General features: G+C 40.4%; 1 protein-coding gene across 1 annotated transcript; it reads left to right on the forward strand.

Moving 5' to 3' along the window:
- The first annotated feature begins 868 nt into the window (after positions 1-868).
- Positions 869-28,554, forward strand: LOC132395368 (uncharacterized protein K02A2.6-like). The gene is made up of 4 exons (XM_059971863.1): positions 869-907; positions 1,630-1,780; positions 15,623-15,693; positions 26,164-28,554. Exons 2-4 carry the CDS (start codon positions 1,647-1,649, stop codon positions 26,550-26,552), a joined length of 594 nt encoding a protein of 197 aa, XP_059827846.1. The 5' UTR covers positions 869-907; positions 1,630-1,646; the 3' UTR covers positions 26,553-28,554.
- Positions 28,555-72,089: the final 43,535 nt, after the last annotated feature.

Consider the following 72,089-nt stretch of genomic DNA (forward strand, 5'->3'; position numbering starts at 1 on the left):
ATAATATTAAAATTGTTGGTCTTATGGAAGGTACAGAGGGAGAAAATCCAATAAAATTCTTCCAAGAATGGATTCCGGAAATTTTGGAAATGAAAGAAGGAAGTCAAGTAATTGAAATTGAAAGAGCACACAGAGCTTTAAGACCACGACTTCAACAAGATCAAAATCCAAGATCAATTTTGATAAAATGTTTAAGATATCAAGATAAAGAAATGATCTTGAAGGCAGCTACTCAAGGTGCTAAAAAGAGAAATGGGCCATTGATAGTAGAAGGGAAAAGAGTTTTTTTTTATCCAGACATAAGCTACGATCTGTTGAAGAGGCGGAAGGAATTTAATCCAGTGAAAAAATCTTTATGGGAAAAGGACTATAAATTTTTATTGAGCTATCCAGCAAAATTGATAATTTTCCTGGATAATGGAGAAAGAAGATTCTTTGTTGACTGCCGGAAAGTGGAGGAATTTGTACAAGAATTACCTGATGCCCATGAAGAGGACTAAAGAATTATAGAAATGAAATGGACTAATGATGAAGACTGAAATAAGGTTAGACCTGATGGACATTTATAAGAAAAAAAACGGCCGAGGAGTATTAATTGAGAGTACAGACATTATTTTTTTTTTCTTTTCTTTATTGATATATTTTTCTTTTTTTTTTTGCGGGGGAGCTGGGGGAGCTCCTGATCGATAGCTGCGAGTTTCACATGTACAATCATGGCAATTGCCATGACCCGTAAAATGGGGGGCGGGTAATGTTGTGTTCTTTTTATTCGCAACATTAGTGGGAGGTATTTTGTTTTGTTTTTTTTCTCATATATTAGTTAACTTTTTTCTATTTTTCTTCTTCTTTGCCTGGATGATTGGGGAGAGACTCATAGCAACATGGGGAATTTTAAAGAATTCCCAAGGTACTATGAATGATTAATTTACTTAATTTTTAAAGTTTTAATGTTAATAGAATTAATGGACCTGTGAAAAGAAAAAGAGTTTTAATATATATTAAGAAAATGAAAGGAGATATAGCTTTTTCTTACAAGAAACACATTTAACAGAAACAGAACATAAGAAATTAAAGAGAGATTGGGTTACAAAAGATAGGATTAAATACATAGGTCCTTTGAAGATAAAATTATAGTAATTGGGGAAAGTAAAAAATAAATATCAAAATTATTTTGAACTCCATGGAGCATGTGGGGGTCCTCCAATATCCAGGCAATCTTTCTCTTCTTTCTTTTTTCTTTCTTTAGATAAGGGTTAAGGGGGGGGGAAGGGTTAAGGGGAGGGGGGAGGGTTAATATTATCTTTCTTACTATTTTACTATTACATTTATTCTTTGTAAATTCTAAAATTTAATAAATAAATATTTTAAAAAAATACTGAATTGATTCCACATCCTAAGGGATCAATTTAAAGGACTATAAATTCATGTTCTCAGTATTTATTGCTTATTTATTTATAATAATTATTAATTTTTCTTTTCTATCTCTGCCATGTGTGTTTTTTCATTGATTCTTTGCATTTCTTTCTACTTGCTATGAATTCCCACAAAAAAAGAATCTCAGGGTTAAATATGGTGGCATACATGTACTCTGATAATAAATTTACTTTGAACTTTGATTCTGATCCTTAGAAAATGCAATAGGGTTGATGGTTCAGACAACAGACTTTGAGGGCAAGAAGCCTGGAGACAGTGCACGAGTCCATGATTGCTTCCGCTTCTCAAGAACCTCACTGATTAAAGCACGGAGGAAGACTGAAATCATCGAGGCAAGTATAGAGGGGTGAGTGGTTGTTCAGCGCCATCTAACAGCTTCTCGCTCGCTGCTGCCAGAGGAAGGCATTTGTGTATGACAGTCTCTCTCTCTCTCTCTCTCTCTCCCTCTTGCTCGCTGCTGCCAGAGGAAGGCATTTGTGTATGACAGTCTCTCTCTCTCTCTCTCTCCCTCTTGCTCGCTGCTGCCAGAGGAAGGCATTTGTTTATGACAGTCTCTCTCTCTCTCTCTCTCCCTCTTGCTCACTGCTGCCAGAGGAAGGCATTTGTGTATGACAGTCTCTCTCTCTCTGTCTCTTGCTCACTGCTGCCAGAGGAAGGCATTTGTTTATGACAGTCTCTCTCTCTCTCTCTCTCTTTCTCTCCCTCTTGCTCGCTGCTGCCAGAGGAAGGCATTTGTGTATGACAGTCTCTCTCTCTCTGTCTCTCGCTCACTGCTGCCAGAGGAAGGCATTTGTTTATGACAGTCTCTCTCTCTCTCTCTCTCCCTCTTGCTCACTGCTGCCAGAGGAAGGCATTTGTTTATGACAGTCTCTCTCTCTCTCTCTCTCCCTCTTGCTCACTGCTGCCAGAGGAAGGCATTTGTGTATGACAGTCTCTCTCTCTCTCTCTCTTTCTCTCCCTCTCGCTCACTGCTGCCAGAGGAAGGCATTTGTGTATGACAGTCTCTCTCTCTCTCTCTCTCTCTCTCCCTCTTGCTCGCTGCTGCCAGAGGAAGGCATTTGTGTATGACAGTCTCTCTCTCTCTGTCTCTCTTGCTCGCTGCTCCCAGAGGAAGGTCCTGCACTCAAATGATCTCCCTCAATACTGTCAGAGGATGGTGCCAGAGTCCTTGGGTCTTGGGCAAAGTTTAATCGACATAGTTTGTGGATTGGACTCAGCAGTTCATGTTATAGTGAGTTTCTGGTTTCTGGTCACTCCATTTTTGTTGTTATTTTGGGCAACTGTGAATTGGGGCTGCTGCAGATAATGAACATTGAGTTGAACTGAATATGCCTGGACTCTTTTGGTTTTGTGTTTTTATATCTGTGCTTTTGGCTCATTTCTTTGTTGCTATTTGTGGGATCTGTTTTTTTAGTGAGGGGTTTGGGGTAGGGTTGATGCTTCTCTTTACATGGATTCCACGGACTATTTTTGTTTCATGACTGTCTGTAGGGAAGATGAATCTCAGGATCGTATACTGCATAAATTCCTTTATAAAAAAATTTACTTTGAAGCTTTGAATGAAAGACCCTTTATCAGAACAGCAATTGTTATGTAAATAAGGTTATAATTGTGATGGAGCAAGGGTTCAGCAGAATAATTCCTGGATTGTTCCATGAGAAGAGACTAAGGGAATAGAGTTGTACTGTACTGAGAAAAGAAGAAGGACCAGAGACATGGGGCCATGCAGTGGTAGAGATGTTGCTCATTGCTTCAGTGACCAGGTTCAACCCTGACCTCAGGTGATGTTACTATGACTATCTCCCCATAAACAGGTGAGGTATCTTTGGGTTTCCTTCATTTAATTCCTTTGGAATTAAATGCAGCATCTCCAAGTTTGCGGATGACACAAAGCTGGGCGGCGGTTCTAGCTGTGAGGAGGATGCTAAGAGGATGCAGGGTGACTTGGATAGGTTAGGTGAGTGGGCAAATTCATGGCAGATGCAATTTAATGTTGATAAATGTGAGGTTATCCACTTTGGTTGCAAGAACAGGAAAACAGATTATTATCTGAATGGTGGCCGATTAGGAAAAGGGGAGATGCAACGAGACTTGGGTGTCATTGTACACCAGTCATTGAAGGTGGGCATGCAGGTACAGCAAGTGGTGAAAAAGGCAAATGGTATGTTGGCATTCATAGCAAAAGGATTTGAGTACAGGAGCACGGAGGTTCTAATGCAGTTGTACAAGGCCTTGGTGAGACCACACCTAGAGTATTGTGTGCAGTTTTGGTCCCCTAATCTGAGGAAAGACATTCTTGCCATAGAGGGAGTACAGAGAAGGTTCACCAGATTGATTCCTGGGATGGCAGGACTTTCTTATGAAGAAAGACTGGATCGACTAGTCTTATACTCACTGGAATTTAGAAGATTGAGGTGGGATCTTATTGAAACATATAAAATTCTAAAGGGATTGGACAGGCTAGATGAAGGAAGATTGTTTCCGATGTTGGGGAAGTCCAGAATGAGGGGTCAAAGTTTAAAGATAAAGGGGAAGCCTTTTAGGACCGAGATGAGGAAAAACTTCTTCACACAGAGAGTGGTGAATTTGTGGAATTCTCTGCCACAGGAAACAGTTGAGGCTGGTTCATTGGCTATATTTAAGAGGAAGTTAGATATGGCCCTTGTGGCTAAAGGGATCGGGGGTATGGAGAGAAAGCAGGTACAGGGTTCTGAGTTGGATGATCAGCCATGATCATACTGAATGGAGGTGCAGGCTCGTAGGGCCAAATGGCCTCCTCCTGCACCTATTTTCTATGTTTCTCTGTTTCTCTCATCCCAGAATCGTGGGGTTGGTAGGTTAATTATTCATTATGTTGCCCCTAGGATATAGGTGAGTGGTGGAATCTTTGCACACACCACCAGCATCGAGAACGGTTATTACCCTTCAACCATCAGGTGCCTGAACAGTGTGAATAATTGCACTCTCCTCAACACTGAACTGATTCCACATCCTACGGACTCACTTTCAAGGACTCTGAAACTCATGTTCCCAGTATTATTTATTTACTTGATGCTTATGAGGAGACAGTGGATTGCTTGGAGGGAGAAAGAGTTTTAAAGAATTTACTACAGGGGAGTGGGCACGTTCCCAAAGAGACAACAATTGTGCATAACTAGGCACCTGGCAAAGGCCAATAAAAAAAAAAGTTTGGTTTAAGCGGAGTGGCCATTGCGTGAGAAGGCCCGTGTTGAGTGGGGAATTGAGACTTTAGTGAGAAGGGGCTAAGCTGCAGGCAGATTATTTTATTATTTATTCTTTCTTTCTTTTTTTATTGCACATTTAAAGCAGCGGGAATGCCAGTCAGGATACTGGAATGCTCCTCTTATGGGATGCGGGAAGGCAAAGGGACCTCCCCTGTCCCTGACGACTACATCTGAAAGAAGTGCAGCTTCTAACAGATGTTGTTAATGAGCTGGAGCTAGAAATGATTGAACCCCAGAACATTTGAAATGCTGAAGGGTTGACAAACAGGACACACACAGAGGCTGGACACAGGTAACTGGGTGACAGTCATGAGGAGGGAAGGGGATAGGCAGCCAAAGTCGAATACCCCGTGGCCATTTCCCGTATTATCAGTTATACTGCTTTGGATGCTGTTGGGTGGAATGACGGAGCAGAGGAAAGCCACGATGGTCAGGTCTCTAACACTGAGTCTGGCTCTGGGGCTCAGAAGGGAAGTGAGGGAAGAGGTGAGCTGTCGTAATATGGGATTCATTGGTTAGGGGAACAGAAAAGAGGATCTGTGAAAGAAACTGAGATTCCTTAATGGTTTGTTGACTCCTGGGCACCGGAGTCTTGGACATCTCAGATCAAATTCACAGCATTCTTAAGTGGCAAGTTGAGAAGCCAGAGGTAATGGTCCACATCAGTGCCGATGACATAGGTAAGAGGGGTGAAAGGTTCTGCAAAGTGAGTTCATGGGGTTTGTTGCTAAATTAAAGGTCAGGACCTCCAGGGTTGTGATTTCAGAATTGCTACTTATGCCACATGCTAGTGAGGCCAGAAATAGGGATATCGTATAGTTTAACACATGGCTAAAGAGTTGGTACAGGTGGGAGGTCTTCAGATTTTCGAATTATTGGACTCTCTTCCAGGGATGCAGGGACATGAACAGATGGGAAGGTTTGCATCAGAACTGGAGGGGTCTAATATCCTAACTGGAAGGTTTTCTAGTGCTGCTTTGTGTGGTTTAAACTAGAGTTGCAAGGGGAAGCTAACTGAAATGCCAGAACAGACAGTAGAGTGGTTGTGGAGAAAGATGTAAGCCTACATACAAAAACTGGAATTGAAAAGTTAAGCATGGTGGGACTGATGTTCTGAGCTGCATATATTTCAATGCAAAGAAGATTATTGGAAAGGTGGATGAGCTTAGGGCATGGATCAGCACATTGATTTATGACAGTGTAGCCATTAGCGAGACTTGGTTGCAGCAGGGGCAATTCAGGGAACATGTCATGGCGGTGCTCAGGCAGGACAGACAGTGAGACTTTTTGGTTAGAATTGCGGAATAAGAAAGGTATGACTACATTAATGGGATTATATTATAGATCACCCAACATTTAGAGGATTTAGAGGGGCAAATTCATGGAGAGATTGCAGACTGTTGCAAAAAATATGAAGTTGTGTTAGTAGGTGATTTTAACTTTCCATATATTGACTGGGACTACCACACTGTAAAAGGGCTGGATGGGAAAGAGTTTTTCAAATGTGTTCAGGAAAGTTTCCTAATCAGTACAGAGAAGTCCCAACTAGAGAGAGTGTGATAGTGGATATTGAATTAGGGAATGAGTCAGGGTAGGTGACAAGTCTGTGTAGGAGAACTCTTTGCTTCTCGTGATCATAATGCCACTTGTTTCAAGGTAATTATGGAATAAGACAGGTTTGGACCTTGAGTTGAGATTCCAAATTGGAGAAAGATCTTTTTTGAAGGTATCAGAAAAGATCTGGCAAATGTGGATTGGGACAGGTAGTTTTCTTGGTAAGTGGGAGGCCTTCAAAAGTGAAATTCTGAGAGTGTTGAGTTTGTATGTTCCCAAGGATAACAGGCTTAGGGAGCCTCGTTTTTTGAGAGATATTGAGGCCCTAGTAGAGAAAAAGAAGGAGGTGCATAGCAGGTATTGGCAGGCAGGAACAAATGAGATACTTGAGGAGTATAAGAAATGTAAGAGAACATTTAAGGAAGAAATCAGGAGGGCTTAAAGAAGACATGAGGTTGCTCTTGCAGACAAGGTGAAAGAGAATCCAAAGGCTTCTACAGATACTTTCAAATCAAAAAGATAGCAATGGACACAATTAGTCCTCTGGAAGATCAGAGTGGTAGCTGAAAGAGATGCAGGTCTTAAATGGGGTTTTGCATCTATATTTACTTGGGAGGCAAACTCTGAATCTACAGATAAGAGGCAATACAGCAGTGAGGTCATGGACCCCATGCAGATTACAGAGGAAGAGGTGATTGCTGTCTTGAGGTAAATCAGGATGGATTGATCTCCAAGCCCTGAGAATGTGTTTCATCAGCCCCTGTGGGAGACTAGTGCAGAAATTGCTGGGACCATTCAAGGATATTTGATACATCCTCAGCCACAGGTGAGGTGCTGGATGATTGGGGGATAGCTAGTGTTGTTCCATTGTTTAAGAAAGGCTCTAAGAAAAAAAACTGGAAATAATAGGCCGGTGAACCTGACATCAGTAGTGGGAAAGTTATTGCAAAGTATTATTATGGAATAGATGGCTTTGTAGATAAGTTTGCTGATGATACAAAGATAGGTAGAGGGGCCGGTAGTGCTGAGGAAACAGAGAGTCTGCAGAGAGACTTGGATAGATTGAGGGAAAGGGCAAAGAAGTGGCAAATGAATTACAATGTCGGAAAGTGTACGGTCATGCACTTTGGTAGAAGAAATAAACAGGCAGACTATTATTTAGATGGGGAGAGGATTCAAAGTTCTGAGATGCAATGGGACTTGGGAGTCCTCGTGCAGGATACCCTTAAAGTTAACCTCCAGGTTGAGTCGGTGGTGAAGAAGGCGAATGCACTGTTGGCATTCAGTTCTAGAGGAATAGAGTATAGGAGCAGGGATGTGACGTTGAGGCTCTATAAGGCACTGGTAAGACCTCACTTGGAATAATGTGTGCAGTTTTGGGCTCCTTATTTAAGAAAGGATGTGCTGACATTGGAGAGGGTTCAGAGAAGATTCACGAAAATGATTCCGGGAACGAGAGGGTTAACATATGAGGAACGTTTGACCGCTCTTGGACTGTAATCCTTGGAGTTTAGAAGAATGAGGGGGGAACCTCATAGAAACATTTCGAATGTTGAAAGGCACGGCCAGAGTGGATGTGGCAAAGTTGTTTCCCATGGTGGGGGAGTCCAGTACGAGAGGACATGACTTGAGGATTGCAGGGCGCCCATTCAGAATGGAGATGCGAAAAATTTTTTTTAGCCAGAGGGTGGTGAATCTATGAAATTTGTTGCCACGGGCAGCAGTGGAGGCTAAGTCATTGGGTGTATTTAAGGCAGAGATTGATAGGTATCTGAGTAGTCAGGGCATCAAAGGTTATGGTGAGAAGGCAGGGGAAAGGGACTAAATGGGAGATTGGATCAGCTCATGATGAAATGGTGGAGCAGACTCGATGGGCCGAATGGCCGACTTCTGCTCCTTTGTCTTATGGTCTTATGGTGGTATCCTAAGGGACTGGATATATAAATATTTGGATAAATGGGGACTGATTAGAGAAATCACATGGCTTTGTACATGATAAGTTGTGACTAACCAATCTGATAGAGTTGGTTTATAGATTCAGATTCAGTTTATTGTCATTTAGAAATCACAAATGCAATGCAGTTAAAAAATGAGACAACGTTCCCACAGAATGATATCACAAAAGCATATGATGAAACAGACTACACCAGAAAATCCATGTAACATTTGGCAATCCCCAATCCAGAGTCCGGAGAGGCTGCTGCGTATTAATATCACGCTACCGTCTTAGCGCGTTCCCTGGAAAGGAGCTCCAAATCCACTGGACAAAAACAAGACCAAAAATTAAATCTACAAGACCTGCACAAAACCACATAATTACAACATATAGTTACAACAATGCAAACAATAGCATATTTGATAAAAAACAGACTATGGGCACATTAAAAATAGTCCAAGATGTTAAAGGACTGTAAGTTCAAAAGAAATCACCACAGTTTCCACAAGTCCCCAGGGTCCTGACAGACTCACCATCCCACGCTGGCGGCAGAAGGGAATACCCCCGCTATGGACTTCCATGGCGCCGCCCGAGTCAGCCTCGCAGATGCAGACACAATGAAAGTGACCTGAGTCTGTCGAAAGGACTCCAAATCCGTCGAACCTCCGAGCCGATGACCATCCCCTCCGGCACAGCTTCTCCAAGCACCATCCTCTGCGGAGCGTATTAATACACCAACGGCCATCAGCAACGCGACCCCGAGGACTGGGGGCCTGTTCTTCCCAGCAGAATCCCAGACCTCACAGCAGCAGCAGCAACAAAGAAGGTCTTCCTGGAATTTCCCGATGTTTCTCCGTGCTCCCACGTCTGTTTTCAATCAATTATAATTGCGCACGGCACCCTACTTCACAAATAACAGATAATCAGTTCCGGAGTGGCCGCTGCAAGCTGCGTCGTGCAGCCATCTTGGATAATATATAGACCTTATAGAGGTAGGAGGAATGTTTTGGACCTTTGACAAGGTTCCACATGGGAGGTTGGTCAAGAAGTTTCAATCAGTTGACACTCAAGATGAGGTATAAAACTGGATTAGACATTGGCTTTGTGGGAGAAGCCGGAGTGTAGTTGTAGGTGGTGGTCTCTCTGACTGGAGGCCTGTAACTGGTGGTGTGCCGCAGGAATTGATGTCAGCTCTGTTGTTGTTTATCATTGATATCAATGATCTGGATGATAACGTGGTAAACTAGATCAGTAAATTTGCAGATGACACCAAGATTGGGGGTGTAGTTAACATCAAAGAAAACTATCAAACTTGGCAGTGGGATCTGGACCAGGGGGTGAAATGGGCTGAAAAATGGCAGATGGAAGTTAATACAAACTTGTGTGAGGTGCTGCACTTGGATAGGACCAAACAGGTTAGTCTTACACATGAGCATTAGGGCACTGAGGAGTACGGTAGCATAGAGGGATCTGAGAATATAGATCCATGATTCTTTGAAAGTGGCATCACAGGATGTTAGGGTCGTAAAGGAAGTTTTTTGGCATGTTGGCCTTCATGAATCACCATATTGTGTACAGGAGTTGGGATGATGGTAAGGCCTAATTTGGAGCATTGTGTCCAGTTTTGGTCTGCTACCTACAGGAAAGATGTAAATAAGATCGAAAGATTGCAGAGAAAAGTTACAAGGACGTTGCTGGGACTTGGGGACCTGAGTTACAGGGAAAGGTTGAATAGGTTAGGACTTTATTCCCTGGAGCATAGAAGATTGAGGAGAGATTGGATAGAGGTATATAAAATTATGACTAATATAGATAGGGTAAATGCAAGCAGGTTTTTTCTACTGAAGTTGGATGTGACGAACTAGAGGTCATGGATTAAGGGAGAAAGGTGAAATAATTAAGGGGAACATGAGGGGGAACTACTTCACTCAGAGGGTGATGAGAGTGTGGAATGAGTAGCCAGTGCAAGTGGTGGATGCAGGGTCAATTTCAATATTTTAGAGATATTTGGATAGGCATATGGAGGGGAGGGATAAGGAGGCCTATGGTCCTTGTGCAGGTCAATGGGACGAGGCAAATGAATGCCTTGGCAACAACACAATTTTTGTTTCTGTGCTGTAGTGTTAAATGACTAAATAACACTATTATTCTTATCTTTTTTGTATTCACACACTTTGTCTTTTTTTACACATTGGTCATTTGTCAGCTCTGGTGTGTAGATTTTCCTTGATTCTGTTGTATTTCTTTGTTTTACTGTTAATGCCTGCAAGACAATGAATCTCAGGGCAGTACATGGTGACATATACAAAAGACTCAGTGTCTGACAGTGCCTTGTTAATGAGCGAAGGCAGAAGAGAATGGCTAGACTAGTACAAGCTGACAGGAAGGTGACAAGATCTCAAATAACCACACATTACAGCAGAGGAGTGCGGAAGAGCATCTCAGAATGCACAACCTGTCCAAACTTGAAGTGGATAGGCTGCAGCAGCAGAAGACCGCGCATATATACCAAGTGGCCACTTTATTAGATACAGGAGGCCACAGAGTATACATACTTTGATAGTAAATTTACATTGAACTTTGAACTCTGGCAGTCAGGAGAATCAAATGAGATTAGTATAGGGTCAGTGCAATAGGCATTTTATAATTAGTGGAAACACTGCGTTGAAGGGTTTATTTCCACGCTGCATGAGTCCACAACCTTCACATTCTGATCAGTCTTGAGAAGGAGTGAAGTTGATACTCCCCTTGGCTGAGATGCTAGAACTATGGGTACATGTCTGAAAAGAGTGGTGATTCTTTGGAATTGATTGCTCAAGAAAGCTGCAGAGGTTCAATCACTGCATATATTGAAGGCGGACCCAAAAGACGTTATTAAAGCAAATCAAGGGACGTGGAGTCAGTGTAGTAATAGGCGAAGTGAGATAAGATTGAATGAGGAACCAGGAGCCAGAAATAATTTTCATGTTGAATTATTTCCTTTCTAGAGCTCGAATCCCTTTTCCCCCCTTAAAATGAAACAAAATAATAACAGAACCTAGTTTGCACTGTTGAAATGTTCAAAGAATCTCATCTGATTTTTTTTTTTGGCACATTTCTCTATATAAAGTCAATTCTTAACTTTGTACTTAAAACCAGCCACTTGGATTTGTGCAGCATTGCAAGTTGTCCAGTGCATTTTCTCATGAGTGTTATCCAAACATTAGGGAGGGAACGGCAAAGCTTAATGCTCCAAGGTGGAAAGGTTAGAACCAACTACATGTGAGACCCAGGCCATGGGGCTCACTTGCCCTTGCAGGGTAATTAGGGTATAGGAGAGTACAGAGGTAGGAGGACTGAGACCAGTGCAGCAGTTGCTGGGTCCTCATGTGATGGACTAATATAATTAAGAAATGGGCTGCAGAGTTTTGAAAAATACTCGTTACCATAGGTGTGAAAATCCTGGCAGAGAGCACCAGATAAGTCAAGTCTAAAGATCATGAGACCATAAGAAATGAGAGTAAAATTTAGCCTTTCAGTCCATTGAGTCATCTTCGCTGTTCAATTTTTTAACCCAACTCTCCTTCCTTCTACCAATTAAGGAACTATCAATATCTGCCTTAAATGAACCCGAAGATTTGGTCTTCACTTCTATTCGTAGTGACAAATTACACAGATCCATCAGTCTTTGCCTGAAGAAGTTTATTTTGGATTTATATTTATATATTAATCACATGTACATTGAAGTGTACAGTGAAAAGAATCATCTGCGCGAACAACCGGCACAGTCAGAGGATGCTTTGGGGCGCCACACACTCGAGTGCCAAAGTTCACCAGATCAACACAGAGCTAGCAATGACAACTGAACAAATCCCTTACCACCAACCAACACACACAGACAGTCCTCTAATTCCAGGACAGGATGTCTCTGGGCCTCTGACCTCCAGAATGTGGCCTCAGATTCTCAAATATTGGGCCGGGCCCCCATCTTCTGGACTTGCTAACTTAGGGGTTCAAATCTTCATTTCAGTTTTAAAGGGACTTCCCTTTATTCATGGCTGTATGCTCAGATCCATGACTCTCCTACTAATGGAAATATTTTCTCCATGTCCAGGCCTTCCAGTATCCAATAGTTTTCAATGCCACCAACCATCCACTTCCCCGACTGTTTGAATTCCATTGTCTACAGGTCCAAAGCTAAAAAATGCTTCTAGTATGTTAAGCTTTTCATCCCTGGAAGCATTCTTGTGAACTTGCTCTGGACCCTCTTCAGGGCCAGCACATTTTCCCTTGTGTTTGGGGCTCAAATTGCTGACAATATTCTCAATGCAGTTGGATTAGCACAGCAGGACGTTAGCAGCTCTTGCTAGACTTTAATTGCGCAGTGGGGAACATAAAAAACAGTGGCAGGAATCAGCCATTTTGCTTCTCATGCCTGTTCTGCTATTCAACAAATACACATCTGGTAACTTACCTCAGTACCAATACATAAAAAGCTATCCAATGCTGACCATAGTTTGCCTAACTCAAAGTTCAAAGGTCAAAATAAATTTATTATTGAAGTACATATATGTCACCATTTACTATCCTGAGATTCATTTTCTTGCGGGCATTCACAGCAAATACAAAGAAACACAATGGAATCAATAAAAAAAGCTGCACACAACAATGATGGACAAATACCAATGTGCAAAAGGCATCAAACTGTGTGAATACAAAAAAAGATAAATAAACAACAAATGTCAAGAACATTAGTTGAAGAATTCTTGAAAGTCAGTCCAGAGCTTGTGGGAACAGTTCTGTAATGGAGTGAGTGATGTTGAGTGAAGTTATCCCCTCTGGTTCAAAAGCCTGATGGTTGAGGAGTAATAACCTGGTGGTGTGAGTTCTGAACCTGGTGGTGTGAGTTCTGAAGTCCCTGCACCCTCTTCACAATAGCAGCAGCAAGAGTAGAGCTGTTTGGTCAAACCCTTTTTACTTTAAAATAAATTTAGCAGTGATTTAGTGAGAAGGGAGATCTCATTGAAACCCATTGAAAATTGAAAGGTCTCGATAGAATGGACATGGAGGGGATGTTTTCTAGAGGAGGGGAGTCCAGGAAAAGAGGGCTCAGCCTCAGAATACAAGGACATCCCTTTAGAACGGAAAGTAAGAAGAATTTCTTAACCTAAAGGGTGGTGAATCTATGGAATTCATCTGTGGATGGCTGTGTAGGCCGTCATTGGGTATATTTAAAGCAGAGGTTGATAGGTTTTTGATTAGTAAGGGTGTTAAGGGTTATGGGAAAAGGCAGGAGAATAGGATTGAAAGGGATAATAAATTTAGGATTGAATGGCTAATCATATGAAGAGCATTTGATGGCTTTGGGCATGTATTCACTGGAATGAACAATTATGAGGGGTGACCTCATTGAAAGCTATTGAATGGGGAAAGGCCTTGATAGAGCAGATGTGGAAAGGCTGTTTCCTATGAAGGGAAAGTCTAAGATCAAAGGACACAACTTCAGTATAGTAGGATGTCCTTTTAGAATGGAGATGAGGAGGAATTTCTTTAGCCAGAGAGTAGTGAATATGAAGCATTTTCTGCCACAGGCAGCTGTGGAGGCCATGTCTTTATGTGTATTTAAGACAGAAGTTGATAGATTTTTGATTGGTCAGAGCATGAAGGGATAGGAGGAGAAGGCAAGAGATTGGGGCTGAGAGGTAAATTGGGTCAGTCATGTCGAAAAAGCATAGCAGCTTCAATGGCCAAATGGCCTGATTCTGCTTCCATATCTTATGGTCTTATGGTCTAAATCAGTCAAAATGGGATTGCAGATCAGACTGGATGGGCCAAATTCTACTACTATGTCTTATAGTCCAGAAAAGTGACTGCTATTTTTATAGTTCATAGGTCTTGTCAATAAAAATCTTCCAAGCAATTAATAAAAATCTTAATAAAAATCTTCCAACCAATCTTTGAATGTTTCATTCCACTTTAAATAGTGCTGATAGAAGCCTCAATCCAGGCTGACTTAGAAGGCAATTGGATGTCCTCGTGAAAAACTTGCAAAACCCATGTTTAGTGGAATTCCTCATGCGATGCTAATACAGTGTTTAGTTGAAGTCTTGCTGCCATAATTGTAGTCTTGAATTTCTGACAGGTAAAGTCAGTATAATCCACACTAATCCCCTCCTTCAGCTTTCTCAGGCACCAATAGGGTTTAATCATTAACTCAAAGGTAAGTATTTGTAAGAATTTTATGATTACTTTAGGAATTTTCACTGGCCATTCCAAAAAAGACAAGAATGTAAACCCACTTGTAAATGATTAATTAAACTGTGCTGCTGTGCTTTGCAACTCCCCATTGTACCATTAGTTTGCTTTTAACCTGAAATCACTTATCAGAGTTGGAATGGGGCAAAATAGTCCATTCTGTTATGACATGCTCTGATAACACAATTAGGGCAGTGTTAGGTTTAAGGGATTTCCAGTGTTAAGTAACTTCTTGTTATCTAGATGTGAAACATTAGTGTAATGAATTTACCAAATACGCAGAATTTAATAAAAAGTTTAACCTCTTGAGCATTCATTTTGATTTTTTTTGGATCTGATGTAAGGTCGCAAGCTAGAATTTTGACTGTTCTACAAGTGCTGTCTCTTCTACAACGTTTCCACCATATACTGTTTCTTTTATTTTTGATTTTCAGCATCTATAGGCTTTATTTCTCAAATTCTGACCATGATACCATTTTCCCTGAAGCCCTGCACTTGCTTCAGATTAAGTAGGTAAATTGTAATTGTTTGTTTCAAACTACTGGGAATTACCAACAAAATCTGGCTAATTTGATTATTACTCTCAAAAGTGATGATGCATTTTTGTTCCACTTCTCTATGTTATAGTTCAGTAGCTGGGAATACACCATACGGACGACTGTATAGTTTTGGGCTCCTTAACTAACAAAATAAGTTGTCTCCCTGGCAGTTCTGCAGGGAAGGTTCCATAACTGGATTCAAGATTTTCGGGTGGTTATCTTATGAGAAAAGATTGAGGGGATTGTGTACATATTTAGAAAAATGAAAAGACCATAAAACTGTAAGACATAGGAGCAGAATTCGGCCATTTGGCCAATCAAATCTGCTCCACCATTATCCTTACCTGCTCATCACCTCCCACTGGTGCACCTTCCCCCTTCCCTCTTTTCCATGGTCTTCTACTCTCTCCTGTCAGATTCCCAGTTTTCCAGCCGTTTATCTCTTTCTCCTATCAAAGTCCCAGCTCTTTACTTCACTGCTCCTTCTCTCCTGGTTTCACCTATCACCTACCGACTTGTACTTCCTCCTCCCCTTCCCCCATCTTCTTGCTATAATTGCTAACCTTTTATTTCAGTCCCAATAAAGGGTTTTGAAATGTCGACTGTTTATTCATTTCTATAGATGCTGCCTGGCCTGCTAGGTTCCTCCAGTATTTTGTGTGTGTTTCTTTGATTTCTAGCAACTGCAGATTTTCTCATCTTTGGACCTCATTCTCCTGCCTTCTTCCTGTAACCTTGACACCCGTAACAGGTAAGAACCTCAAAAAGTGATCATATTGAAGAATAAATGCTTAGTGAATGTTCCCTCTGATGGAGGACTATAACTTGGAATGGGATATTGCTGAATTCTTCCAGAATTTTGTGTGTGTTGCTTGGATTTCCAGCATTTGCAGATTTTCTCTTGTTTGAATGGGATATAATGCTTGGATAAGGAGTCACCAATTTAAGAGGGAGTGAGGAAGATTTTTTCTCTTTCAGTGGATTAGGAATCATTTGAATTCTCCATGCTATTCTCATGTTTCTTGTATTCTAACTGCTTGCTGATAGCAAGGGTGTGAGGTGTGATCCTATAATTAAATAGAGAAAAGCCTATGCACCCCTTTGCTAACACAGAATTAAAATGAATCACAATGTTAAGTAAAGCAACTTATCTGAGAGCAAATTCTGAAGGAAGGGCAACTCTCTTTACCTGTCATCGCTTCCATTCAAAACTTCCTCTTTAGGACTCAAAAGGAAGCCAATAGATTGATTCCCGTTTACCAAACCCCTGTTAATATGGCTAACAGATAACATATGCTAGAATGGTTATAGTTATGTTATTTCTCAGTTTTACTCACTTAACTGAAGAAGTGATTTTTTTTCCGCTCCAAAGCATGATGTACTGTAGGTAAAGGTGAGGCACTGGAAATCCTACCGATGAAAACTGAAGATCAAGCACTTGTTCATCATGTGACAGGTTCATTCAATAGAATCAAAATCAGGTTTAATATCAGTGCCATTTGTTGTGAAATTTGTTGACTTTGTTGTAGCAGTAAAATGCAATCTGTGATAATGTAGAAAAAAGCTGAATTATTTATAGTAAGTATATATATATATAATAGTTAAATTAAATAAGTAGTGCAAAAACAGAAATAATAAAAGAGTGAAGTAGTGTTCATGGGTTCAATGATCATTCAGAAATCAGACAGCAGAGGGGAAGAAGCTGTTCCTGAATTGTTGAGTGTGTGCCTTCAGGCTTCTGTACCCTCTTCCCAATGGTAACAATGAGAAGAGGGCATGTCCTGGATGGTGGGGGTCATTAATGATGGGCACCTTAACTGTAAATTTAATTTTTTAACCTCTATTGTCTTGAAAGTTGCTACTGTGGATTTGGAGTATTAATGCACTCAGTTTAAATCAATTACACTGAACTGTTCAGAAATCAGACATAGAGCATAATATGCATGGGCTTGGGCCACAGAGAGTTCAGATGGCATTACACACCATAAGAAGCAGAATTAGGTCATTCAGCCCATTGAGTCTGCTTCGCTATTCCATCATGGAATGGAACATGGCCAGCTAAAATTTTCTGACATTGAATTCTCATTAGAGCTTTCTTGCATCTTTGTACATTTATATTTTATGAATATAATATCGTTCTTTGAATATAAGAATGGTATGGTAGGATAGCGGTTAGCATAATGCTTTACAGCAGGGTTCAATACCCACCACTTTCTGCAAGGAGTTTGTGTGTTCTTCCTGTGACTGTGTGTGTTTCCTCTGGCTGCTCCAGTTCCCTTACAAATTCCAAAAAGACGTATGGGTTAAGGTTCGCAAGTCGTGGGCATGTTATGCTGGTGCCAGAAACATGGCAACAAACACAGGCTGGCTTCAGCATAGTGCAAGTGATGATCCAAATGGTGCACTTCACTGTATGTTTCAATGCACATGTGAAAAATATGGCTAAATTTTAATCTTTGAATAATACCATATTTGGAAATTATTTGCAACTTTTTTTTCTAAAATCGTGCAAGTAAAAGAAGACTAAATTCTTTCAGCTAATAAATTGAAATAGCTAAATTAATTGTTACCGATAATATCAGAATGTGTAGAATTACAAAATAACACTCATTTTAAAAATATGTTCAGAGAGTCTGTGCTACTTTATGTGCATCAATTACATAATGCAAAAAAATCTTCAAGGATTCGTAATTAATGTCAGTATCAATTTTTTTGTTTATTTTAGTCTTTTTTTTGTTTAAACAGTATGTTGAATATTTTGGCAAAAATTCAACTCAGAGCAGTTACTGACCTATCCTAAATGAGAAAGTTGAATTAGTACCTGTGGAAATAAATAATTAACTCTGAGTACATTTCCAAATTTGTTGTTTTAACTAAGCACATTAATTTATTTCAATAACTCAGCATGGAATATTTAAATAAAAAATTTCCACCAGATTTGGAAGATTTTCCATTATGAATATGCTTTCATACTTATTATAAAGAAAAGACCTTTCATGGTATCTGAATGTCCCAACTTGCAACCAAAGTTCAGAAGTTCAAAGTAAATTTATTATCAAAGTATGTCACCATATACTACCCCGAGATTCATTTCCTTACAGCCATTCACAGTAGAACACCAAATACAACAGAATCAATTAAACTGCACACAAACACGGCTGACAACTAATGTGTAAAAGGAGACAATATGTGCAAATAGAAAATACATAAATAAATAAATAGAGAAAGATAGATAGGTTGATAAATAATACTGAGAACATGAGAGGTAGAGTCGTTGAAAGTAGGTACATAGTTTGTGGAACAGTTCAGTGTTGAGGTGAGAGGATCCACGCTGCAGCCTGATAGTTGAAGCATAACTTTTCCTGAACCTGGTGGTGTGGGACTGAAGGTTCCTATACCATCTTCCCAGATGGCATCAGTAAGAAGAGAGCAAGGCCTGATGGTGGGTACCTTGATGATGGATGCTGCTTTCTTGTGACAGTGTTCCTTATTGATGTGAGGAGGACTTTGACTGAACCTATTTTAGCTACTCTAATTTTTAATTACTTTAACTGTTGAATATTTTAATTTTTAATGATATAATGCAGAAAGCAACACTTCAAGATCTCAGAAACAGTAAAGGAGTCAACGTCTGCAAGTCCGCTTTTGTGCATTTTCTTGTCGAATAAATATTAACTAGGACACCATAAGATTTTCTCTGGTTTTTTTTGTATAGCACTGAGGAATCTTTCATACCAACTCTGGCAGAGCAGCAGTTGCTTGATTCCTCACTGAAGTGTCAAACTCCAGAGGATTGGATACCCACTGATCATGCATTACATCACCAACACAATGGGGGTTAGCGTTTGTTGTCTGTGTCTGACTCGGGATTTGGACACAGTTCTAACCTTGAGCATAACTTTGACTAGAAACTGACTACTTCTAAAGCCAATCCATGAGTATTCCATATTTAGGAACTAAACAGGGACTTTATTCTAACAAAACTGACATTTTCCCCAGCATATTTTAAAACAATAACTTCAAAATAGTGTTGAATATGCAAATAAGAAACCTAGATGTAAATGAATTCTAGTTTAAATACAAGTATTGTATGACACAATTTAGTTTTATTTCATGTCCTCATTCCTTTGGCCTTTAAGCTGTGCGATGTCCCCTGTAAAAACCTACAAGAACCACAACTTCATTTATATGCTGTCCTTAACATAGGAAAAGAGATTTCAAGCCATTTCACAGGAGCGTTATCAGATAGAAAATTAATGCTACCATGTTAGATAGCCAAATACTTGTTCAAAGTGGTAAATTTTGCAGAGTGCCTGAAATGTTATTAGGAAGAGAGGTTTAGATAGGGAATTCTGAAGCTAACAACTAAGCGATGGTATTTATCAATGGTTTAACCACTTGTGATGGACTTCAATCAGAACAGGATGGGCTCCCTACTTCCATGGCAGAATGCTTTAACATTTGGAGAATTAGAAAGTGCCTTTGATCAGCTCTTTGCACATGTTGATATTGTGATCCACCACCAAGTGCCTTAAGTATTTGACTTCCTGCTTTTATTTCTTGTTTTTGTTTAGTTTGTTTTGCTTTTGCCATGGATTCAGATTAATTCTGTCCACTGGGACTTTTTCTCCTGCACTAATCCTTTCTATCCAGGTAATGCCAGGTGACTGAATCAACTTCCACCTAATTCATTACTACAGCTGTTTGAAGGGAAAGGAAGCCACATTTTTCAGTCATCCTCCTTTTTAAGAACTCAGAGGTCTTATCTCCTGCTGAAGAATGAGACAGTTGCACAAATATACTGAAGATTGCTTCCTGACCTCATGTCAAATGTCAATGCTGGGCTCTAGGCGAGGCTTTGACACACAATCAAGTGACAGATCCAAAGATGTTGTCATAGCCAGCAACTGATTGGCAGCTGTTGTGTAAGTTTTTAAAATAACTGAACTTAACTTGATGTAAATGTAAGAGCACTCTTAAGGTAATAGATTTATTCAGCATGCCCTTCGAAGCAGCTTGTCCATGCCAACCCAAGGATCTAGTTGAAGGGGCTTGACCCAAGATGTTGACTATCCATTTTCCTTCATAGATGCTGCCTGACCCACTCAGTTCTTCCAGTAGTTCGTTTTATCTCCAGATTCCAGGATCTAATCTGTTGTATCTCCATTAAAATGAACACTGTTAGTTTATCAGGTTGGTATGTCACCAAATACTTTAGCAAATTTCCACAGATGAACTGTGGAGGGCATACCGCCTGTTATCATCACCAGTTGATATGGAAGTATCAGTGCGCAGGACTGTAAGCGGCTTCAGAGGTTTGAAGGCACTGCCAGCTCCACCACGGGCACTAACCGTCGAGGACACCTTCAAAAGGCAATGGCTTTAGAAAGAGACATCCGTGGATAAAGAACATTTACCATCCAGGACATGATCTCTTCTCTTTACCACTGCAAGAGGGGAGATCCAGGAGCCTGAAGACCCACACTCAGTCTTTTAGAACTGTTTCTCCGCCATCAGATTTCTGAATGGTACATAAACACATGAACACTTACTTGCTATTCTTCTCTTGTAATATCTATTTATATTTATCAATCTACATATCTGGTTAGTTGTTTGCTTATTTTTATAGTAAGTTACAGAAGTTTGTTGCACTTACTCTGTACTGCTGCCATATAACAAATTTCATGACAGATGTCAGTGACAATAAACCAGATTTTGATTCTGATTTTGACTTTTCTTGCCGCCTGTCCTGTTCCCTACCTGCCCTATCTACAGGACTTGCTTTCTTTCATTCCTAATTTGCCTTAGACTGCCTATCTGCCCTTGGAATTCCTAATGGCCTTTTGACAGTATTAAAATAATCCAAATATTAGTGGTTAACTAAATAGTCAAATAATGTAATTAAGCATCTCAATGCCAAAGAGATCAGTCAAATTCATTTAGAAGGATATTCCCCTGCACTTGATTGCACTTCTTCCACTTGCCTGCCGTAAAACTGAGGGGCCAGATAGGAAGAGCATCCAGATACTTAGGTCAGTGTTCTGCCATTGATGTCAATGATGAGTTCAGGTGGAATGGGATGCTGGATGATGGTGCCTCCATTTCATCTCTGATTTCCAGCTTGCAATGCGAAAACACCAGGTCCAGAGTGCTTGCTGGTGGAGCCACTGGCTCAAGGTGAGAAATTATTGGAGCATTCTGGTCACCTCACTACAGGAAGGATGTGGATACTACAGAAAGAGTGCAGAGGAGATTTACAAGGACATTGCCTGGACTGGTAAGTGTGCCTTATGAGAATAGGTTGGCCTTTTCTCCTTGGATGATGAGAGGTGAGCTGATAGAGGTGTATATGATAAGAGGCATTAATCATGTGGATAGCCAGAGGCTTTTTCCCAGGGCTGAAATGGCTAGCACGAGGGATTATAGTTTTAAGGTGCTTGGATGTCAGAGGTAAGTTTTTCACACAGAGTGGAGGGTGCGTGGAATGCACTGCCAGTGACGGTAGTAAAGGTGGATACAATAGGGACTTCTAAGAGATTCTTAGATACATAGACAAATAGAGGGCTATGCAGTAGAGTAATTCTAGGCAACTTCTAGAGTGGGTTACATGGTTGGCACAACATTGTGGGCCAAAGGGTCTGTAATGTGCGGCAGATTTCTATGTTTCTATGTTCATTATATCCTGGCTTCAGTAATATCCCAATGGATGACTGAGAACATGAAATTCTTAGGAGTCAGAAGAGGAGAAGGGGAGACTATATTTTTCCCCATGGCAAAGTCTTTGTTATCTTCTTATGTTCGTATCAAGGAGTATGTAGTTATTGCAGGAAAGAGGTGCTCAGGTAAAAGTTCAGCCATGTTCTTAATGAATGACTGAGTGGACTCAAGGGGTTAATTAGTCTAATCCTGCTTTCATTCTTAATTCTTATGTTCTTCTTGCTAAACCCGTTGGCAGAGATAATTTGGAGTTTAGGTTAGACGTTTACCGAGCAGATAGCTTTATCTGTGAAAAGAACTAGCAAAAGCCATCGATGCCCCACTTCCAGATTTATAAGCAGAATCCGGAAAATGCCTCGCTGCATTAATACTGCACTTTTCAATTTCAAAGAAGGTTTTATTTTTGCATCAGGCTGATTACGTCATCAGTGCCATGAAGAAAAACATTTTTACAGTCAGCCACAAATAACAGAGTTCAACGATACAGTTACCACTCACAGACCTGCCACTGTTAACAAGGGCAGTCTAAGGAACTGAAGAAAGATGGCATGAAGTTCAAAGTTCAAAGTAAATTATTATTGAAGTATGTATACCATATACAACCTCAACATTCATCTTCTTGCAGATACCCAGAGGAAAATAAGTAAATACAATAGAATCCACGACAAACCACAAACAAAAACATCCAATGTGCAAAAGAGGACAAGTTGTGTAAATAATAAAAGAAGTAAACAAATAATACAGAGCTACAGGCTCCCCAAAGTGAGTCCACAGACTATAGGGTGAGGTGAGTGAAGCCTTCCACGCCATTTAGGAATCCATAAGACCATAAGATACAGGAGCAGAATTAGACCATTTGGCCCATCGAGTCTGTTCTGTTATTTCATCATGACTGATGCATTTTCCCTCTCAGCCCCAAAGTCCTAAAGTCCTGTCTTCTGCCTATATCCCATCATGCCGTGACCAATTGAGAATCTATCAACCTCTGCCTTAAATATACACAAAGATTTGACCTCCACAATTGCCTTTGGCAAAGATTTCCACAGATTCACCACTCTGTGGCTAAAGAAATTCCTCAATTCCTTTCTAGGACTCCTTTCTATTCTGAAGGTAGTTGTAAGGCAACAACCATTCCTGAATGATGTCCCATCATATTATGCAGCACTGAAAAGCAGTGTTGTGCTGAAAGGGGAGGAGGTTCTGCTTCTGTAGTGGCAACTCCCACTAAAGTAGTTGCCATGCATAAACAACAATAAAACAAAGGACACCCTATTGATTTGTTTTTTTGTGTGAAAAGCAGATAGTTATTTGTTATATGTAATTAACCTCCAGGACTGGGAGTAACACCACAATGCAGTAATTTATGTGATACTTTCCAAACTGTAACTTTGGTAAATATTCTTTGATAATTTTGAGTTTCATGTCCTGGAATACGGTCTACAGATTGCATATGGTTTTAGCACTGAGGGTAATCTTGAAATTGTCTATCAGAATGAATCATTGTATGATAGATTTTTCAGGAAAGTGCAAGAGTTAAACTACACACTGCAAATTCAACATTAAATACTGAACGTAATTATATCAGCAAACACGAGGAAATCTGCAGATGCTGGAAATTCAAACAACAACACACACAAAATGCTGGTAGAACACTGCGGGCTAGGCAGCATCTATAGGGAGAAGCGCTGTTGACGTTTTGGGCTGAGACCCTTTCGTCAGGACTAACCGAAAGAAAAGATAGCAAGAGATTTGAAAGTAGTGGGGGGAGGGGGAAATGCGAAATGATAGGAGAAGACCGGAGGGGGTTGGATGAAGCTAAGAGCTGGAAAGGTGATTGGCAAAAGTGATACAGAGCTGGAGAAGGGAAAGGATCATGGGACGGGAGGCCTCAGGAGAAAGAAAGGGGGGGGAGCAACAGAGGGAGATGGAGAACAGGCAAACAACTAAATATGTCAGGGATGGGGTAAGAAGGGGAGGAGGGACATTAACAGAAGTTAGAGAAGTCAATGTTCATGCCATCAGGTTGGAGGCTACCCAGCCGGTATATAAGGTGTTGTTCCTCCAACCTGAGTTAGGATTCATTTTGACAATAGAGGAGGCCATGGATAGACATATCAGAATAGGAATGAGACGTGGAATTAAAATGTGTGGCCACTGGGAGATCCTGCTTTTTCTGGCGGACCAAGCGTAGGTGTTCCGCGAAACGGTCTCCCAGTCTGTGTCGGGTCTCCCCAAAATATAAAAGGCCTCACCGGGAGCACCGGACGCTGTATACCACACCAGCCGACTCACAGGTGAAGTGTCGCCTCACCTGGAAGGACTGTCTGGGGCCCTGAATGGTGGTGAGGGAGGAAGTGTAAGGGCAGGTGTAGCACTTGTTCCGTTTACAAGGATAAGTGCCAGGAGGGAGATCGGTGGGAAGGGATGGGGGGGGGACGAGTGGACAAGGGCGTCGCGTAAGGAGCGATCCCTGCGAAAAGCAGGAAAGGGGGAGTGAAAAATGTGTTTGGTAGTGGGATCCCATTGAAGGTGGCAGAAGTTACGGAGAATTATATGTTGGACCTGGAGGCTGGTGGGGTGGTAGGTAAGGACAAGGGGAACCCTATCCCAAGTGGGGTGGTGGGTGGATGGGGTGAGGGCAGATGTGCGGGAAATGGGAGAGATGTGTTTGAGAGCAGAGTTGATGGTGGACGAAGGGAAGCCCCTTTGTTTAAAAAAGGAAGGCATCTCCTTCGTCCTGGAATGAAAAGCCTCATCCAGCTCTTAGCTTCATCCCACCCCCTCCAGTCTTCTCCTATCATTTCGCATTTCCCCCTCCTCCCACTACTTTCAAATTTCTTACTATCTCTCCTTTTGCTTAGTCCTGATGAAGGGTCTCGGCCCGAAACATCGCCAGTGCTTCTCCCTATAGATGCTGCCTGGCCTGCTGTGTTCTACCAGCATTTTGTGTGTGTTGTTGTAATTATATCAGATTCCTTTTCCATTACTTTTAAGTCTTCTCAGGCTTTTCTAAAGATACTAAAAATAAATTTATATAACATTCATGAGGGTGGCATGATAAATGTAGTGGTTAGCGCAGTGCCTTACAGCACCATCTGTAAGATTGGGGTTCAACACTCATGACTGTCTGTATGGAATTTGTATGTTCTCTCTGTGTTCATATGCATTTCCTCCAGATGCTCCAGTCTCCTCCATTTTCCAAATATGTACAGGTTAGAGTTAATCAGCTTGACGTGAAGAGATCTCAGTTAACACGCAGCACATGTATGACACTACTGCTGAGAAGTTGGTACACAATTAAGAAACAACACCCAGCTCCGATATGAAAGCTCTGATGGAAAGAAGCAGACGTTTTCACCTGCTTCCTTCAGAGGTGTGTCCTAAGTGGATTGCATTGGGAAACAGGTCTCTGATTTCTGCTGACAATTCGTCAGGTCTTCAGCAGCTCCAGAGGAGTCCCCTGGAGTCCAAAATGGCATCACAGCCTCACGTACAACAAGCTGGAGGATAAGGCTCATCCGTGGAAACGAGCAGTCAATGTTTCAGGTCGAGACCCTTTGTCGGACTGAAGAGGGAGGGGGCAGGGCCCTATAAAGAAGGTGGGGGGAGGGTGGGAAGGAGAAGGCTGGTAGGTGCCAGGTGAAAAACCAGTAGGAGGAATGAACAAGGGGTGAGGGAGGGGATAGGCAGGAGAGGTGAAGAAGGAATGTAAGGGGAAAGCACTATGTAGTAGAAGAAGGCAGAATCATGAGAGAGGTGATAAGCAGCTGGAGGAGGAGGCAGAGTGAAACTGCGATGGAGGAAGGGAAGGGGAGGGAATTACCAGAAGTTGGAGAATTCCATGTTCATGCCAAGGGGCTGGAGACTACCCAGACGGTATATGAGGTGTTGCTCCTCCAACCTGAGTTTGGCCTCATCATGGCAGTAGAGGAGGCCATGTATGGACATATGTCCGAATGAGAATGTGAAGCAGAGTTGAAGTGGGTGGCAACCGGGAGACCCTGCCTGTTGTGGCGGACGGAGCGGAGGTGCTCGACGGAGCGGTCCCCCAATCTGTGTTGGGTCTCGCTGATGTAGAGGAGGCCGCACCGGGAGCACCTGTATCCAGTCTGTCCAATCTGAGATTTCCTTCCCTCTGTTTACTGCAACCATCCCCACACCCCAATTTCAGCATATGGAATCCGATTTGGATTTCCAATTTTGAAGAGTTTCTGTCTCATCCAGCACCATTCTGCCCTTCCCACCACTGAATATATTTACATGGAGCACTGGCACAAGAAGGCAGCATCCCCACCAGGCAGACTACACCCTTTTCTCACTACTACCATTGGACAGGAGGTGCCACACCACCAGGTTCAGGAGAAGTTATTATCCTGCAAATATCTGGCTCCTGAGCCACTGTGAATAATTTCATCCATCACAACTCTGAACTGATTTGATGACCCACAGACTCACTTTTAAGGAGTCTTTAGAACTCATGCTTGTTGTGCATTTAATATTTCAGCCACATCCCCTGCAGTAGAGTCAACTGCAAGCGAATTGAGAAAGTTACGGGACGATGCCAGGGCAGTGTTCAGGAATGGCAAAGGAAAACTCAAACATATCAAGGGCAAAATAGAGTCAAATGAAAATGACACGCCCAAATTTTACAAAGCCCATCCAGTTCCTTATACCATCTGTGACAAAGCTGAAGTAGATAGCATGGAGGCTGAAGGAACTCTTTCCAATGTTGAGTGGAGCCCATGCGCAATGCCAATGGTCCCATTAGCCAGTAAGAATGTGTCTGTCAGGATCTGTGATTGCTATCAATCCAGTACTGAAATTACACCAATACCCTCTGCTCAGAATAGAGGATATCTTTGTAAACCTTTCTGGAGGAAAACACTTCAGTAAAGTGGACTTAGCTGAGGCTTATCTACAGATGGAGAAGGAAGAAGAGTCTGAAATGCTTCTCAGCATGTAATAGGCTAGTTTTTGGAGAAGCATTTGCACCGCCACTCTGACAGAAATCAACGGACCATGTACTGTACGGCTACTCAGGAACTCAGCGTAACCTGGATGACATCATTGCTGCCAATAAGGATGACAAGGACCATCTCCAAAATCTCTAGACAGTGTTAGAAAGATTAGAAAATTAGGGGCTCAGAACATGACATAACAAATGCGATTTCTTTACGCCAAGCATCATTTACTGTGGTCACACCATCAATGCACAAGAATTATGCAAGTGTGCGAAGAAAATTCAAGCGGTAGTGGATACCACAAGCCCGACAGATATGTCACAGTTGCAGTCCTTTTTTGGATTTGTCAATTACTATAACAGGTTCCTGCCAAACCTGGCTATGACGCTCCATCCCTTGAACCCATTACTATAGATCCGGAAGAAATGTCAATGGGCAAAGCAGTGTGAGGTGGCTTTCCAAAAGGCAAAGGAAATGGTGAGGGCAGAAACTGTACTCACACATTATGATTTACATCATCCAGTGAAGATTGTCTGTGACTTCTCACCTTATGGTATAGATGTTGTCATGTCATATGTGCTGAGTAATGGACTTGCATCACATTCCCTTATCGATGCAGAGAAAAAATAGGCATAGATTGACAGAGAACCCTTGTGTCTGGTTGTCTTGTGCCTTGTCTAGAACACGAGATTGTTTCACAGCTACGAGTCTCACCTGCAAAACAGAGTGGTCTGATCACAAGAATAAGAAAGCCTCATGTAAGCCTAAGAGAAAAGACACCGGACTGACAAAGTGTCTCGGCCCGAAACGTCGACTGTGATTCTTCCTACAGATACTGTCTGGCCTGCTGTGTTCCACCAGCATTTTGTGTGTGTTGCTAGAAAAGACACTGGGTCCAGTTCAAGCTCCATCTTCAGAATCTTTTCTATCTCACTCAAAGAATCACTCCAGTATGCCTGAAGTTTGGGACCCAGTGTCTTTTCTGTTAGGCTTACCCAGCAATTGTATTATTAATGCACATCAGAAAAAAGTCGGTCACATCCTGACTTTTTGTGTGAGGAAGAACGTTTTACATTAGATATCCTATAAGGCCCCTGGACTTTTTGGTTGGCGTAAATTAATCATGGAATGCATTCCTTTGGACTTCTTGACATGTAGGGTACACTCAAAACCAAATAGTTTTCATGAAACATGGCAACCTTTTCTTTATGTAGATGTAAACCTGTCAGCTATATTAATAAGAGCTTTTGTAGAGGATGTTGTGGTGATGACTATATTTTGATGGAAGTGTTCTGACAGCCGATATCTGTGAGGGGAAGAAACGCAAATGTAAATGTATCTGGAAATTGGAAGTTTTGTTATGCTGAGCAAAAAAAATATTTATATAAAAAGGAAAGCCTCATGTATTCACTTTCAATTGACTGCTTCTCTCCCACCACGTTCTCTGCAACATTCTTTCCGCAATGAAGAGGTACCGAGGGTTCCTATCAAAGTCAGTTCCACAACTCCAGGATTCTCTCTCCGCTATCTACAAAGGACTTGTCTGGTACTTTATCCTGAGCAAGACTCATGCTTTCTCCTATCAGATGCCCCTTCTCCAGCCCTTTATCTCAATCGACTTCCCAGCTCTTTACTTCACCCCCCCCCCACCCTCCTGGTTTCGCCTCTCACCTTGTGGTTCTTCTTCCCCTCCCCCCCACTTTCTTACTCTGATTTCATGTCTCTTTCGTCCAGTCCTGGTTAAGAGTCTCAGCCTGAAACATCCACTTATTCTGCTCTATAGTTGTTGCCTGGCCTGCTGAGTTCCTCCAGCATTTTGTGTGTTGCTCCACACCAATTAAATATTTAGGCCCAAATAGGACAATTTAAATTTTACTATGGATGTCTATATAGTCGTTGTCGTAGATAATGTACAATTTATATATATAGGGTGTATGGGGTGTCTGGGGGGAGGGTAGCACCTCTGATGGGGGGGGGGCCTGCTGTGCCCTTTTCAGGGTAGCTCGTCCACCTTTGGTCCCCACCTGGCACTCAGGTCTCACCTGTGGCTCCAAGTAGCTGTAACACGCGCAGTGGCCACACCCTGGTAGACCGTCTCGGGTCTCGGGTCTTCGACCCTCGGTGAGGTAGGGGATCTGTCTGTCCCAGCATGTGACGTCTGGCCCTGGCAGACTGAGCGGAGGAGACCGATTAATGGTCCAACGGTCAAGAAGGAAGGCCAGCAGGCACTTGTGGAGCGCTAAGAGCACGACAAGGCACTTAGACATCCTGGTCATCCACTGCAGCAGGAGAGGTCTCCGGCTATTACGGTTATCCGTGCAATTGGATCAAGACCTCCACTGCCGAGAGAGTGGGGTTGCCCCGTGCAACAGCTGTTCCACTTGAAACTCCATCATGCACAGGTTTGGTGTCTTCTTCAAATCCAAAGGACTACTTCTATACACACACACACACATATATATATATATATATATATATATAGAGAGAGAGAGAGATATATATATATATATATATATATATATATGCGATGCATTCTATATTGTGTTAGTTTATAGCTAAAAATGGAGGATTGCTGTGTATTTAACATACTAGTAATATTTGAGTAATATTGTAAATATATTGTTTGATTAAGCATTCTTCATTGTTTGCATAATACACTGCAGTAAAAGTAAAACTAAGAACGTACACAAGTTATCCCGGCTCCGTGTTTCCTTTCAATTCGTTTTTATTTTTTGGAGTAAGAAAACGTAACAATGTTTTGTTTGCAGTTTGTCTTCCTTTGCACATAGGTAGCTTGACTTTCATTGGTGATTTATTTTCACAAATTCTTTTGTATTTCTTTTTTCAAAGGGTCAAAGGTTTATTTATTGTTAAAGTACGTACCCATGTACAATTCTGAAATTTGTCTTCTTCAGATAGCCACAAATCTCAAGGTAGTCTATGGTAACATATGTGTACTTTGATAATTCATTTACTTTAAACTGAACTTTGTCATCAGCATATATGGGTTCATGTTTGTAGTATGATTTCCAAAAGCACATGGAGTTGATGTTTCACATTGTATTCACTCTGCGCAGGATACATATGCCCAGTCCACTTGTGAATATCAGTCCGTAGTGGCCATGGATCAAGGGAGCATGGAATTTCTGTCCAGCATCATTTAGCACAGAGTGAGTTACCAGGCCGACAGAAGCTGACAACCAGCTAAGAGTATACATCCTTTATTCTGTTTGCACTGTCTGACTCAGTTTTATCATTGTACCATGACTTTCATCAAAAACATTTCACCCTTTTTGCTCACAACACTGCCCTACCGGACATGTAGTCAAGTACTGTTAACTAAACACCTCAAAGAGAGCACAAACTGTTACTTTCTTTCAGCTTCTTTGGCACCTGCCTAAAAAAGACTAGAAAGCACAAAGTTCTTTTGATTCAGAGCAGACACACCAGAATATTTGTATTTAAGTTGATAAAAGTCTAAAATCTTTGGAGATTAACAAAAAGCAAAATGATCATGACCAATCGTGTGAACACAGCAACTTTTTAAGTTAACACTGTATTATACAACATCTTAGGAATGTGCAGTACAGTAAATTTGTCCAGTGGCGTAACTGAGTTAAGGCTGATCTGCACCATTTTACCTACAAAGCACTTGGCACACTTGCCCAATATTTCTCTGTTTGGTGTTAGCTTGAGAGGTTATTGCTTCAATGTCTGTGACAAAGTGCAGCGCAACCACTGACTGAGCTGGCTGAGCCCTGAAGTGGGTAGCTACCAGACTGCATCTCATGGAAAGTAATGAGGGAAACAACATAAGGTACATCCTTACTGGTCCTTAGCTTTGAAAGTCAGTCTTTTGCAGATGTACCTGTGCATTTTAGTATAAGTAGGAGTCACTACTGACAATCCCAATCTCACTTTAAGGGCATGTTATATGCAATTATAGAGACACAGAGATGCTAGAAATCTAGAGCCACACATAAAAAGCTCGCGGAACTTGGCAGGTCAGACAGTCGTCATTTCAGGCCCTTCATCTGTCCTGCTGCTTGACCTATTGAGTTCCTCTGGTACTTCGTGCATTTAAACCTTTGCAAAAAATAATTCTTCCATTTTTATATCAATCTTTCAATTCAGATTTTCATTCAGTTGCATGAACTCAGCTGAACTGGGATTCTAACTCAGGTGTGTGGATCAAAATTCCCAGTGCCTGAATCTGAGCTCAGCAGTTTAGCCACAACGGTAGTGTAAGTTTTTGACAGAAACCCAAGGCAAACAAAAGTAGCGGCGTTATGGAATAAAGTTCAGGAGCATTGAATTTACAGGGACAACAGCAAGGTTTTGTTCAATAGTAGCAGTTTCAAATCCCAAACATTAATTCAGGGCAGTTGGGACAAGAGCGCAGATGAATAGTTCTGAGCGGTTCATGATAGATTTTACTGACAGCTGACTTGAAGGTGAAATGTATCAAAAAGAGACAGACAAATGGCAAAGACTAGGAAGCTCTGCAGAAACGTAGTAATTATTATACTGCAGGTGACCAAACACCATATTTAACCATTTAAGTTACCACAAACTTCAATATGATAATGTAAAGATGTCCCATTTCTACTCTTGATTCGGAATCAAAATCAGGTTTTTTTTTAATCAATTATATATGTCATGAAATTTTTTTGTTTTTGTTACAGCAGTAACAGTGCAGGGCATAAAAATTTCTATGAGATACACTGAAAAGTAAGATAAATAGTACAAAATAGGTACTGTAGTGTTCATGGGTTTACACACTATTCACAAATGGAGTTATAGACCATTAGAGCACATAACCAGGCCCTTCAGCCCATGTAGTCCATGCTAAACTATTATTCTGCTTAGTCCCATTGACCCATACCTGGAAAATAGCCCTCCACACACTTCCCATCCATGTACTTACACAAATTTCTCTTAAGTGCTGAAATCAAACCTGCAGCCACCACTTCTGCTGGCAGCTCGTTCCACACTCTGTCCACCCTCTGAATGAAGAAGCTTCCCCTCACATTCTCCTTAAATATTTCACCTGACAAAATTTGATGGCAGAGGGGAAGAAGCTGAACCCAAAACTTTGAATGTGCATCTTCAAGCTTGTGTACCTCCTCTCCAATGGCAACAATGAGAAGGGGGGTAAACATTGTGCTGCCCACTGAGGGGACTTTTTTTGCACCTTATGGTAGGATGCTTAACCTCCCAATGAGAGAATACCTCATCCATCATTTCGCCAAAATTGCAGATCTCCCAGCCTAGATTTTGTGCTGGGAGTCTCTGGAATGGTAATTATTCCCAACAGCTTCTATAATGAGGCAAAGGTGCTTCCAAAGAGATTCAGTTTGCAGCCTAATAATGCCAACAGTGCAGCTGAAGCAACGAGTGGTGTCAGGATCACGCAGAGCAAACACTTCTATTTTTGAGCTGCATATTGAATTCCTGCACTTCAGGGTTATTTATGCGGCTCTGGAATTTTGTTCTCTGATGCAGGGCAGCAGGGATCACTGTAGTTTTTAAGAAATAATTTGGCGGGAGGGTGGTTAAGTTACTTAGGTAGTCCTCGGCCAATATATTTCTGTGTGATGTGGTAGAAAAGTTCCATGTCAGCATCCAGTGAAAGCAAAGTGAAACGTTCCGTTAATAAGCTTCACTTGGCATACATTTCATCACTGACTTTCCTGACCAAAGTATTGGGGAATACTTCTGAGCATGGAACATACCGCTTCATCAAGAAACAAAGCCAAAGATACAGTAACCACTTGAAGAGAACTTAGATTTGTCTGTGGATGGAGTTTTAAAGTGCAGGAGGGCACCTTTAGAACCTGACCCTTAACTTTTAGTTCCACTGCAGCTCCTCCATAAATGGAATGTTTCATCTCAACCAGTTTCATTTCATTTTAATATCTCTTTTATTAATTATTATTGAAGATCAACAAAAAAAGATACATTAAGCCAATATGTCATTATGTACAATGAAGAATTACATTGGTAAATAACTGATTAACAAAGCTAAGCAATATATCTATAATAATAAGAAAAAATAATGTGTTAAAAATTTTTTTGAAAGAAAAAAGGGAAAAAAGAACCCCTACTAACTAAGAGAAAAAAACCCTACTAACTGAAAAAACCCCCAAGAAAACCCAATTGAGAGCACAACCCCGGAGCTATACATCATACCAGCTTCCATAAAAGAAAAACATCAATCTGCCAACTCAAATTCATTTAAAGAAAAATAGGAAGGAAACCATATTAATTAACTCAAATCAGAGGATAGTAGTGGGCAAATGAACCCCACCTTTTCTCAAAATCAAATCGAGGATCAAAAATTCTGATTTTCTCCAAACTAAGGCATAACATCACCTGAGAAAACCACTGTATCAACGAAGGAGCAGAAGCATCTTTCCATTTCAACAAAATAGCCCTTCTGGCCAATAATGTAACAAATGCAATTACATGTTGGTCTGATGGAGAAATACCATGAATATATTGATGGATTATACCAAATAAAACTGTCAATTTATTAAGTTGTAAATTAATATTTAAAACTTTAGAAATTATGGAGAAAATAGACTTCCAAAAATGTTTCAATACAGAACATGACCAAAACATATGTGTCAATGTAGTTGTCTCGGTTTTACATCTGTGACACTGATTATCAATGTTAGGAAACATTTTAGACAGTCTCTCCTTTGTCAAATAGTAATGATGTACAATTTTTAATTGAATTAAAGAGTGACTGGCACAGATCGAAGAAGAATTAACCAACTTCAAAATCCGCAACCAATCTTCTGTTATCAAGGTCATTTTAAGCTCTCTCTCCCAATCTTGCTTAATCTTAAGTGAAGGGTAATTGTGCTGTTGTAACAATAAATCACAAATTTTCCCAATAAAACCTTTCACTACAGGATTCATTTTTAAAATAATATCTAACAGGTCAGAATACTAGATATATGGAAAATTACTTAAATATTCTTATAAGAAGTGTCTGACCTGAAGATATTGCAGGAAATGTGAATACAAGAGAGAGTATTTAGTTACTAATTTCTCAAAAGACATCAATCGGTCATCTTGGAACAGATCCATGAAGGAATAAACTCCTTTATTCCTCCAAAGAAGAAAGGTAGGATCACTTAATGAAGGTTTAAATAAATAATTTTGAAAAATTAAACTAAAAAGTTTAAACTTTTTGAGATTAAAAGAATTATGAAACTGGAACCAAATTTGTAATGACTGGGTAATCACAGGGTATACATTTAAATTAGTAATTCTGGCCAGTTGTACAGGTAGAGAAGCTCCTAATAATGAAGTTAAGTGAAACCGTTTCACAGCATTCAATTCCAAATCAGCCCAAGGTGGTTGTTCATTTCTATCAGCCCAATATAACCAAAAACACATATAACATAAGTTAACAACCCAATAGTACATTCTTAAATTAGGCAGAGCAAGACCTCCATCTTTTTTTAATTTTTGTAAATGATATTTACCAATTCTTGGTCTTTTATTATTCCAAACAAAAGATGAAACAATAGAGTCAACCTGATCGAAAAACTTCTTACTTAAAAAAAGGGATATTTTGAAATACATATAAAAAGTTTGGTAAAACCATCATTTTAACTGCATGAATTCAGCCAGCTAACAAAAGTGTAAGTGGATTCCATCTACAAAATAATTGCTTCATAAAATCCACTAAACCAACCAAATTAGCTTTATAAAGGTCTTCATGATTTTTTAGTAATAATAATACCTAAATATTTAAATGAGTCCGTAACTCTGAAAGGAATGTCATCATGTATAGAAGCAGAATCATTTAGGGGAAATAATTCACTTTTATGAAGGTTTAGTTTATATCCCAAAAACTTTCCAAAATCATTTAATAGTTTCAATAAACTAGGAACGGATTCTTCAGGTTTCGAAATATAGTCTAAGAGATCATCAGCATAAAGGGAGATCTTATGAACAGTCACATTTATGAGAATTCCATGAATATCTTTAGCTTCATGAAGTGCAATAGCCAAGGGTTCCAATACCAAATTAAATAACAAAGGACTTAACGGACATCCTTTTCTTGTACCCCGCAAAAGCTGAATAAAAGGAGATCTGCAATTATTAGTAATAACTGTAGCAATAGGGATTTTATATATCATTCTGATCCAATTATTAAAATTAATGCCAAAGCTGAATTTCTCTAAAACATTAAATAAGTATTTCCATTGAACTCTGTCAAATGCCTGTTCAGCATTGAGAGAGATAACACATTGGGGAGTCTTAGAAAAGGATGAATGTATAACATTTAACAGTCTCTGAACATTAGAAAAAGATTAACAGCCCTTTACAAAACCTGTTTGGTCGAGAGATAATTTTAGCTAGAAAATTATCCAGTCAATTAGCCATTATCTTTGAAAGAATTTTATCATCCACATTTAATAATGAAATAAGTCTATAGGAAGCATAGTCAGTAGGGTCTTTATCTTTCTTAAGACTTAAAGAAATAGAAGCTTCATAAAATGTGGGAAGTAATTCTTCTATCAAAAAAAGAATCTTTAAACATTTCCAACATACATGAAGAAAGCAATTTTTCAATTTTTTTATAAAATCCTACAGAATAACCATCCAGATTACCAGATTGCAATGAAAAAATAGCTTTCTGAATTTCACTTTCAGTAATAGGAGCATCAAGAGTTTGTTGATCTTCAGCAGAGATTTGAGGAAAATCGATCTTCTGTAAAAAGGCATTCATTTTAGAAGAATCAACTGGAAACTGAGATTTATAAAGTTCAATATAAAAGTCTTGAAGTATTTTATTAGTATCTTCATAATTACATGCTAAACTACCATCTCCCTTACAAATTTTAAAAATTTGTCTTTTAGCTCTAGCTGCTTTTAATTGAGATGCTAATAGCTTATTATTTTTATCTCCAAACATATAAAATTACTTTTCAATTTAAGAACATTTATTTCAATAGAATAAGTTAATAATAAATTATATTGTGATTGGAGTTCAACTCTTTGTTTAAATAAATCAATGTTAGGAGAAATTAAATAAATATTATCCATGTCTTTAATTTGTTTTGAAACCTTATCTAACTCTGTTTTTGTCTGTTTTTTAAGCTTAGCTAAATAGGAGATTATCTGACCATGCAAATATGCTTTAAATGTATCCCATATAATCAATTTCGATACATCTCCCATATTATAAAAAGAAAAAGATCTTTTATCTGAGTCTCAATAAATTTGACGAAGTCCGAACTTTGTAAAAAAATTTCTGGAAAACGCCAAGGCAAATTTGCAATAAGGACGTCATTCAATTCAAAAGCTAAGCTTAAAGGCACATGATCCAAGAGAACTATAACATCATATTCACATTTCTGGACTTCAGACAAAAATCAGAGATCAGCTATAAAAATAATCGATTCTCAAATTTTTTTTGTGAACATGTGAAAAAAAAGAATAATCTCTATCATTAGGATGTAAATGTCTCCAACTTTCAACCAGGCCAAAATCAATTAAAAAAAAGTTAATAAGTGATGCAAAACTACTTGAAGCCAGTGATTGGTTGAACTCTTGTCAATTAAAGGATTTAACAACAGTTGAAATCACCACCCATTAACAACATATATTCATTTAAATCTGACAATAAAACAAATACATTTTTTAAAAAAGGATCATCTACATTAGGTCCATATAGGTTAACCAGAACAATTTTTCTATTACAAATTGTTCCTTTAACAATTAAAAATCTACCATTAATATCTGACGTAATGTCTTCTTGGATGAATGAAATATTAGATTCAATAAAAATAGATGCTCCCTTTGTTTTATTTTGACAAGTAGTGTGAAATTGAAGGCCCATCCATATTTTAAATAATCTATTTTGATCACCCGTTTTGATGTGTTTCTTACACAAAAATTTGGGTTGGAATCGATTAATGATTTTAAAAGTCTTCTTTCGCTTAATAGGATGATTCCAACCACGTACTTTCCAACTTAAAACGTTTATCTGTTTAATTACCATAATTTAAAAAAAAATTATTTAACACATAAATATATGCATATCAGCATGGGCTAATCAAAACTGGCGGTGATAAGTACAACCATACACAAAATACGCATGCTGCAGAACTCCATAATGGGAGAAAATACAAAAAAGAAAATTAAAGTTAATCCTATAACTCAAAACTAACTCCAATCCTCCCACCACCCCATAAAAGCCCGAAATTTGCCAAAAAAGCCGAAATGCATCCCCATAGAGTAAAAAAAGCGAGAGAATCCATGAGCTGCCCATTTTATGATAGTGGTTTCAAAAACTTTCCTTAATTCCTCCCCCCAGTTACAACACAAAAATATACGGCCCTGAAATAGAAAAGCCCTGCAGAGGAAAAAGCCAAACACTACAGAGAAACACACCACCATATCAAGTCATGTTAACTGGTTCTTTTGCCCACTTCTAACTGATATAAATGCAATTTAAATATCAATTTACTTTGATGCCTTCCATTGCTTTACAGAGTATTATTGTTCTGGAACAATGGACACTGGTGAGGCTGAAAGGTTCCAAAATAATACTGGAATTATTCTTATTCATTTGTGGATGAGGGTACCACTTGTAAAACCTTCTTTTATTGACCATTCACAATTGCCCTTGAGAATGATCCAATGTACCACTTTCTTGAAACTTTAAATAACTTCTGGATGAACACATGATAGGGTTCTGTTAACTGGGATTAGGGTAGATAGATGCTTAATGGGTAGCACTGACATGGTGGGTCGTAGGACCTGTTTCTGTGCTGTATGACTCTATGCAGGCAATGCAATGAATATTCTCTCTCAACATGGAAAGTTCAAGGGCTGATGGATGGATTGTTAGTTCAGCTCAGAGGGCAGCAAAGAGGTAGCCTCCCTCGAAGACCTGGATCACTTCCAGGACAGAATGAGGAAATGGAGTTGATAACTTTCCCTGAAGGATGGAAGTGAAGTTACTTTGTGTTCACCAGAGTTGATGCCAGCTATTCATTCCAGTTTTTTAAATAATTGAATTTAACTTCCCTTATGGCATGGCAAGATCTCACACCTCCAGATTATTAATTCTGGCTTCTCACCCTGAGATAATTAATGTTTTCTCTTGAGGGTAGTCCAAATTATAGTACAGGAAGTATTCCATGCCTCAACTAATGTAAAGTCAACAAACAGACCATAAAATATACATAAATTATACAATGCATTGAAGTAAAAGAATGCAAAACAAGACCTTAGTGCTAAAACTCAATTCAAAACCAGACAACTGGAATGGAAGAAGAGGCCCTTGTGTTCCATTGCTGAGGTAGGATTAATGATGTACAGGCCAGTTCAAGAGCCTGATAACTACAGGACAGAATCTGCTCCTGACTACGGTGGTGTAGGACCTTTGGGTTCTTTGCCTCTTGGACAGTGGTAAAAGTGAGATTAAAAGTTAAATTTTATTTAAGCATTTCAATGATAAAACAATCAAACCTCGAGATGAAAAATATGAATGTTATAAAATTAATCTACATTCATTCTAAATCCATGATGATTGGAAGTGTTTACAGGCAGACAATCAGTGGCCACATTATTAGGTACTCTTGAACACCTGTTTGTTAATGCAAATATCTAATCAGCCAATCATGTGGCACAACTCAAGGCGTAAAAGCATGCTGATGAGGTCAAGAGGTTCAGTTGCTCAGACCAAACATTGGAATGGGGAAGAAATGTGATCTATGTGACTTTGAATGTGGAATGATTATTGATGCCAGACGGGGTGGTTTGAGTAGCTCAGAAACAGTTGATCTGGGGCTTTCGCCCACATAGTTTCTAGAGTTTACAGAGAATATTGCAAAATATGAAAAAAAAAATCCAGTGAGGGTCATGTCTCTAGGGTGAGATTTAAGAACTTAATACTTAACATCTATGTGTACAACGGAACACATATTATGGTTAATTCACCCTTAAAGTACATTCAGGATTTTATTTCTTGCTGCTTCGTTAATACTAAACTTGCTAAACTTTGTTCCATTCTAAGGTTGTTTAATTTATGCATTAATTATAGATCAAGCAGAATTTTCGTAGGGCAGATGTTTGCTGGTGTTTGAGTCAGGATGAACAGATGAATAAACTATGAATGCATTTTAAGTGTACTTTGTGAGGAACAGCCATAATAGAAAACATCGCCAGGCCGTCAGATCAAATTAAGTTAAATATATTTTGACCTGTCTTTATGAAAAAGTTATTCTCCGTTATATAATGTTATGGTTCATTTAGTGAAATGCAATATGCTGTAAGGCTTGCTTAGCGGATAATTATATCAGATCTCACACTGATATAATTATGACCAATATTTTTCATTTTTTAAGTAAAAGGTACATTTTAAAACAAAAATACAGATCATTAATAGCCTCATACACAAAATGCTGGAGGAACTCAAAGTTCAAAGTAAACTTATAATCAAAGTACATACGTGCCACCATAAACAACGCTGAGATTCATTTACTTGCTGGTATCCATAATAGAATAATAATAGAGTTAATGAAAGACCTCATCAACTAGAGTATTCAAGCATTGTGCAAAAGAGAACAACTGTGCAAATGCAAAAAGAAAGAAATAATAGTATTAATAAATAAGTAAGCAATGAATATCGAGAATATGAGATTAAGAGTCATTTAGAGTGAGTCAATAGGTTGTGGGAACATTTCAATGATGGGGCAAGGGAAATTGAATGATGTTATCCTCTTTGGTTCAAGAGCTTGATGCTTGAGTGGTAATAACTGTTCCTGAGACCTGAGTTTCCTGTACCTTCTTCCTGATGGCAGCAGTGAGAAGAGAGCATGTCCTGGGTGGTGGGGGTCAATGATGATGGATGCTTTTCCTGCATCATTTCCTGTGACAATGTTTTGTATACGTGTGCTCAATGGTGGGGAAGGCTTCACTTATGATAAACTGGGCCAAATCCACTACCTCTTGTAGGATTTTCTGTTCAAGAGCCTTAGTGTTTCTATATCAGGCTTTGATGCAGCCAGTCAATATACCCTCCACCCCACATCTGAAGAAGTTTGTCGAAGTTTTAGACGTCATGCTGAATCTTTGCAAACTCCTAAGAAGTAGAGGTGTTGTCGTGCTTTCCTTGTAATTGCACTCATGTGCAGGGCCCAGGACAGACCCTCGGAAATGATAACACTGAGGGACTTAAAGTTATTGACCCTCTCCACCTCTTACCCTCGGATGTGGACTGGCACACTGCCTGGTTTCCAGCTACGACAGTGGTGTTATCATCAAACTTGAATAAGGCATTGGAGCTGTGCTTGCCTTACAGTCACAAGTGAAAAGCAAGTAGAGTAGGAGGTTAAGAACACAGCTTTGTGGTGCTCTTGTGCTGATGGACATTGTGGAGGAGATGTTGTTGCTAATCAAAGCTGACTGGGGTCAGCAAGAGAGGAGACCACGGATTCAATTACACAAGGAGGTAGTGAGGCTTATAGATTGAGACTTGAAGCTTAAGGATTAGTTTTGATGGGATGATACCTTTGAATGCCGAGCTGTAATCAATAAAAACAATCGTGGTGTATGCATCTTTGCTGTTCAGATGACCTAGGGTTGAGTCACATCTCAATGACATGGCATCTTCTCTGGGCTTGTTGCTCCAATAGGCAAATTGGAGTGGATCCAAGTCACTTATCAGGCAGGAGTGGATATGCTTCATCGCAGCCTCTCAAAGTAGTTCATCACTTTGGATGTATGTGATTCTGGACAGTAGCCATTGAGGCAGGTTACCATTTTCTTCTTGGGCACCGGTATAATTGAAGCCTGCTTGAAGCAGTTGGGTACCTCAGAGTGCTGAAGCGAATGGCTAAAGGTCTCTGTGAACAGTCCAACCAGTTGATCAGCATAGGTCTTTGGTGCCCTTCTGGGCCAAATGGTTTTCGTGAGTTCACCTTCCTGAGGGCTATTCGCACATCAGCCTCAGAGACTGAAATCACAGGATCATTCGGGGCTGTGGGAGTTTGTGATGGTTCCTCCATGTTTTAACGGACAAAGCAAGCATAGAAGGCATTGAACTCATCTGGAAGAGAAGCCCTGTTGTCGCTTGTTGCTTAATTTTACTTTAAAGGAAATTATAGCAATCAAGCCCTGCCACAAATGTCAAACATCCTTCATTATTTCATATTTAATCCAGAATTGTCACTTCATCTGTGAGATGGTTTCCCAGACATCGTACCTGGACCTCTTGTAAATTTCTTGGTTGCTGGACCTGAATGCCACTGATCTGGCTCTCAGTAGATTGTGGATCTCATGGTTCATCCACGGCTTCCGGATGGGCAGGCACTGATTGATTTTGCGGGGACACACTCATCTACAACTGCTTTAATAAAGTCTGTGACAATCATGGTGTATTGCTTTCGATCCACAGAGGAGTCCTTGAACACGGCCCAGTCCAGTGACTCAGAGTAATCTTCACTGCCTCCCATGACCACCTCAGCAATCCAGGCAGCAGCTATGCAGAGAAATAAACAGTTGATATTTGGGCTGAGACCCTTTGACTGTTTATTCCTCTCAATAGATGCTGCTTAAACTCTTGAGTTCCTCCAGCACTTTGTGTCAGTTTCTCTGGATTGTATCTGCAGGACCCCTTGTGTTCATTAACTGCCCCTGTGGGATTTAGAACAGCTAGTCAACAGGTAAATGGCGTTGCACTTGCATAATGTACTGAATGACATATTGAAGTTTATGTTTCATAGCATAGCACCAGTATCGATCTCAGCATTCATATTGCTTATAATCTTTTGTTGAGTTACAGGTGGATGTTATTGCAGTTCTGATAGATTGGTTTCTCGTAGACTTCTCATTCCTGAAGGATTCCATTAATAGGATGACAGGTAAACATCACGTGCATTCTGAACTATTAGCACGTTTCCAAAACTCACAACTTTTATCAGCTATGGGGATAAGGGCTGCACAAGTGTGAGAGGATAAACACCAGGAAATTGCTCTCCAAACCACACATCATCCTGATTTGTAAATATGTATACAGTTGGCCCTCCTGATCCTCAGATTCAACCAACCGCCGATCGGGAAAACCCGGAAGTGGTCTTCCAGCACTCGTTTGAGCATGCACAGACTATTTTTTCTTGTCATTATTTTCTAAACAATACAGTATAACAACTATTTACATAGCACTTACATTGTATTAGGTATTATAAGTAATCTAGAAATGACTTAAAAGTACAGGCAGTCCCTGGGTAATGAACAAGTTCCATTCCTGAGTCCGTCTTTAAATCAGATTTGAAGTCAGAACAGGTACATCCGGTATTATTTAGCGTCAGTTAGTCAAACGTTTTTCTTAGTATATAGTACATATTTTACCTTTCTATGCATATAAAACACTTAAGAAACATACGTATTTCAATAATTAAACCACTGCGTTGCTTAGTAATAATTGTAGCTTTCATCGGGTAGGGCCTTTTGCATGCTCCATTAAAATTGTTCCGATCGTTGACCAACTGTAGCCTAACACTCTTCCAATGACCGATGGCGTTTCACCTCTTTCCAATCATTTTAATACTTTCACCTTATTTTCAATCACAATTGTGATTATTTTCGTGAACAGGAACACTGTGGATTCAGAGCTGCGCCGGGTCCTAATGTCCACCCTACTGAACATGTTAAATAAAGTCCGGTGTTGTTGCTGGGTACTAAAGACCACTGCACTGATTCAGGTTAAATAAGGGACTTGAGCATCCATGTTTTTTTGGTATCCGCGGGGGGGGGGGGGGGTGTCTCAGAACCAATCCCCCGCGGATAAGGAGGGCTGACTGTATTGACATTCCAGAATCGGAATCAGACACAGTTGCTGACATGTCGTGAAATTTGTTGTTTCACAGCATTACAGAGCAATATATTAAAAATTGCAATGTTATGATAAGAAACATATAAAAAAATAAGTAGTGCGAAGAGGGAGCAGAAAGTGAGTTAGCACTCATGGGTTTCATAGTCTGTTTAGAAATGTGATGGCAGAGGGGAAGAATCTGTTGCCAAAACATTGTGTGTGTATTTTCAGCTCCTCCCTGATGGTAGCAATGAGAAGAGGGCACGTCATGGGTGGTGAGGTTCCTTAAAGATCCTTCACTGATGCTTGGCCAGAATCCTGAAGCTCCCTTCCTTACAGCATTGTGGGTATGCCCACACCTCAATGACTGCAGAGACAGCTCATCGCCACCTCCTCAAGAGCAATATAGGTGGGCAATTAAATGCTGGCTCAGTCTGAAAAGCACACATCTCTTGAATGAATAAAAAAATACATAGTTATTATGATTTAAAGGCTTTTAAAACCCATGGAGACACCATGCAATACAGTGCAAGATATTTAGGGTATGTTCCTGTGGGACATGTTCATGCACAACTAAATATTCATATTGATTCCTGTATTTTCTCTTAATTACAAAGGGCAAATCTGTAAACACTGCAGCCAGTGGAGACATGATGAACTGGAGAGAAAGTCATTGGGATTTTTCAACTTGATTATTGAAATACAGTTATTTCAACAGACTAATGAAACGGACACTGACCAAAAGATGTGATTAAGCTAGAGAAGGTGCAGAAAATATTCCCAAGGATATTACCTGGGTTGGAGGCCCTGAGCTATACAAGAGGCTATATAGGCTGCCATTGTTTTCCCTGAAACTCAGGAGACTGAGGGATGCACTTACAGAGGTTTATAAAATTATGAGAAGCAGAATTAATGTGAATGGTTACAGTCCTTTCCCCTGAGTAGGGGAATCCAAAACATGAAACTGTAGGTTTAATATGAGAGGAGAATATTTAAAAGAGGATTTGAGGGGTAACTTTTTCCACAGATGGATATATGGAACAAGATGCCTGAGGATGTGGTAGAGGTGATTACAATTAGAATATTTAAAATACATTTATATAGACACATGGACAGGAAAGGTTTAGAGCAGGGGTCCCCAATCTGGGATACGTAGACCCCACAGTTATTGGTAGGGGCCTTTGGCATAAAAAAGGTTGGGAACTCCTGGTCTAGAGAGATATGGGACAAATGCCAGCAAATGGGCCTTGCTCACTGACACCTTGAGTAGCATGGATGACAGCTTGTTTCTCCACTGGACAACTCAATGGACAAAAAATTGGAAATTTTGTCAAATATGATAAGTAACTGTATCAGTGACAGCTTTGATTATGGCACAAAACATAGAACAGTTGAGCACTGTACAGGCCCTTTGGCCCACAATGTTGTGCCAGCATCTTAATCTACTCTAAGAACAATCTAACCTTTACCTCCCACATAGCTCTCCATTCTTCTTTCATCTAAGAGTTTCTTAAATGCCCCTATCGTAACTGCCTCTAACCACCATCCCTGGCATGGCATTCCACGCCCCCCCCCCCCCAATCTCTGTGTAAACAAGTTACCTCTGACATCCCCTTATAATTTCCTCCAATCACCTTAAAACTCTGCCCCCTGGTATTATCCGTTTGCACCTGGGAAAAAACCGCTAGCTGTCCACTCAGTCTATGGTATGTCTTTGATTTTGTCTATCTCTATCAAGTCTTCACTTATCTTCCTTTACTCCAAAACATGTTCTTCAATCCAGGCAACGTTCTGATAAATCCCTCACCCCCTCTAAGTCTTTCACATCCTTCTTAAAAATGAAATAATTCAAACTGATTATCTGAAGTAATATACACTTGTGTAATAAAGGAGTCAAATGAACTTTTGAATCTTGATCAATGTTAAATATGGCCTTGCTCAAAGAATTTGATACATGGCTGTCTAAGGAATTACATGCCAATTAGAATACCTGCCCATATTTGTTATTGACCATTTTGCAGATCAGTAGTGAGAGATAAATTATGGTGAGGTTTAATATTGAACGAGAGTGTTAGCCAGATGGTGACAGTGATTCAGGCATGTATCATACATTCTCTTTTCATCTGAGACTATGGAACCAAAAACTGGATCGTAGAACTGTCGGAGGCCGTTTACCACCCCTGGCAATAATCATTCCATTCCCTCGTTTGTACTACAATCCCATAGCTCCCATGGACCTTTACTGGATCTGCCTTGGTGAAAGATTGGGAGACTGCCAGGGAAACAAGCAAAATGAATTCACTCTTACTGCTTTTTTTTTCCAAAGTATTTGCAAAATTTGGCATGAGAGTTGGGACATCTCATTTTACAGCAATAAGGAGATTACTTAAATGCAGCTGCTGAAGTGCATGGCACAATAGTGTAACAGTTAGAGCGACACTTTACACAGCCATCTAAGATTGGGGTTCGATTCCCTCCGCTGTCTACTTCATCCCCATGACTTCATGGTTTCCTCTGTGTTTTCCAGTTTCCTCCCACAGTCCAAAGCTGTGTGGTTAGGATTAGTAAGTTGTGGGGCTATGATGGCACTAGGAGTGTGGTGACACTTGAGCACAATCCTCGCTAATTTGATTTGACGCAAACATTTCACAGTATATTTTGATGTGCATATGATAAATAAAGAAGATCTTTATCTTTAGAATTGAGAGGTCGATCTTCAGCCTGCAGTTAACGAAGCAGTAACTTTCTAATATAACACCACATACCTCCTGTAGCTAATAAGATGTCCACTGAGTGTATGCTTGCACTCTTCTGCTCTTCAAGGTTCGGTGTGTTACGTCTTCAGAAATGCTCTTCTGCACATCACTGTTGCAATGAACTGTTAATTGAGTTACGGTCACCTTCCTGTCAGCTTGAACCGGTCTGGCCTTTCTCCGCTGACCTCTCTCATTTTTGCCCACTCACTGGATGATTTTTGCTCTTCACAACATTCCCTGTAAACTGTAGAGAATGTTGTTTGTGAAAATCCCAGGAAATCGGCAGGTTTCTGAGACACTCAAAACACCCCACCTGGCGCCAACTTTCATTCCACGGTCAAAGAAAATTAGATCTCATTTCTTCCCCTTTCTGATATTTGGTCTGAGTAATTGAACATCTTGACCATGTCTGCATGCTTCTATGCTCTGAGTTGCTGTTGCTACATGATTGGCTGATGAAAAATTTGCACTATGAGCAAGTGTACAGGTATTCCTAATAAAGTGGCCACTGAGCGTTTAGGGGTTAAGTATTACATCTCTAAATTTCATTGTAGAAATCTATATAGTTATGAATATGGACATAAATACATTAACTCTGATTATCTGCCGCTCCTGGGACTTTGGAGGTGACAGATCAGCAGATTTTCCAGATTATTGAATATTACTACTACACAAATGTACTTCTTTTTATTTGCAGAGTCAATGTCACGTTTATTGTACAACTACCTCTAAGTATAGGTGCATTGAGAAACGTACTTGCTGCAGCATCACTAGCACATAGCATCAAACATTCACAAGAAAAACATAAATTAAACATAACTTTTAACAGAAAGAACACAAATAGAACAAAAAAAATGGTGAGTTTTAGTGCAAAGTGACCAAGCTGTAGTGGGTAGGTTGAGTGGAAATAGCTGTTCATGAACCCGGCTGTGCGGGACTTCAGGCTTCTGTACTTACTAATGTTACAATAAATTTTCTGGTGAGCCAAATGAGTTTAAAAGGAACTTGGGAACAGGGCCATGGTGAGTTTAAAGGGAATAAAGGAAATGGGATGCTGATGAGGCTAGATGGAGTGTGGGAAACAACACCAGGTAAATGAGATACCAGACCTTTAGGATTTTCAAACATGTAGCAGGTTATCAGAGTTTTATTGTGCAAAGTATTGTTTTTTTGTCTGATTGTCTCTCTCCATACCTCTCTAGAATACATACATATTGCATATTTTATTATTTGCTGTACTGGTTATGTATAGACAAGTATGCATCAAAAGAATCTTGCAGAATGAAAATATATGTATAGCAACAGCAGAATGCATTTCCTATCTGAGCATACCTGGTACATATCACCCTAAATAAAAAAAAAAAAATATGCTGCTGCAGAACTGAGAAAGAGACAAAAGCAGCCAATTAAGTTTTAGAGAGGGTGAGGTGTCATGCTGATAGGGCGAAACTAAGTGACCATGGTAATAACTTGCAAACAAGATTGTCTGATCAATGTGTACATGGGACAAGTTATAGAGTCAGCGAGTCAATACATAGACAGAAGTATCAGAATTGGAATCAGGTTTAATATCACTGGCATATGTCATGAAGTTTGTTGTTATGGGGCAGCAATACATTATAATACATAATAAAAAAACTAAGATGCAATAAGATATATATAAACAAAAAATAAATTAAATAAGTAGTGCAAAAGGAGGAAAAAATTAGTGAGGAAGTGTTCATGGATTCATTGTCCATTCAGAAATCTGATGACAGAGGGGAGAGGATGTTCCTGAATGGTTGAGTGTGTGCCTTCAGGTTCCTGCACCTCCTCCCGGAGTGATGGGGGTCCTTATTGATGGATACCGCCTTTTTGAAGCATTGCCTTTTGAAAGTGTCCTGGATGCTGGGGAGGCTACTGCTCATGATGGAGCTGGCTGAGATTACAACTTTCTGCAGCTTTTTTCTGATTCTGTGCACTGGCGTCTCCTTACCAGATGGTGACACAACTAGTTGGAATGCTCACCACAGTACAAGTGTGGACATTCGTGAGAGTCTTTGGTGACATACCAAGTCTTCTCAGATTCTATTGAAATAAAGCCACCATTGTACCTTCTTTGTAACAGCATTAATACGTTGGACCCAGGATAGATCCTCAGAGGTGTTAACACCCAGGAACCTGAAACTGCTCACCCTTTCAACTTCTGACCCCTCTGCCTAGGACTAATGTGTGGACCATTGGCTTCGCATTTGTGAAGTCCACAATTCATTCCTTTGTCTTACGGGTGTTCAGTGAAAGATTACTGTTGTGACACCACTCAACCAGCTGATCTATCTCACTCTTGTATGGCTCCCCATCACAGCTTGAAATTCTGCCAACAATATTTGTGTCACTGACAAATTCATAAATGCGATTGAGCTGCGTCTAGCCACATAATTGCGGGTGTGGAGAGAATAGTGGACTAAGTGTGCATCCTTGAGCTGTGCCACTGTTGATTGTCAGCAAGGGGGAGATGTTATTTCCGATCCACACTGACTGTGGTCTCCTGGTGAGGAAGTCTAGGATCCAGTTGCAGAGAGACGTACAGAGGAACATGTTTGGGAGCTTTTTGAAATAGAGCTAAAGGCTGTGATTGTGTTGAACGCTGAGCTGTAATCAATAAACAGTAGCCTAACTTAGGTATTACTGTTGTCCAGGAGATCCAGTGGAAAGCCAGTGAGATTGCTTTCTCTGTAGACCTACTGTGGCAAAAGGCAAATTACAGCTGGTCCAGGTCCTTGATTAGGCCGGAATTGATTCCAGTCATGACCAACCTCTCAATGCACTTCATCATAGTAGACGTTGGTGCCTCTGGGTGATACTTATTGAGGCAACTCACCATGTTCTTCTTGGATACTGGTATGATCATTGTCCTTTTGAAGCAGGAAGGTTCTTCTGACTGCAGCAGTGAGAGATTAAAGATGTCCTTGAGCACTCTTGCCAGTTGGTTGGCATAGGTTTTCAGAGCCCTGCCAGGTAGATCATCAGGGCCTATGCATTGCCAGTGCTCACCCTCTTGAAAGATGTTCTGATGTCAGCCTCCGAGGCACAGGGTCACCAGATGCTGCAGGGATTTTCCCAGGTGTAGTTTTATTCTCCCTTTAAAAGTGTGCATAAAATGCATTGATCTCATATAAGTGTGAAGCATTCGAAACATGGACTATACTTTTTTCCATAGATACTGCCTGGCCTGCTGAGTTCCTCCTGCATTTTGTGCGTATTGCTTGGATTTCCGGCATCTGCAGATTTTCTGTTGTCAGCCGTTCATGTTAGGTTTCACTTTGGATGGAGTAACAGTATGAGACATAAGCACGTAGGAGTTGCAACATGCTGATTAGGAAGATAGGGCAGTATGCTTCAGTGCAGAGTGATTTGGGGGTGGTTGTGGTTGTGCATAAATTGCAAAGGGTTGGTTTGCAGGAGAAACGGGTTATCAGGAAGGCAAATGGAATGTTGGCTTCATTGCTAGAGGGTTTCAATTTAAGAGCAGGGAGGTTTTGATGCATCTGTACGGGAGACCAGTGAGGCAGCAGCCAGAGTGTTGCATGCAGTTTTCATCTTCTTAGTTGAGAAAAGATATACTGGTTTTTGAGATGGTGCAGAGGAGGTTCACCAGGTTGATTGGTTTAGCCTGTGAGGAGAGACTGAGTTGCCTGAGACTATACTTACTGGAAATTAAAAGGATGAGAGATGATTTTATGGAAGTATATGAAGTCAAGAAGCTATAGCCAAGATAAAGAGAGGAAAGTTGTTTCCACTGGTAGGTGAGACTATAGCTAGGGACGTAGCCTCAAGATTTGTGAAAAAAGATTTAGGACAAAGATGAAGAGGAACTGCTTTTCCAGAGAGTATTGAATCTGTGAAATTCTCTGCCCAGGGAAGCAACCGATGCTACGTCATTAACTATATTTCAGACACAGTTAGAATTTGAAGGTTTTTTGGAAAAAGCCAATAGAGTTGAGTGCTCGGCCAGATCAACCATGACCTTGTTGAATAACAGATCAGTGGACAGATCCGATGGCATACTCCTGCTCCTATTTCTTATGTCTGAATGGTAAAAGGGTTAAGACCACAAGATATAGGAACAGAATTAGGCCATTTGGCCCATTGAGTCTACTCTTCCATTTCCCCGAAGGGTTCTTTTAACTTAAGCTCTCTGATCAATTCTGATTCATTGCTCAACACCCAATCTAGATTGCTGACCTCCTAGATGGCTCAAACACCAGCTGCTCTAAAAAGGTATTTTGTAGGCATTCTAGAAACTCCCCCTCAGAATCCAGCACCAACCTGAATTTTCCCAATCTACTTGCATTTTGAAATCCCCCATGACTTTTGTAACATTGCCCTTTTGGCATGCATCTTCTATCTCCCTTTTTAAATTTGTAGACCACATCCTTACTATTGTTTGGTGGTCTGTATACAACTCCCATCAGGGTCTTTTTACCCTTGCAGTTCCTGAGATCTATCCACAATGATTCAACAACTTCCTACCCGATGTCGCTTTCTAATGATTCGATTTCATTTTTTATCAACAAAGCAATACCACTCCCTCTGCCTTCCTGCTTGTCCTTTCGATACCATGTGTATTGTTGAATATTAAGCTCCCAGCTATAACCTTTCAGCTATGATTCAGTGATGCCCACAACATCATTCATGCCAACCCGAAACTGTGCTACAATTTCATTTACTTTATTCTGTATACTGTGTGCATTCAAATATAACACCTTCAGTTCTATATTCCCCCTTTTTGATTTTGTCCACCTTTTATGTTGCAACTCTCCCTGTTGACTGCAATTTTGCCCTATCAACAGTCTCTCCTCATTACACATTGCCTCTATTTGTATATCAGCTGCCTCATCTTCAGCACTATCATCTGCCATTCCCACGACACTTATCGCATTAAAATATACTCAGCTCAGGACACTCGTCACACCATGCTCAACATTTTGATTCCTAACTTTGTCTGAGGTCTTACCAATATCTGCCTCCAGAACCTCTCCACTACCTGTTCTGTCACCCTGGTTCCCATCCCCTGCAACGCTAGTTTAAACCCATCATGTAGCATTAGCAAACCTTCCTGCAATGATATTAGTCCCCTTTGAGTCCAGCTACAATCCATCCATTCTGTACATGCCCCACTTTCCCTGGAAAAGAGCCCCACCATCACTATTCCCTTCCTCCTATACTAACTCCTTAGCCATATATTAAATTGTATAATCTTCCTAGTTCTGACCTCATTAGCATGTGGCACAAGTATCAATCCTGAGATCAAAACCCTGATGTGGAGAAGACAAAGGAAATCATTGTGGACTTCAGGAACATGCAGACAAACCATCCCATGGCTCCTCCATAGAGAGTTAAATACACTAAGTTCCTGGGAGTTGTATACATTATATGCATGTATATAGTTAAATGACATTAAACATGACTTAACTTAGCACCTAACTCCCCAAACCCCTTACCTCATCAGTCATCCTATCCATGTCATTGGAACCTACTTGGACCACAACCTCTGGCTGTTCACTCTGCCACTTAAGAATGTTGACGACTCGATCCAAGATGCCCCAAGCCCTGGCACCTGGGAGGTAACATACCCACAGAACATCTAACAAATGAATCCCCTATCAGCACAACGTGCCTCTTCTCCCCTCTTCCCTTCTGAGTCACAGAGGAAGACAGTGCCAGATGCCCAACCATTGTGACTTTCCTCTGTTAGGTCAATCCCTCCTTCCAACAGTATCCAAAGTGATAAACCTATTGTTGAGGCCACAGGGGTACTCTGCACTAGTTCATTAACCCCTTTCTCCTTCCTGTTACCCAGTTTCCTGTGTCCTGCATCTTGGTTGTAAACTACCTCTCTATATGTCATACCTATCACATTTTTAGCCTCCCGAAGTCCATCCTGTTCCAGCTCCAGCTCCTTACCATGGTTTGTTAGAAGCTGTAGCTGGATGCACTTCTTGCAGTTCTAGTCACCAGAGGGATACCAGAGGTCTATCTGCCTTCCCACATCCCACAAGAGGAGCAGTCCTCTATCTGCCTGGCATCTCTACTGTCCCAGCTGAGCAGATATATAGAAGTGAAGAAGAAAAAAAAACCTTAATCTTGAGCCTTTCTTTTTTTGCTTTCTCTGACTGAAGCCTCAAAGAGCTAAAGACTAAGTTAAGCAGTCAGAAAGATTAAAAGTTCAAATTAATCCGAAACACTGACTGTTGATTTGTTGATTTCACTCAACAGATGCTGCCTGATCTATTGAGTTCCTCCAGCAGTTTCTCTGTTGCTCCAGATTCTTTGATTGAATTATGTATTTATGATCTGTTATTGGATCCAACTAAATCTTCTATGATTCTTTCATTACATTTGTAAATATATTTTTGTAACATAGAAGGAAACCATTTCACTGGATTGGAAGACCTTTGTTATGGGAAAAAACTGGATAGACTTCGACTGTTTCCTCTGGAGCAAGGAGGCTGGAGGGTGACCTGATACATTATGTAGCATAGATAGACTAAATGAATAAGATCTTTTCTCCCCACAGCAGTTGCATCCAACAGAAAATAACATGGTTTTACAATGAGAGGTAGGATATTTAAAGAGGATCTTAGGAGTAAGAAGTTTACACAAAAAATGGTTGATATCTGAACCGTCAAAGTTCAAACTGAATTTACTAACAAAGTGTGTAAATGCTCATACCTAATAAAGTTGTCACTGAGTGTATGTCTATGGCTTCCTGCTGCTGTAGCCCATCCACTTCAAGGTTTGACATGATGTGCATTCAAGATGCTCTTCTGCTGTAACGTGTGGTTATTTGAGTTGCTGTTCCTTTCCTGTTAGCTTGTACCAGTCTGGCCATTCTCCACTGACCACTCTCATTAACAAGGCCCACAAAACTGCCCATCAGTTTATTTGGATTTCATATGATTCTCTATAAACTGTTGTGTATGAAAATCCCAGGAGGCCAGCAGTTACTGAGATACTCAAACCACTCTGTCTGCTACCAAGAATCATTCCACGGTCAAAGTCACTTAGACCACATTTCTTCCCCATTCTGATGTTTGGACAATGACTGGGCCTCTTTACCACACCTGCATGCACTTATGCATTGAGCTTCTGCCACACATTGGCTGATATGATACTTCGAAGGTTCATTTATTATCAATGTATGATAACAATCGTTATGGACCCGTGGGTATCTTGTGCCTGTCACATGACCATGATGTAATTGAGGCTATGCTGGTCATGATGTAATGGTCTTGTGATGGTGGAGTGCCATAATTTTCCTGTCAGTGAGAGGTCATGTGATAGTTTTTTTCAACAGGGTATAAAAGGGGAACCCCTCCCTGTGACACAGGGCAGTTCGTGGTTGAATTCGTTCAGTGACTCCGTTCCACTGCATATTGGATGTTATGATGCAGTTTTGCTTTAAAGTAGAGTTTTAATTTCTGCCTTTAGTCTCAAAGGTTATTGCCAGCAGTTTTGCTGCAATACTGCCAGTTCAGTCCAGTCGGAGAGTGAAGATTTATCGAAGTTCGGGAAGCTGGAAGAACAGAGGAAAGCTGGTGTTATCAGCTATAAAGCAAGTTCGACCTTCATTTAATCTTCGTACAAGGAGTTAGTAACCTGTGTCCATGATAACTCCTGCATTTCTGAAAGCAGAAAGAGTTGGACGCAAAGTTTCGCCAAGGAAAGGTCAGTGCCTTTAAACCATTTTATTTCCTTCAATCGTAAATCCCTGGGCAAAGCAAACTTTGGCTGGGATCAGCAGTAACGTCACGAAAGAGGATTTAAATATTCCAAGGAAAGTCTCTCCGAACTGACTGTAAATCATTTTGGACTCTTTTGCAATACTACTTTTAAAGAACTGTTCGCATTTCTCGCTTTAAGAACTGTTTTAGCTGCCATATCGCAGCTGACTTCCGGTTAAGCTAGTCGTTTGTTTACTTTTGGGTTTTCTTTTTAGCAGTGTTTAATAAATGTTTTATTTGTTATAAAAAACCTGTCTCAATTATATATTCATTGTTGCTGGATCATAACACAATATACAACTCTGAGATCCTTCCTCTCCAGAGAGCCTCGAAACAAAGAAGCCATAGAAGTAAGTTCAAAGAGAAACAGCAAACCCACCTCCCACACAAAAAAGAATGGCAACACGATCATCAACATTCCCACACCTAAGTCCTCCTACCCCGCACAAAACATAACAAAAACCTTGGCCTCCGATATCCCTCTCCCCTGTACAACATGCAACAAGAACATTGGCACCCAAATCCCCACCCTGCATGAAATGCAACAAGAACATCAGCCCCAGACATACTTCCTCCTGCACAAAACATGCACCAAGAACATCAGTCCCAAACCCCACTCCCCCGCACAAAAAACAATGTGAAAGAACAGGCAACAACACAGAATATAAAAACCATAATACTGAAAAAGCCCATAGTCCATAGACCAAATCAGTCAACACATAGCCTTGGTAATATCCTCCAACATCATGGAAGAAAGAAGTGTAGCTCAGGTGCAGAAGCCTACCCTCCAGGCACAGCGATAGGCCACACAAGGTCCTCCAGCACCAGAGACAGTCGCTGCTGAACCCTCGCTCATCTTCTGCATTCGCCTCAATGTTTCAATCTTCCTCGTTACTTTAATCGGTGAATAATTAAAGCATTAAGCGGCAAAATGAAGTAATCACCAACTCGCATCCCATCTCAAAGTTCTTCGCCTTGAGTCCTCAAGAGTTAGAGTTCACTTCCTGTAATTTTCTCAGAGACAGCAAAGCCCTGGATTACTCCATCGATCTCGATCCACAGAAGATGCCTTGCATAGAAGGTATAGAACAGGGGTGGCAAAGTTCACTTACTGTAAGAGCCACATACGATTAACTTCAGATGTTTGAGAGCCGCAAGACATGAACAAACTTACACACACATTTTTATTGTTACATACACATTTTGTTACAACCATTTTATACAAATTTTAAGAAATACATGTATGGAATAATATTTATTCATGCATGTAGTTTTTAAACTGTTAATTTGTATTAGTTTCAGTAATCAAAATGTACATATATGCCAAATGTTTTCAAAATCCTGACTGATCATTGTTTTAATTATATTGAATTTAAAACGGTAATAAACTACAGGAACATTTAAGAAAAATATGTGAATTTGCATTTCAGTAACATAAGATTAGACTGCCAAAATAAAAGGGAAAAAAACTGAGATATTTTTAATGATATTTATTTTTCTAAGGCTTAGGTTTGTCAAGAGCTAAGCTGAATGTAAGGGAATTCTTTATATCATTTTGCATTTTGCCTGCAACATCAACACTGATCTGGGAGATAGGCCTCTCTGTAGAGTGGTGTGGAACTGGTGTTTGTGCTATTAGTCTCTGAAGTTTTGCATTATTTGGATCTAACACTGCAACAACTTCAGCTATATTCTTCTTACCAGATTCGCCATCAGAATATGGGCGCTTAGCATGAGCAATATTCCATGACATAACAAAACTAGCTTCAGTCATTGTATCGGCTTCCTTACTGAACATTGTCAACAGTGTCTGCTGGCTATTTAGAGATGATTTTAACACAGTTAATTTGTTTTTCTGTAATTTGGATTTACGTGGATAATCAGCCGAAAAGGTTTTATGATTTGTTTCATAGTGGCTTTTCAAATTACTGGCATTGTAATGACTGAGTGACACATTGCAGATAAGACACAATGGTTTACCTCCTGTAACAGCGAATGCAAAATTTTCCTCCCACTGTGGCTTAAAATGTCTGTTTTCATCTTCATATTTTTCTTTCTTACGATTTTAAAATTCTTACAATGCGACACCATCTTCCTTCACAAAATTTTCACAGACGCTTGTAAACAAAACTTGTATCTGCAGTGTACCAACTAGGTCTGCACAATTCAACGTCCTGTGTTACACTGCGTTAATGTACATGACGTGAGTGAGGCCGGGCCTAGACTCACCAACACTTTGAGCGCCAAATGACGTAGATCTACCTCATGTATTTTGAAACTCATGCCTCTGTCTTCAAGCTGTCTTCGGTGCCACGTAGCAATTCTCACCAACTCTTGAGCGATGAAATTAAGTCTCAAGGGATTTCCCGTGGTTCTATTTATTGCCAAAATGCTTTCCCATTCATTTCTACACAATGGCAGCACGTGGTAAAAAGGAGGTCAACCAACATATTTCCATGAGCCGCACATTGAATGCCAAACAGCCGCATGTGGCTCATGAGCCGTGGTTTGGCCACCCCTGGTATAGAGTATGGCCCTAATGCAGGTGGGTAGAATCAGTGTAGAAGGTCATAAATGTTGGTATGGATGTGATGGGCTGAAGAAACTGTTACTGTGCAGTACAAGTCTATATCAGTGATCCTGATGAGTTCTCATAGTTCCATAAATGCCTATTTATTTTGTATTTCCAGTTATAACTTCTTTACTTGTATTAAAATTCCCAGTTGCTGCAGTGCAATTCAAAGTCATGTTCTTGGCTCAATGATTCAGACCCCTGGTTGCTGGTTCAGGAACTTAAGCACTGTGCTACTGTTCTCCAATTCCAGAGGCAGCCATAAAAATAATCTGCATGTATAAAGGACGGCTGCATTCTAAAGAGTACTTCTAACCCCGAATAGTACTTGGGTCACCAGAGACTGCTGTAAAACACACCCAACCGAGTGCGGGAGTTCTGATGTGAACGGCTTTTTAATGACGGGTCATAGCCCGTAGCATTAAGATTTAAGAGTCCTCAGGTACTCAACCAGTCTGGAGGGTGGAAGGTTCCTCTCCCGTGTTTAAAATGGAGACTGCACTATGTTAAAATCCAGCTACTATTTCATAATCACTTCACCAATTGTCCATATTTCTTTATTACCACTTAACCTCCTCTGTTATCTATTCGACAAATTTAGTATTCATTTGGGTGATAACATTTGCCTTGCTATGCTTAATGTCCTCGATTTTATCTCATGTGCCTGAATTTTTGACCCCTCCATCACAGTGAACAATTAACCTGGATCAACCTGTCAATCTGCTTTTGAAAACTTGATCCAAAGCACACAGGATAATGATGGGAAAATGTATTCTGAACGTCCATGCGCAAAGATCTATTAACCAATGAGTAGACAGAAAATTGCATTCAATGGTTCAGGTTACACTTGATTGATTGCAAGAACTTTAATGAAAAATAAACACTTAAAAAATCAGTGCTTAACTAATTCTTAAAAAAAAAACTTTTTTTCTTACTGATTGTGGGGAGGATGCAGAGGAAATTCAAAAGAATGATCCTGGGAATGAAAGGGTTAATGTGTGAGGTGTGTTTGATGGCTCTGGGCCTGTACTCATTGTAGTTTAGAAGAATAAAGGGGGTGGGGAGGGTCCTCATAGAAACCTAGCTAATATTGAACAGCCTAGAATCAGAGCAGATGTGGAGACACTTGTTTCCTGTAGCGCAAGAGTAGAGGACCAGCGGGCACAGCAATAGAAGGACATTGCTTTAGATGATGAGGAATTTCTTGAGCCAGAGGGTGGTGAATCTGTGGACTTTATTGCCACAGATGGCTGTGGAGGCTGAGTCATTAGGTGTATTTAAAGCGGAGATTGATTGGTTCTTGATCCGTCAGGGCGTCAAAGGTTATGGTCAGAAGGCAGGAAAATGAAGTTGAGAGGGATAATAAATTAGCCATGATGGAATGGTGGAGCAGACTCAATGGGCCAAATGGCATAATTCTGTTCCCATGCCTTATGGTCTTATGGGTGATAACTATTTCTCTAGAAAGAAAAATTCGAGATATACTATAGGAACAACCTACCATATTCAGATGCTAAGTTCCATAGCAAAGGCCAATCTGTGAATGAGAATTAAGAAAATATTAACTCAATTGGGTCATACCTTAAGTGCATCTATGTAACAATGAACAGCAATATTAACATTACTGTTCAGGCAAATTCTGTAAATTTTAAGCTCTTTTTTCTTCAGCCTGAATGATTGGATAGACAATTATCAGCTTTTTTTTTAAAACAATAGACTGAGGATGAGCAAATCTAAAATAAGAACAAGAAGCATTGAGCATTGATGGAGACAGAAAGAGAGATTAGCCTTTCTGAGGAAGATCTGATCCAAAGTACATTGGATGATAATGAGAAAGTGCATTCATAGTGCTCTTAGCCATTAGCCAATGAGTAAGCAGCAGAATGCAAGGCCATCTTCCTGAAGTGTTAACTCCTTCTCTATCAAATGATCAGTTTTCATTCTTCAGTTCAAATAAAAATACCAAAACTCTGGTCCATGTGTCAATTAAGAGTGTATGACCGTGTTAAAACATCTGTCAAGTCTGCTGTTCCATGTTTTTAATGTTTTCTCTCATTTGGCCCATGCAAGTACTTTTGTAATGAGCTGAGATTTAGAATCTCTGCGAGTTTGCAAAGGAGGTCAAAGCCTGGTGCCTGCAGGCCCGAGTCCACGTCCACTGGGTTTAAACGACTCTGTATATCCATTACCAATGGAAATATAGAATGCTGTGATAAATGTTACTTTTAAATTGTTCTTAAAGAAACGCAAAGAGTAAAAACTGTACCTTTCTTCTGATATGTTAGCTCTTCAAATGTTCTTTAACACTTCTTGATCAGCTGTGCCCCAAGGGTCTTCTGGTATACAGACAAATAACAATGTGACAGGAAAATATATTCTTTGCCCTACTGAGTCCATACTGACAATCACACATCCATCTTACATTAATCCTTTATCTTCAGCAACTCTGCAACGCTTCATGAAGAGCGAAGGGAATGACAAGGCACAGAAGTCATGGTCATTCAGTGCAACCAAAGAAGTCTCCATTAGTGACAAAGACTTGTACCACTGGATCTGGAAAGTGTAACTGCCCCAGTGAAATGGCTTTTCCATTTTAAATATGTTGCCCTGTCATTGTCAGATACTACAGACAATACCATGGGCATAGGTGGAAGGGATTAACTGGGCTTGTTTCTGTTGTTGTTTTTAGCTTGGTGTGTTCTGTGTTGTTCTGCCAAGCATTGTGGGCATTCATTGTTGGTGCCTGAATGTGTAGTGACACTTGAAGGCTGCCCTAAAATACCCTTGGGTGTGTTGGTTGTTAACACAAACAACACATTTCACTGTATGTTTTGAAGCATACGTGACAAATAAACTTGAATCTTGAATTTTAAATCTTGAAGAGAAAATGATTAACCAACATTTCCCACTTTAGCAGTGATCTTGTTCCATAGGCACATTGATCATCAATTAGGTGTGAAGGTAACTATGTCCTAACATACCCAGTTCATTGCAACTTCCCGAACTTTGCATGAACAAACAGTAGGAGAGCAGTGGAGGAAGATTTATTTAATATATTCAAGCTTGCTTTGGCCAGAAACTTTGGACTATCATGGAGTGTGGGCAGCAGAAAGAGGAGCTGAGGCCTTGATCAAATTCGATGATGGAGCAGATGAGTGACTAAATGGCCTCCTCCAGCTCCTAATATTTCACAGTCATATCAAATCTATTGTCATATGCTTAAGTACTTTACATGTATGCACAGGTGCAATGAAAAAGTTACAACAGTATCAAAGGCACAGAGCTGTGAGGAGGATGCTAAGAGGATGCAGGGTGACTTGGATAGGTTAGGTGAGTGGGCAAATTCATGGCAGATGCAATTTAAGGTGGATAAATGTGAGGCTATCCATTTTGGTTGCAAGAACAGGAAAACAGATTATTATCTGAATGGTGGCCGATTAGGAAAAGGGGAGATGCAACGAGACTTGGGTGTCATTGTACACCAGTCATTGAAGGTGGGCATGCAGGTACAGCAGGCGGTGAAAAAGGCAAATGGTATGTTGGCATTCATAGCAAGAGGATTTGAGTACAGGAGCAGGGAGGTTCTACTGCAGTTGTACAAGGCCTTGGCAAGACCACTCCTGGAGTATTGTGTGCAGTTCTGGTCCCCTAATCTGAGGAAAGATATTCTTGCCATAGAGGGAGTTCAAAGAAGGTTCACCAGATTGATTCCTGGGATGGCAGGACTTTCATATGAAGAAAGACTGCATCAACTAGGCTTATACTCACTGGAATTTAGAAGATTGAGGGGGGATCTTATTGAAATGTATAAAATTCTAAAGGGATTGGACAGGCTAGATGCAGGAAGATTGTTTCCGATGTTGGCGGAGTCCAGAACGAAGGGTCACAGTTTAAGGATAAAGGGGAAGCCTTTTAGGACCGAGATGAGGAAAGACTTCTTCACACAGAGAGTGGTGTATCTGTGGAATTCTCTGCCACAGGAAACAGTTGAGGCCAGTTCGTTGACTATATTTAAGAGGGAGTTAGATATGGCCCTTGTGGCTAAAGGGATCAGGGGGTATGGAGAGAAAGCAGGTACAGGGTTCTGAGTTGGATGATCAGCCGTGATCATACTGAATGGCGGTGCAGGCTCGAAGGGCCGAATGGCCTACTCCTGCACCTATTTTCTATGTTTCTATATTTCTATAACAGTAGAGACACTGCATTCACAAGAATAATATGAAATGTACAAAACTATATAAGAAAAAAATTGGAAGAAACATCAAAGTCCATCGTAGTACACAGTCGTCATTTGTTTGCTCTGCTGAGGAACTAGTCAGGATAGTTCAGAAGAAATTCTGCAGTTGCTGGATATCTTGAGCAACACACACAAAATGCTGGAGGAATTCAGCAAGTCAGGCAGCATCTATGGGGGTGAATGAGTAATCCAATACTTAGGGCTGAGACCCTTCATCAGGACTGAAAGATAGGGAGAAGAAGCCAGAATAAGAAGCTAGGGGGAGGAAAGGTGGGAGCTGGCAGAAAATAAGTGAGACTAGATAAGGTGGAGTGTAAATGGGTGGGCAAAAAATATAAAATATGCTTGCGGAGCTCAACAAGTCAGGAAGCATCTATGGAGCAGAAGAAATGGTTAACATTTCAGGCTGGAAAGGAAGGGGACAGAGCCAGAATAAGGTGGTGAGGGGGAAGGAGTAGAAGGTTGTGGGTGATAGCTGTGCAGGTTGATTCTAGACCTGAATGGATGAGGGGGGCGAGGCTGTTCTTGAACCTAGTGGTAGGGGACTTGATGATAAATGCAAGGAGATGTCATGGTGGGGTCTATGAAAGGAACAAATATATATATATACACACACACACACAGATATAAATAGCCTTCAATGGTAAGGACAATACACTTCCTTCTTACATTTCACAAATTTCCCCCCTCTCAAAAATTCCAGATTAATGTGTAAATTTAAATCCTACTGTTCCCACAACAGGATTCAAACACTATATTGCATCCCCCAAGTCAGTGCATTGCTATTCCTATAGTTTAAAAGCTGCACCATCAGATTCGTAGAGATCAGACTCCAGATGAATCAAACATCAAGGCTGTGAAATGATAATTCATAGTGAAAGGAACAAATTGTACGTTATTACAGTTCTTTGAAAAGAAAGTCAATTTGCTACAACAATCTCTTGGAGCAATTTCTCCAACTGGCCCATAATTAACAGGAGCTCTCTGCAGCATTTGTTATGGTTGCCCTTCAGGGTCCTATTCACCTCAGTCATGATTCAGGTCAGAGCTTTGCCTGACAGTGTATTACCATGGCAACTACAGGTTATACTTAGGTTTTGTCGAGTAATATTCCACAAGGTAAATGAAAAATCCTGTATCTAGCTGGTAGCTGAGAGAGAGGTACAGAAGAAACACGGTCATTCTAGGAAAATAAGAAAGTGTACAGGGAGTGACCTTGGTTTTTTTAAAATTTGAGATCAGGTCATTTAAAAATGTGATTCAGCTTTCTTCTCCATTAAAACCCTTGTATATATAAATATTTATTTTGAAAGCACTACTACGTTATGATGGAGTATTCTTTTCTGGAATTCTTACTGCAAGTGGTCCTCTCCTCGTACCCGAGCTTAGAGAGTGGGTGAGGCACTAGGCCTTTGAACTTTAAAGAGAAAGACAACCTGGCTCTCATCTGTATTTCTCCAACAACTACTCTCATCAACGTGGACCGCAGAACAGGAACCTGAGCTCGTATTTATTTTTCTCTCCTCCCACTAAAGCATCAATTGAGTTGCTAAGCAAAATCACCTGGCTGAGAGCAGATAATGTTATATCACTGAACTTGGCTTGATGTCACATCAGGAATTACAATCATCAAGCTGAATCATCTGACCGCATGGGCTGCCACATTCTTATATCTTTAACACCACCTGAGTTAGCATTTACGAAGGGCAATGGATAGCTGACATTTTGGTTTCAGGCACTTCATCTGGATAAGAAAATAAGCAGGATCTGTAGTTATAATCTAAATATTAACCCTTGTGCTCATAGTCTAGTGAGGGTAGAAGTAGGAGAACAGGATGGATGACCATATGTCTGGAGAGCAGATGCATGAGGGAGGACTTTAGGTTTGTAGGTCATTGCAACCACTTTTGGGACAGATGGGACCTGTACAAGAAAGACAGGTTGCATCAAAACTGGAAGGGGCTCAATGTTCTTGTGGGGAAGTTTGCCTCCTGCTTTTCAAGACAATTTAAATGAATCTGGCATGGGGTTGGAAGTATAACAACAGTGCAATCTGTAGGTTGAGACCCTAAACTTAAGAGGAGACTGATTTCAACAGCATAAGGGAAGACCTAGCAAAGGTAAATTGGAAATGCAGGTGTTGCAGGTAAAACAAGTCTTTTAAAATAGAATTGTACAGGGTTTAGGGACAGCATATCCCAGGAAGTGTGAATCTCAAAGATGGCAAGATTAGGGAAACTTGAATGGCAATATATATTGGAAGTGGAATTGATTTACTATTGTCACATGTACCAAGGTGCCACACCTGTCTTCATCGAGGGATCAGAAGTGAAAAGGGTGAGCACTTTCAAGTCCCTGGCTGTCAGCATTTCTAAAGATCTATTCTGGGCTCAACACATTGATGCAATCACAGAAGAAATATGACAAGGGCTATGTTTCATTAAGAGTTTGAGAATAATTGGAATGTCACCAAAGATGCGCACAAACTTCTACAGATGTACTGTGACAAGCATTCTAACTGAATGGATCACCATCTGGTATGGAGAAGCCATGCACAGGATGGGAGAAGTCAGTAGAAAGTTGCAAACTCTGCCAGCTCCATCATAGGCACTTGCCTCCCCAGCATCCAGGACATTTTCAAAAGATGTTGCCTCAAAAAGGTGGCATCCATCATTAAAGACCCAGGACATCACGGAGGACTTGCTCTCTTCTCATTTCCACCATCAAGTGGGAGGGATAGGAGCCTGAAGATACACACTCAACATTTCAGGAACAGCTTCTTCCCCTCTACCATCATGCTGTTGAATGTATAATGAATCCATGGACACTTCCTCAGTGTTTTTCCCCTCTCTTTTTGCACTTCTTATTGAATTTATTTCTTATACATACATATAGTTATTAATAAGTTTTTATTATGCATTGCAATGTGCTGCTGCCAGAAACTAAATTTCACAGCAGTTGGCACAATGCTTTGCAGTACCAGCAAGCTGGGATTATTTCCCATCACTGCCTGTTTCAGGAGCCTATTAGTTGCAGGCCGCAGCCTCAGTTCACAGAGATGAGTAAACACAAGGGTGCAACATGAATGTAAGGAAGGACAAGTCAACGATTGGGTGCAAATGCAGACTCATCAAAGAATTAAATTGTATCACAGAGGCAAAAATCAAAAGGGGGAAGAATGCAGGACCGAGGGTGCTGCCTTTAAATGCACAAGGCATTCAGAATAAGGTGGATGGCGTAATTAGAGATTGGTCAGCATGACATTGTGGACATCTTTAGCTTGTGGCTGAAAGAAGGCCATAGTTGGAAGCTTAAAGGAATTACAACTATAAAGAGAAGTTACATAGAGTCAAAGAATGTTGTATCTTTGTGGGTGGAGTTAAGAATTGCAAGGGTGATAGAACCACTATGGGAATCATATATGGCCTCCAAATAGTGGTGAAGATGGAGTTGAGATTGCAAAGGGAGCTGGAAAAGGTATGTACAGTGGCTTTGCAAAAGTTTGGGCACCCCTTTTGGTCAAAATTTCTGTTACTGTGAATAGCTAAGTGAGTAAAAGATGACCTGATTTCCAAAAGGCATAAAGTTAAAGATGACACATTTCTTTAATATTTTAAGCAAGATACTTTTTTATTTCCATCTTTTACAGTTACAAAGTAACAAAAAAGGAAAAGGGCCTGAAGCAAAAGTTTGCCACACTGCATGGTCAGTACTTAGTAACACCCCCTTTGGCAAGTATTACAGCTTGTAAACACTTTCTGTAGCCAGCTAAGAGTCTTTCAATTCTTGTTTAGGGGATTTTCACCCATTTTTCCTTGCAATAGACTTCTAGTTCTGTGAGAATCTTGGGCCATCTTGCATGCACTGCTCTTTTGAGGTCTATCCACAGATTTTCAATGATGTTTAGGTCGGGGGACTGTGAGGGCTATGGCAAAACCTTCAGCTTGCGCCTCTTGAGGTAGTCCATTGTGGATGTTGAGGTGTGTTTAGGATCATTGTCCTGTTGTAGAAGCCATCCTCTTTTCATCTTCAGCTTTTTTTAAAAAAAAACAGGTGATGTGATGTTTGCTTCCAGAATTTGCTGGTATTTAATTGAATTCATTCTTCCCTCTACCAGTGAAATGTTCCCCGTGCCACTGGCTGCAACACAAGCCCAAAGCATGATCGATCCACCCCCGTGCTTAACAATTGGAGAGGTGTTCTTTTCATGAAATTCTGCACCCTTATTTCTCCAAACCTTTGCTCATTGTGGCCAAAAAGTTCTATTTTAACTTCATCAGTCTACAGGACTTGTTTCCAAAATGCATCTGGCTTGTTTAGATGTTCCTTTGCAAACTTCTGATGCTGAATTTTGTGGCGAGGATGCAGGAAAGGTTTTCTTCTGATGACTCTTCCATGAAGGTCATATTTGTGCAGGTGTCGCTGCATAGTAGAACAGTGCATCACCACTCCAGAGTCTGCTAAATCTTCCTGAAGGTCTTTTCCAGTCAAACAGGGGTTTTGATTTGCCTTTCTAGAAATCCTGCATGCAGTTCTCTTGGAAAGTTTTCTCAGTCTTCCAAACCTCAACTTGACCTCCACCGTTCCTGTTAACTGCATTTCTTAATTACATTACAAACTGAGGAAATGGCTACCTGAAAAGGCTTTGCTATCTTCTTATAGCCTTCTCCTGCTTTGTGGGCATCATTTATTTTAACTTTCAGAGTGCTAGGCAGCTGCTTAGAGGAGCCCATCACTGCTGATTGTTGGGACAAGGTTTGAGGAGTCAGGGTATTTATAAAGCTTTGAAATGTGCATCACCTGGCCATTCCTAACAATGATTGTGAACAAGCCATAGTCCTAACAAGCTAATTAAGGTCTGAAACCTTGGTAAAAGTTATCTGAGAGCTCAATTCTCTTGGGGTGCTCAAACTTTTGCATGCCACTTTAATAAAGGTAATGACACAATTGTAAAGGGGGACTTCAATATGTAAGGGGATTGGGAAAATCAGGTTGGTGTCGGATTGCAAAAGAGGAAATTTGTGGTTTGCCTACTAGATGGCATTTTAGAGCAGCTTGTGCTTGAGCCCTCTCGGGAAAACACCATCTTAGATTGGGTGTACTGTAATAACCCAAATCTTATTAGGGAGCTTAATGTAAAGGAACCCTTAGGAGACAATGATCGCAATATGATTGAATTCATACTGCAATTTGAGATGGGGAAGCATGACTCACATGTATCAGTATCACAATGAAATAAAGGGAATTACAGAGGCATGAGAGAGACCAATCCAGGTGGATTGGTGGAGGATACTGGCGGGGATGACGGCAGAGCAGAGATGGGTGAAGTTTCTGGGAATAGTTCACAAGACGTAGGATAGATATATCCCACAGAGGAAGAAGTTCTCAAATGGCAGGAATAGGCAACTGTAGCTGGCAAAGGAAATTAAGGACTGCAGAAAAGCCAAGGAAAGGGCATATAAGGTAGCAAAAGTGAGTGGGGTTGGATGATTGGGAAGCTATTAACATCCAGTAAAAGGCAACTTAAAAAGCTATAAGGAGGGAAAAGATGAAATATGAGGGTAGACTAGCCAATAATATAAAGCAGGATACCAATAGTTTTTCATTTATATAAAGAGTAAAAGGGAGGTGATAATTGATATTGGACCACTGGAAAATAATGCAGGTGAGGGAGTAATGGGGGAAAATAAATGGCAGATAAACCTAATTTACAGGTTGAGAACTTAACTTACAGGCGGGTTGTCTAAGGCTAGAGCACCGTTCAGATCAAATGAAAAGTTAGATGAAGCTTCGGAACGTGAAGATTAAGTTCAAAAATGCAGGGTGAAGAATCATCTGTGAAGAGGACATATACAGTAAATGCTAGGCACTAAGCAATATTGATGGACAAATAGACCTTCAGATATATATATAAAGGTCCCTCCCCCTCCCCCATTGGAGGTTGTTACCAAGATACTCTGATATCTGGGTCTGGACTGGATTGGACTCTTTCTGGTTTTATGTCTCGTGTATTTTGTGTTTTCACCTGTTCTTTCTTGTTGCTGTCTGAGTGATATAATTTGGGGGGGGGGCACAGGGGGTTGATGCCCTTGCTACTGCTGCACAATTTAAATTTGGTGCATTTTAAAAGTCTTTTTGTGCGGAGGGGGTTGGGGGAATTGATGTTCTTGTTGTTTGCTGATTTGTTTTTCTGTGGGTGGGAGTTGATGTTTTTCTTTGAATGACTTCCATGATTTTTTTTGTTTCGTGGCTCTCTGGAGAAGAAGAATCTTAGAGTTTTATACTGCATACATACTTTGATATTAAATGAACATCTGAACCTTCAAAACTTTACCTTGGACTTCAAGACTATAGTTGCCTACAAAGGTAGATAGGATGGTGAAGATACGTTTTTGATGCTAATTCCTTATTTAGTATTTTTTTTGCATTTGCACAGTTTGTTGCCTTTTGCACAGTGGTTGAATGCCCAGGTTGCTGCAGTCTTTCATTGACTCTCTTATGGTTATCATTTGATTAATTTCTTGAATATGCCCACAAGAAAATGAATCTCAGACTTGTATATGGTGACATATATGTACTTTGACCAAACTTTGAATATTGAATAGTAAACACAAAGTACACTGCAGATGCTGTGGTCAAATCAACACATACAAACATGCTAGATGAACTCAGCAGATCGGGCAGCATCTGTAGAAAGGCGTAGTCAACGCTTCGGGCTGAGGCGCTGACTGCTCCTTTCTACGGATGCTGCCCAACTTGCTGAGATCATCCAGCTTGTTTGTACGTGTTGATATGAACTTTGAAGATAGAGTGTTTGTCTTCACAGGTTGTGGCATAAGATGTATAAGTTAGGACATTATGTTGTAAACTTACTAAATACTGATTAGGTGGCACATAGTGTATTGTGTACAAGTTTGGTCACTTCATTCTAGAAAGGATATGGTTTTATTAGAGAGGATGCAAAGATTCACTGGAATATTGCTGTTAGGTAGGACGAGTTGTAAGGAGACTCTGACTAGGTTCTGCTTGATTTCTATGCAGTAAAGAAGGCTGAGGGTTGATCTGGTGGAGGTATATAAGATTAGAAAGTCATAGATAGTATAGGATAGAGTCCTTTTCTCCTCATGGAAGGGGCATCAAATCAAGAGGTTTAACATGAGGGATAGCAGATAGTTTTAAAGCAGACTTGAAGAAAAAAGTATATTTTTATGTGGAGGGTGGTTTATACTGTATCTGGGTGGAATCTAATAAAATTACCTGACTTACGACACATTTAGGCAAGCACTTGAATAAGCAAGGCATAGAAATGTGTGAACCTAATGTGAGCAAATGGGATTAGTGTTAGAGGGGCAATAAAGACCAGCATGGATATGATGGGCAGTAGGACTAGGATCCGAAAATACAACCTAAAAAGATTCAAAGTTCAAAAAAAACCTAACTACAAAAAAAATAAGAGTTTCTATAAAATCCTACTTGCTTGTTCGTTTAGATAAGAACTTGCTACTGGCTAAATAAATAATGTAAAAAATGACATTCTCTGTAAAAATGTTGCTACTCCATTGCTAATTTACAACAAGTTCTATTTCCCAGCTGTGTACATTTGGGACCCTATTTCAGTCGACATTAGATAAGCTCCACAATATTGTGCCCCAGTAAACTTTTACCTCATGTCAAACTTGATTTACAGCTCATTTCATTCTAAATGCTGCCTCTGCTAAGAGGCATGACAGACAGAAGATAAATTAGAACAAGTAACTTGATTAAACACAGCAAAGACAAAGAATAACATTTGGTCCTGTTCCCTTCTATTGTTTCAATAACATAAAAGCATCTCAACCAATGATAGAAAAGTTGAATTGCCAGTATTATAGAAACATAAAGCATAGGAGGAGGGGATTTGGACTATTGTGTGCATGCTAGCCAGAAGTTCACTTCCCAGTCCTTGTTCTGGAGCTGTGCAGGTTATGGTCCTGCAAGTACTTTTTAAAATAAGGTTTCCTGCTTCCATATGTTCAGACAGTGAGTTGCGATCTTCACCATATCTATATGGTCTGTGACTAGTGGTGTACCACAGGGATCAGTGCTGGGTCCATTGTTATTTGTCATCTATATCAATGATCTGGATGATGTGGCAAATTGGATCAGCAAATTTGCTGATGATACAAAGATTGGAGGTGTAGTGGACAGTGAGGAAGGTTTTTCAAAGCTTGCAGAGGGATTTGGACCAGTTGGAGGAATGGGCAGAAAAATGGCAGATGGAGTTTAATGCGGATAAGTGTGAGGTATTGCACTTTGGAAGGTCAAACCAAGGTAGGACATACAAGGTAAATGGTAGGACACTGAGGAGTGCAGTAGAACAGAGGGATCTGGGAGTACAGATACATAATTCCCTAAAGGTGGCATCACAAGTAGATAGGGTTGTGAAGAGAGCTTTTGGAACATTGGCCTTTATAAATCAAAGTATTGAGTATGAGTTGGAATGTAATGGTGAGGTTGTATAAGACATTGGTGAGATCGAATTTGGAGTACTGTGTGCAGTTTTGGTCACCTAATTATAGGAAGGATATTAATAAGGTTGAAAGAGGGCACATAAGGTTTACAAGGATGTTACTGGGACTTGAGAAACCAAGTTACAGAGAAAGGTTGAATAGGTTAGGACTTCATTAACTGGAGCGTAGAAGAATGAGGGGTGATTTGATAGAGGTGTATAAAATTATGTTGGGTATAGATAGAGTGAATGCAAGCAGACTTTTTCCACTGAGGCCAGGGGAGAAAAAAACCAGAGGTTATGGGTTAAGGGTGAAGGGGGAAAAGTTTAAAGGGAACATTGGGGGGGGGTGCTTCTTCACGCAGAGAGTGGTGGGAGTGTGGAATGAGCTGCCAGATGAAGTGGTGAATGTGGGCTCACTTTTGACATTTAAGACAAACTTGGACAGGTATATGGATGAGAGGGGTTTGGAGGGATATGGCCCAGGTGCAGGTCAGTGGGCCTAGGCAGAAAAATGGTTTGGCACAGCCAAGAAGGGCCAAAAGGCCTGTTTCTGTGCTGTAATGTTCTATGGTTCTATGGTTCTATAGTTAAATAACATTTTCTCTTGGCGCAGTGATGATAGTGGAACTGCTGCTGCCTTCGAACGCCAGAAGCTCCAGTTAGATCTTGACCACAAAAGGTGTGGGCTGGTAGTTTAACTGGTTACTAGAACATTGAGCATTGATCACTGCAGCGCAATACAGACTCTTTGGCTCATGATCTTGAGTCAACCCTTTAACATATCCTAAGACCAGTCTAACACTTCCCTTCTATATAGCCCTCCATCTTTCTGACTTCTATTTGCCATGTTTCTGAAATGTACTTACTGTATCTGCCTCTACCACTATCCTTGGCAAATTTGACCTGAAAATTAACCCTTGCAAATTTTGCCTTAAAATAAATGGCTGAAAGAACTTTCAGTAAGGGGTAAAGCAGCATTGTGGAGCCAAAAGTGAATTGTCAACACTTTAGGTTAAGACCCTGAAAGTGCGAAGAGTTAAATAGCCAGTAAAAAGAATTGCAAGGGAGGATGAGGCCAAAATCAGGTTGGAAGAGCAATACCTGAAAATGCTCTCCAGGTAACCTTTAGCCTGACAGCATGGACATTGTTTTCTCTAACTTCCGGTAATTTCTCCTCTCTCCTCCTTCTCTCTTTTCCATTCCCAATTCTGACTCCCCTTTACCCCTTTTCTTCTTCTTACCTGCCAGTCACCTCCCTCTGGTGCCCCTCTTCCTTCCCTTTCTCCTCTCTTAACAGAATCCTTCTTCTTCAACCCCTTACCTCTTTCACCAATCACCCCTCAGACTCTTACTTCATGCTCCCTCTCCACCCACCCACATTTCCCCTCAACTGGTCTCAGCTATCACCTGCAAGTTTGTATTCCTTTCTCTCCCCCACCGCTTATCCTGGCTTCTTCCTGCTTGCTTTACAGACCTGAAGAACGGTTTCAGCCCTCGAGGTCGACTGTCTATTTATTTCCATAGATGCTGCCTGACCTGCTGAATTCCTCCAGCATTTTGGGCGTGTTACTCAGCATATCTGATTCTTGTTTTCTTATTTTGTTAAGCCATCTCCCTTTAGGTTTATCATTATCTTCAAGGATAGTCAGAACACTTGATTACAAGATTTGAAAGAATTCTTTATAATAAGACCTAATTGCAGCCCTTTCCACAATCTTAACATTGATGATAATCCTTTTTTTTTGCAAAATCCAGGGAGTGAAACCTTGTTGCTAGGCAACTGCACAAAGGGAGCAATAGCAAATCTACTTCACACTCAGCCTAATAATGGACAAGAAGATGTGCTGCAAAATGAGCTTACTATCACTTTTTGTGTGTTATCAACCAAGATGAATGCCACCCCTTCTTTGTTTTGTAAAGTAATTAAGGAAAAGGAAGTTAGAAACTGAACTCGAAGTGCACTTTAAATGGTGCTAGATGTGCCATGGGTGAAGTTTCTGCTAAAATTCATTTGTTTAATCATGAATGTTCAACCTTATATGCACTGACATGGCCGGGCAGCTTTGTGAAAGGAAACTACTTCTTCTCTGAATCAGAATCAGGTTTAGTATCACAAAATTTGGTAACTGTGCAGCAGCAGTAAATATGGAGACATGATGAAAATAGAGAAAGCAAAAATGTGATGAGTGTGTCAAAGACTGGTGCAGCTTCCCTGATATACCTGCTAATCAATTGATCATCAGCATGCTGATCTAAAATTACCAAGAAAATGAAAGTAAATTAGCGCTCAATATCCAAAGGTGCACCAATCGACTCTGTTAAAAGGTTGCCAACCTTAAACATGAACTCTTTCCACAGACACTCAGTGACCAATTAAAGGTTACTAGAAAAGTGTAGCAGAGTCAGCACATGCAGGGATCTGGAGTGAAAATATGAATATTGTTTACCAGCTTTAAATAACCCAGACTCCCTGTTCTCCCTTTTTCCCTGGTTTCTCATCGTGCTTCCATTATTTCCCTCTTCACCTTGTTCCACCTATCGTTCTTCAGCTCCTGCCTCAACCCACACTTTCTTTATAATGACTCTCTCCCCTCCACACTCTCAGTTCTTATAAGACCATAAAACCATAAGACATAAGAGCAAAATTAGGCCATTCAGCCCATTGAGTTTGCTCCACCATTCCATCACGGCTGATTCCGGATCCCACTCAACACCTTACATCTGCCTTCTCGCCATATCTTTGATGCCCTGACTGATCAGGAAATATTCAAATTCTGTGTTAAGTGTAACCACGGACTTTGCCTCCACCGCAGTCCGTGGCAGAGCATTCCACAGATTCACCACTCTCTGGCTAAAAAAAATCCTCCATACCTCTTTTCAAATGGTTGCCCTTCAATTTTGAGGCTGTGCTCTCTAGTTCTGGATACCACCACCATTGGAAATATCCTTTCTGTAACCGCCCTATCTAGTCTTTTGGTAGGTTTCAATTAGATCCCCCACAATCTTCTAAATTTCAGTGAGTATAGGCCCCAAGTTGCCAAATGCTCCTCATATGTTAACCCCTTCATTCCTGGAATCATCCTCGTGAACCTCCTCTGGACTCTCTCCAATGACAACACATCCTTTCTGAGATATAGGGCCCAAAACTGTTGACAATACTCCAAGTATAACCTGACTAGTGTCTTATAAAGGCTTGCATTATCTCCTTGCTTTTATATTCTATTCCCCTTGACATAAATGTCAACATTGCATTTGCCTTCTTCAACGCAGACTCAAGTTGTAAATTAACCTTCCGGGAGTCTTGCACAAGGACTCCTAAGTCCCTCTACACCTCTGATGTTTGAAACTTCTTCCCATTTAGTTAATGGTCTGCACTGTTGTTCCTTTTACCAAAATGCATTATTGTACATTTCCCAACACTGTATTCCATCTGCCATCTTTTTTGGCCATTCATCCAAATTACCCAAGTCCTGTTGCAATTATATTGCTTCCTCTGGACTACCTACCCCTCCACCTATTGTCGTCTCATCCGCAGAGTTTGCCACATAGCTATCAATTCCATTATCCAAATTATTGACAAACAATGTGCCCCCTGAGCAACACCACTAGTCACTGGCAGCCAAACAGCCAAACCCCTTCATTCCCACTCACTGCATCCTGCCTGTCAGCCATTCCTCTATCCATGCCAGTATTTTTCCTGTAACGCCATAGAATTTCATCTTGTTAAGGAGACTCATGCATGGCACCTTATCAAATGCCTTCTGAAATTCCAAGTAAATGACATCAGCTGCCTCTTCTTT

The sequence above is a fragment of the Hypanus sabinus genome, chromosome 6, assembly GCF_030144855.1.
Source record: "Hypanus sabinus isolate sHypSab1 chromosome 6, sHypSab1.hap1, whole genome shotgun sequence".
Taxonomy (NCBI): Eukaryota; Metazoa; Chordata; class Chondrichthyes; order Myliobatiformes; family Dasyatidae; genus Hypanus; species Hypanus sabinus.

Coding starts and splice junctions, on each gene's coding strand:
- LOC132395368 (XM_059971863.1), top strand. CDS start 1,647: ATGGTTCAGACAACAGACTTTGAGGGCAAGAAGCCTGGAGACAGTGCA. Junction 1,781..15,622: donor ATCGAGGCAAGTATAGAGGG/GTGAGTGGTTGT, acceptor TTTGATTTCTAG/CAACTGCAGATTTTCTCATC. Junction 15,694..26,163: donor AACCTTGACACCCGTAACAG/GTAAGAACCTCA, acceptor TTAATATTTCAG/CCACATCCCCTGCAGTAGAG.